At 37.6% G+C, this 72089-nt stretch overlaps 2 protein-coding genes and 1 long non-coding RNA gene across 7 annotated transcripts; all 3 read left to right on the top strand.

Annotated features, from left to right (window-relative positions):
* Positions 1–32013: 32013 nt before the first annotated feature.
* Positions 32014–61633, top strand: LOC149239694 (uncharacterized). 4 transcript variants are annotated; one of them, XM_089373488.1, is made up of 7 exons: positions 32014–32180; positions 32350–32550; positions 37480–37586; positions 60514–60638; positions 60830–60916; positions 61010–61102; positions 61275–61627. In XM_089373488.1, exons 4-7 carry the CDS (start codon positions 60591–60593, stop codon positions 61470–61472), a joined length of 426 nt encoding a protein of 141 aa, XP_089229614.1. In that variant the 5' UTR covers positions 32014–32180; positions 32350–32550; positions 37480–37586; positions 60514–60590; the 3' UTR covers positions 61473–61627. The 4 variants fall into 4 exon arrangements, with proteins under 4 accessions (XP_089229614.1, XP_089229615.1, XP_089229616.1 ...); XM_089373489.1 differs by having other exon boundaries at positions 32014–32259; XM_089373487.1 differs by lacking the exons at positions 32014–32180; positions 32350–32550; positions 37480–37586 and adding an exon at positions 49555–49710 and having other exon boundaries at positions 61275–61623.
* LOC149239695 (uncharacterized) lies at positions 41234–43050 on the top strand. Its single transcript, XM_089373491.1, has 3 exons — positions 41234–41575; positions 42031–42196; positions 42593–43050. The coding sequence occupies exons 1-3, from the start codon at positions 41384–41386 to the stop codon at positions 42649–42651; spliced, it is 417 nt and encodes a 138-aa protein (XP_089229617.1). The 5' UTR covers positions 41234–41383; the 3' UTR covers positions 42652–43050.
* Positions 61634–63610: 1977 nt separating the features above from the next.
* Positions 63611–65401, top strand: LOC149239693 (uncharacterized). Of its 2 annotated transcripts, XR_016246461.1 has the most exons (4): positions 63611–64541; positions 64644–64730; positions 64824–64916; positions 65089–65159. It is a non-coding gene; the product is annotated as an uncharacterized LOC149239693 (long non-coding RNA). The 2 variants fall into 2 exon arrangements; XR_016246460.1 differs by lacking the exon at positions 63611–64541 and having other exon boundaries at positions 64638–64730; positions 65089–65401.
* Positions 65402–72089: the final 6688 nt, after the last annotated feature.

The following is a 72089-nucleotide window of genomic DNA, read 5'->3' as shown; positions in this document are numbered from 1 at the left end:
CATTTAAAGTAGGCCCAAAAATTAATTCCGGCTGATCATCTTCTACATTTACCATGTCAAGCATTGGATCAATATTCAGAATTTTGGAAATTTGACCTCGGTAGGTGGTGTTCTTCATGATTTCAGTCAATGGAATAGACACTTTCAGCTTTGAAATTTCATTCTCCAAACTAAATGCTGAAACCTTTTCACCTTCTTTGGCCGGAACTTCTCTTCTTTCAACTCTATCCTTCATTATGCTTGGTGGCTGATTTACCTTCTCCGCTGAAGATGATTGACTTGCTGGGGGATTAATTATATCTCTTCCTTTTGTCTGTGGGGAAGTTGAATCATTTTTTGCTGAAGTATCTTTCCTCTTCTGAATGGGATTTATGAGAACAGCTCGATTTCTTAATTGTCTCTGTTGAGCGGACAAAGCATTGAGATATCCTCTTTGGTACTCCTCCGATTCTTCCACAAGGGCTGCATCATTTAATAAGATATAATCCTCATCCTGATGTATGATGGAATTTCTCACCAATTCTTCTTCTTCTGTAATATAAGTAGGCAGATCATCAGGAGTGAAAAAGTGATTTTCCTCTCCTATAGTGTCACCTTCATCCTCGGATTCTTGGCTAGCAAAATTCTGCTGAAGCGGAGGATTCACTTGCTGCTGAACTGTTGTTTCTTGTGCCCTTGTTTCACGCTGCTTGATTCTGTATTATGGCTGCTGTGGACCTCGGAAATTAGGATTACGGATCTGCGGTTCCGGCTTGCTGAGATGAGTGTTTTCTAGCAACCTTTCCACCCTTTCTACCTTGCGAAGGAGCTGATCTGATGTAGAAGCTTCTTCTTTGATTGTCACTCGCTTTTCGGCTTTCATCCTTGCTCTTGTATCATTTAAATTCGCTTCAACACTAACAACGATTTTCTGCATATCCTCCAAGGTAGGTGGATCTCTATCTCGCAATGAATAAGCCATCTCCGGATCAAAACCATCCGAGAATTTGAGAAGTGCTGATTTTCTAGATGGCCTTAAATCATCTGGAATAGCATTGTAAACTGTGTTAAATCTGATAATGTAATCTTGGACAGACTCACCATGATTGCGTTTGAGATTGTTGTACTCAACATTGATCTGAAGTGGATCTTTTCTGATTTCCCATCGATCTAGAAACTGCTTCTGAAGTTCTTCCAATGTGGGTATGGTTCTAGCTGTCAAACCTCTGAACCATTTTCTTACTTCTCCATCGAATGTTTGTACAAACAAACGCATAGTTACATCTTCCTCATCTATCTCATATAGATCAAAGTAAGTTGTCATCTTGTCTATATGCTGCTGAGCGGAAACACCCTGAGGAGTGCCATCAAACATGGGAATTTTACTTTGATAATCAGCTGGCATATCATGCAGATTTTGAGGAAGAGCAAGTGGGGCAAACCGGGCAGCCATTGCTTTAGGTAGATTGGGTCTAGGAGTAGCAGGTGGAGTAGGTGTAGCTGTAGTATGAGGGGTATAGGGAGGTGTAGGCAGAGGAGAAGCGATATGTGACGAGGAAGGAGAATTGACTGTTGATTCAGGATGTGTGACCCTAGGGGATATAGAAATAAAAGAAGGATTGGTCTGTTCGTGCGGAACTGAAGCCGTGATAGTATATCCAATATTGCTAGATATAGTTTCGAGGAAATCAGCAAGATTAGTGACTTGGATATCTGTTTGAAGGTGTCTTAGGATGAAATTTTCAACCAATTTATTATGTCTCTCGATTTCAAGGGCAGCAGCAAAATCAGGGTTGGGAACTAGAGAATCAAGTGCACTTTCAAATTTGGTTTTGAACAAGGACAACTCAAAGCTTTCGTCAAAATCAATGTCTTCAAGATACTCAAAAACAGCTGTACATGAATGAGATTTGAATATGTGATTAGAATCTGAAGCCAGTTTGGATATCAAGGAACAAATAACCAATCAGCCTGTGAAAACTCTTAACTAATCATCCAAAAGTTCAGAGTTTAAAAATGAACTGGGGTAAAATGCAATCGAAGTGGTCGTATTCACAAGCTCACGGAGATTGACTAAAGCAGCGTTTATCTACTTCCGCTTATGCAAAGCAAAAGCGTTTCGAAGGCTACCTGGCATAACTTCAGGCTCCGTCTAAGACTTATGAAACAAACACATCAATCCACAAACAAGTTTGTTCTCCCCAGTATGGTCGCCAATATGTTAGCGCTTGAATTTGGCCTCAGGCTGAAAAAGACAAAATCCAAGGCAACATCAAACCACTTAGCCTCGTAGCTAGCCCTACGGGGCAGGAGAGGGCTCTCTCCGGGTCTATCTCGGCAAAAGGTCTTCAAAGGGCGGAGATGACCAATAAAGAACACTGACTTTAGGCTAGTAAACTGATATGGAAAGTTTGATTTTAAATTTTTAGGGTTTTGTTGGAAAACTGAGCACAACAATTTTGGGTGCAGGGATGAGACACAGTTTTTGCAGAGGTCTTTTTGGGGCAAGGTAGGAGATTGTCTTGATGCCTTTGAATTAAGTGAATGGATAGAAATGACCGGTGAGGAGCTAAAGAGAGCAAGAAACCTTCGAGAGTTCTCTTTAGACAGAGGAAAACATAGATATTAAGAAAACTTAAAGGCAGAGCATATAAATTATGAATTCTACCTTAACACTTCATTTACTTAATGTGCATAAAAGAGAAGTAGGAAAATGACACACATAACACACTTACAAGTACATGAGAGAAGCACACCATAAACACAAAACACCACAGGAATCCCAAATAGTGCTGCAAAACCCTGGTCTTTCCTTTGCCAAAATTGCAGAGATACAAAGTGTAAAACAGTCTAAGCTTATCCCTCAAGAGTCCAACCATGAAAATGACTAAGAAAGTACATAATATAGGCAAGCTAACACACTTCCTTGCCTCTAGGGGTCGAGCTCATCATCTTAGGAGCTATTTCAACCAATTCTAAACTGAGCACTACAATCTAGGCAATCAAAACAACTTGCCTCTATAAGCTAGGAAACCAATTCATTCATTAATTTTTTGCCATTTCATGAATGAATCTTCTAGAATAGGTAAAAAGTGTCATGTCAATCATGAAATTACATCAAATACATCAAGGGGGATGAAAAATCCAACCAAAAAGTCAAAACTAGTCAGCGCTGCGTTTTCCTGTGCTGAAGATGCAAAACTGGCCAATTTCCCCAACGCGTAGCGCGCCATTTCCCAACGCTTACGCGCCTTTCAGGCCACTTTTGAGGCACTTCCCGGCATCCAAATGAGGCACACGTGGGCTTTCTGGAAAGGTATAGATGTCTACTCTCCAGCCCAAGTGGAATTTCTCAATTTGGTGGCCATTTTCCCCTCCAAAATTGCAATCTCCCAAGACTGCTTCCTGTGTGTCCAAAAAGTGGCAGAAGGTCATTTTTTGCTTGTTTTTTGACCTTTTGGGGGCTCAAATCTTCATGAAACTTCTTGGCAGTGGCTGAGCAAGTGCATTTTTCCATGACAAATCCAAAAATGCTGAGTTTTCCTGAAATGGACCTCCCCAACTTAAGGGTAGCGCGCGGCGCGCTACGCGTTGAGGGCAAAAACCTGTGTTTGGCACAAAAAAGTCAAAATTGACTAAAACTGCTCAAAATTTCCTGAAATTTGAGCTGAAGGTGTGTCACTGAGCACCATGCTCCCTCAAGGTGGCTTCGGCCAAAATTTGAAGCGGATCGAGCCTTTTCCTCCGTTTTAGTGCCTTGGCCAAGCGTGCTTTAAGTACCTTCATTCTTGCTTTGCACACATGCATGCGGGCCCAATAATGGTTCTTCATGTGGTGGAGCATGTCTTTGTCCCTGTTTGCCTTTTCTATCAACCTCTCTAAATGTGTGTTCACCTGAATGAGCATAAAGCTTTGCTCCTTAGGTGTCAAATCACCGGGTCTCTTGCGAGCCAAGTTCCGGTCTTCTCGGATCCTCCGCAACTCATAAAGAGAGTGTTCATCCTCTAATTGCTTGTTGCGCTGCTCTAAATAAGTAATTGTCCAATTTTCCATCTCCAACTTTTGCTGCAACAAGTCATTTTCAGCCCTTAGTTGCTGGATGATCTCCTTTGACTCTAGGCTAGGAGAAATGATATCAAGGTCAACAACATCTATGCCTGGATCACCTGATGGCCCCTCATCAATATTGGGCTGCTTGCCTCTCTCTTGTACCTTTGCTGCTGTCGAAAGCGAGGCCCCTTCCACCTGATGTGGAGATAACACTCGTTGTGCTGATGAAGAAGGCGATACCCCTTCCACCTGATGTGGAGATAATACTCGCCGTACAGATGCAAATAAGACCCTGTGGCCTCTCTGATATGTAACATGTGCTGGAGGAGTGCTGACATGTTCTGGCTCAGGAATATCAAACTGCTGTGAAGACCCTCCCTCATCACGGACAACCTCGGGAGGTGGTTGTGGCACCATGAAGAAATCACGAGAAATGAAATCCTCCCAAGCAATACCCTGCTGTGCCAACTGATGCATCACTATGATCTCGATCAGTGCATAATGATATATACTTTTGAGCTGCTGTTCGGGAGTTTTCCTTTGCACTATGGGCACCATCTTCTCTATATTTCGGCACATGAAAAATGGAATGTTCATCATTCGTACCCAGGTGAAATGCATCAAAAAACGGATATGGTACGAATATAAATGTGAAAATCTGCCCTCACAAGTGAAATAATGCATAATGAGCCTCATCAAGGGTGCATACTCATACCTTAGGAATCTGAAAGGAAAAACAGTAGTAAGGTGCCTCATGCATCCGGGTTTGATGTATGGTTGATAATGAAATTTGCCTAGCAGCTTGCGCTTGGTCCACTCTTCCCCAACATTTGGTATCCCGGTAGCTTGAGCAACCATTTCAGGTGATAAGGTGAAATCTACTCCTGCAAGGTTCACATGGCCATTGTGCAAATGTAGGACAAACAAGTGAACCAGCTCTCTATGGTGTTGAATTTGTGAGATCCTCTCACAATATCCAAAGCATGATTGATATCGAAAACATGACATTGCAAGAGGACAAGCTTGCAAATGAGCCAATGAAGTGGGCTCCTCTCTGACATGCCGACCACCCTTACCACCCTTATGATGCCTCCTTGGCACTTCTACCTCTGGTGTTGAACCACTGTCATAGCTCTGCTCATAATCTGATTCGGTTTCTGACATGGTTATGAAGGCAAGATGACTGAAATATATTGCTGACTTGGCACCCAATTAACTGCTTTTTGACTTTTTCAAATGCTGTCACCAAGGGGACATAAATAAAAGGGAATTGTTAGGGATAGGGGAACATGTGGGAATTAGGGAAAATAAACACAAAGAAGGAATTTAGGGAAGACAAGCATGGGAAATTACAAAACTGTGGGATTTAAAGTGAAGTAGGGTTTAGGAATTAAATATGCTTGTAGGAATTTTAAAGAGGAGAATGATGAAATTTCAAGGGAAAATTTGAGGGAGAAAAGTGATGAAAATGAGGGAAAAAGGAATTTACAAAGGGAAACCTTGGACAACAAGAGAAATTTAAAACCCTAGTGCCATTGAAACTTTAAATTTTCCACCACAAGGGAGGGTTTCGATTTATCATTTACATAGCATTTGAACACATTAATTCTCTTTTTCATTGTGCAAAACCAAATTTGGGCATAGAGGAGAAGCCTACCTGCACTTTGCTTGAGAGAAAAGTCGTTTTGATGACTCGCTGGCAGTTTTTTTGAGCTGAATCCCCAACGCGTAGCGCGCCCTGCCCAATGCGTAGCGCGCCTCTTACGCGTAGTGCACTTGTAAATTAACACTGGAAAAGTCTGCCTGACGCGTAGCACGCCTCTCCTGACGTGTAGCGCGCCCCTGAAACTGCTCGACTTGCTCAAGAACTCCTCAAATAGACTTTGCAAGGATTCACTTAGCTTGTAAATGGCAAATGAGTTGTAAATGAGGAGTGATATGCTTTTATAGTTTTCATTTTGATTTTTACTTGCCCAAAACCCACTTTGTAATGTTTTGAGTGTTGACACTTTTTGAATTAATTGCCTCTGACCTTTGATTTCTTTTCTTTGAAAAATTGGTTGAAATGATGATTTCTTCTAAAAAATTTTGCAGGGATAGCTTCTAGGATGCTTTGGAAAAGGAGACCAAGGCTGCACTTCGACATTTGAAGAATTTGAAATTTTGAGAATTTTTACAAAAATGAGATAATGACCTTTGTTTTCAAAAACAGAGTTTTTGAGAACAAAGTGAAAATTTAGCTGTACAATGATGAGAATCTTTGAAAAAATATTTAAGGACGAACATCCCTCTGGCCTGCTGGTCCTTTATGACCTCTCAAGACAAAAATGGACTCAACCCTAGACCTAAGACCTTAAAACTTAAAGCAAGATGAATGACCCTTTGAGGACTTTATTTACTTGAACAAACCTGAACCAGCAGTGCCAAACAAGAGGGGAATAACGACACAAACCCCCTCCACCAGGATTATGGCATGCCTAACGGAATGCAACATGATCACACCGATGGGACACCTAATCATGAAATGCAAAGAGCTTTGATCTCTGGAGGAGGGTTATTAGACCGACTCTAACAGAATCGACAGAAACCCACAAGACAAACCTTCTATACCTGCTACAGGACTCCCAGAAGCCTTCCCAGTCATCCCCATGACCAGTCCCTAGGTCCCACTGAGTTTTTAGACCATTAAACCCTTGGAAACTTCGTTGATATGGACAAGGGTGTGTCTGGGAGGCTCTAGTCGCTCCCATAGCAAGACATGGGTGCATCTAGGGATTTTTCTCCTCAGTCCTGTGCCTGCAACTCCAAGATCTGTGCCACTTTTTCAAGCCCATAGCCTAGGTCACCACCTAGAACTCAATGATAGGTTCATAAATGAAATTTCACAGTGGAACAAAGATATATTTGCGAAAACATCAACAAGACTAGAATGGACCCCTACTATCCATGATAGGAATTTCGTCAAACATGTCACAAATATGTAATCTACAGGTTTAAACAACAGATCTGAGCATAGGGATCAAATATTTATCTAAGAATCACTAAGAAGCATTGTTCCCTTACATCATTAGTTTCATTATCATATATTAGGTCATAGATACATTGTTCATCCATTTACAAATCAAAACATAAGGAGAGCCATACATCATCACTATCATAATACATGCTTATAACCAGCATAATAACAACAAAAATATCAAGGATACATCAACCATAGAATCCACATATAAACCATTACATTTACACATAAGATACCAAGGAAAGAACCTCTTATTAATGAATTCAAAAGCCAACCCGGTATGGGACTACCACGTTCCACCCGACAATAGATTGGCTGAGCCAAATCTCTCTTCAGCCAATCACCCCCATGCCATATTCCAAGCATGAATGCAGGACTTAAACCAAAAGAATGAACCAAGGCATCCCAAGGCTAAACCATCTCACCCTCATTAATAGAAACCAGGCTTTACCGAAATCCGTATAGGATCACAAGGCCAAAAAAATAATAATGTAATAACATGATTTACCATGATCTCCACTAGATCACTAGGCCAAAACAAGCATGGATGCCACCAAATTTATCCACCTACACTGTGAGGAATTTTCCCGTCTCCTAGTCTCTAGGATTTACTGCAATCCACATTGGATCACTAGGCCCTAACTGAGACTCCACTCTCCATGCTTTACCATATATCACATCCTGAGATTACTAGACCTGATGGAGAGTATCCACCTCTAGGATTTACCATATATCTGGACATTTACCAGTCGAGGATTCCGAGGCCCACCAAGGCAACACAAAATATGGCCTTAGCACAACCCATATTTTGGTTTAGGGGTTACTAAGCCATGTGTTCTTTTATTTAGATATCCACCTCACTCAGCTTCGAATCCATTCGGCAATCCATCTGAACCAAAGATGAGAATCCCATCACACGATGGCTATCTAGAAATGGAAATGTTAGGCTAAAAAACATTGTCACACCTAGAAAAACCCATGCCAATGACAAAAAGATAGCCAATATCACACATGAAACACCATGCATGCCAAATATAACAAGGAAACCACACATGCAAATCAATACATGCAAATAAACCTATTGTAGTTGCTTGGACCTGCTCTTCCATGCTTGATCTCTGATTCCTCTTTGCCTCTTTTGCCTTTCTTGATCCAATATTGAAATCCTCCAAGAAAATTCTATGTGTCCAAGAGTGCGAGAGAGAGAGAATAGAGAGAGAGATCCAAAATTGGACTGACAAAAGGCAACACTAACAAAAAGTACCAACTGATCCTCAAAACCATTTTTATCAATTAGGCATGTATTTTCCTTCATTTTCCCCCTCAGATGAAACTTTATTCCTTTCACCTTCCTTTTCTCCTAATGTCCATTATTTTCATGAATAAATGCTAATTAAGGCCACTTTGCCTTTCCAAATGCCTTAGCCATTTCCTTAGCCATAATAAATCAAATGAAAATCCACACTAGGATGTTTTGGCCCAACATTCAACTTGGAATAAGTATCTCATAATCCATGGTTATTATTTTTCCTTTATTAACTTTTATTACAGGGAATTTTCACCAGGACTATTACATAGAAACTAGAGCAAAGGTTTCTTCATAGTCTTCTGCCTCTTTCTAGGAGAATACCCTAACCACAAACCACACCTTGTACTTGTCAATACTTCTATCCGCAACATGCTTGATCTTGTATATCCACTTGGAAGTCACCATTGAATTCCCTTCAGGACTTGGCACAATCTCCCAGACATCATTCTTCATTATTAATTAGTACTCTTTAATCATTAATTCCTTCCACACCTATTAGCTCGTTGCTTCTTCATATGTGGAAGGTTATGCATCAATAAGGTTTTTTGTGAAAGCTGCATAGCTAGAAAACCTCTTATGTTTCGTAAATTCTCTAGATGTGCCATCAAGAGTTGAATGTCTTTCTTCCTCTTCCAATGTAGATCTAAGCCATGTTGGTATCATCTTGATCTCTAGAACAATAACCAATTCTATTGGATCTCAAGGCCCTTCTATCATTTAGGTACATTTTTTAGAGCTCAAATGCCCCTCCCTTGAGGTCTCTTTCTTCACTTCATCCAAGGAATCCATGGAGTCTTACTTAGACTTCTAATATGCCACTTTCTCTGTAACGCCCTCCTCCCACATCTACCTAAGTAACTAGCCAACCATGGTCAACATGTGACAAGAAGTTACTATGATATGATTTGACTCCCTATGTGTCAGTTAAGGAAGTGGAATCGACGGAAACAAACCATACCAGACCTTTTGCACCTGCTATAGCATTCCAAGAATGCATATCAGTCATTCCCCTAACCAGCCCCTAGGTGACACTCAACTTTTATACCACTAAACCTCTAGACTCTCCGTTGATATAGGCAAGGTACGTCTAGAAACCTTCGGATGCATGCACATCATGGGTATACATGCGTTCGAGGAATTTTCTCCTCGGACTTGTGCCTATGACTCCATGATTTATGCCACTTTTTAAGCTTAGAATCTAGATCACTATCGAGAAACCCTTGTATCTTTTAGAATCCATAAATTACATGACCACAATAATTTCAAATGAAAAATTGGCTCCGGGACTAGGCCTTGCCATCCCAAACTAGGACTGGCATTTTTTCAAACACTTGGCATCAATGCAACCTATAGGAAACGAATATAAGAAAGAGCATAAATGACTAATAACTCATATGAGACTTGACAAGGAGGATCACCACCCTCTTGCCTTGACTATTTTGACATTAATTAGGTCTTACATCCATTATCCTTTCACTTACAATTAAATACATGAAAAAACCATGACTATAACCAAGCTTATAACAGGCATTAAACCATATAAATAACAATGAAATAAAAACTATTAAAGCCACATATTAACAAGTACAAAGCAAGAGAACTTAGCTTTTATTAAACATAGGCAAAGCCAAGCAGGTTCGAGACTTCCACATGCCACCCGACCATAGACATGGTTGAACCAAATATTTCTTTCAGCCATCCACCCCTATGCCATATTCCAAGCATGAATATGGGATCTCATGGATAAACAAATCCAAAAAAAACCAAGAGAATTCAGAGGTTAAACCACCTCCACCCTTACCAGACTGTGATCTCACCAAACCTGGCACCAAGATCAGAAAACCAAACCGAGCTTGGAATTCCTTTAGACTCCATCACTATCCTTGAGTAATTTTTTGTCTCCTTGTTTCTCAGGATTTGCCGCAATCCACATTAGATCACTAATCCCTAAACCGAGACACCAGTCTCTCAGGATTTACCACAATCCACATCAGATAACTAGGCCCTAAACCAAGAATCCACCCTCAAGCTTTACCATGCATCCTGCCAAAACAAGTCAAGGGATTCCTAGGCCTTTGGGAATTTTCTTGAGACCACCACTTCCCCAGATTCTGAATCCATCCAACAATTACAAAGCTCAAAACTGAGAAAAAAAATCCCATCACACCATGACTTTCCGAAAAAGGCAACGCAAGGTTGAAAACCACTGTCATAACCCGACAAAAACATGCCACCGACAACAAGGGAACCATATAACAACATGCAAATCCATGCTTGCCAAAACCATCTAGGAAATCACACATGAAATATGTTACCTACAAGTATTACTACTAAAGCTACTTGATCCTACTCTTCCTAGCTTTATCTTTTCTTTCCTTCCTTTTTCTTGTCCTTCCTTTGCTTGTTTTTCCCTTCCTTGCTCGTGTTGTAGCTTTTTTTATCTCCTGTCACACAAGTTCTTCAGAAGATGTAGAAGCCTCCTAGAGACAACCTCTGGGTTGATAGGAGACCAGTGCCTAGGGCATCTAAGAGGAGTGCTTTTGAAGATTCTCTAAGGGTTTTTTGTTGCACTGAATATGTCACGTAGTTTGAAAATAGATAATTCAGGGGCTTGGTTCAATAGTCCTTCATCAAGGTAAACTCAAGTAAACACATAGATCTAAATATGCAAGGGGAAAGTATGGCTAATCTCAAAGAAAAATGTCTTGGTTATAGTGGCTGACAAACAACAATACGCAAATTAACATTATTATTGTAGTATAGATGAATACGAGGAAGGAAAGGAGGGGAATTGATGCAGAGGGATGGACAGAACACAGAATCCTAAGAAACAATATACAGCATGATCCAGACTTATGCAGGAATGCAACAAAATACAAAAATACCCATATACACAGAGATGCAGTAGAAATAAAACTTTATTTCATTAATATCAAAGAACTGAAATATGCTTACATACAGAAATAAAAATAAACTAGCTCGAGCGATGGTAGCTTATCTCTGAGAAGAGATGTGGTGGCTACATGCCTATGAACTATGTTACAATGAGTCTCAAAGGCCTATTTATTATTGAGAAACAATGGAAAACCATAAAAATCCAAAAACCTAACCTTAAGAGATGAAGTGCCAAAACTGTGGGCCCCGTTTGGGTAAATTGGTAGATCAACTTCCCTGGGTTGTAACTTTGGCATACGATCTTTGTTTGGCTATTATAATACCTTGTTTCAAAGATCTCAAAAAGAAGGCCGAAAAAAACTGGAAATTTAATTTAGGACTTTTACGGTCTCTCCACTTTCCATAAAAACCTTGTTTAGGGCCTCAAAACAGCTCTGGAAGTTCAGGACCTAAAAAACTGCCAAAAATAGTAAATTGTGCTACAATTAAAGAAACTAAAAAACTAAAAGAGACAGTGTTTGGGGTCCAAGTGGAATAGGCAGGTGGCCACCAATATCCACCTGGATCAGTCTTCTCCCCTTAGGAAGCAATGGTCCCCATTGCATTGAATGACTCCATTAGATGGGGAAACTTCTGTTGAACTTGTTCCCTGGTGAGCCACTTGCCTTGGTGCAGGATTTGGCCGGATTTGACTGCACAATATAGTTGTCTCTTCTTCTGGTGAGTGTTCTTGATCTGTGTGTCCATGATCCGATCAGTTGTGGCATGTTCCATGCAGTTTGGGTTTAACTCTGTTGGTGTGAGTTGTTCTACAATGTCTAATGTGTCCAAGAATGGTGGAAAGTATGGTCGAAGGCAGTCCTCATTGAACACTGGGTGCAGGCCAAGGAATGGTGGGATGTTGAGCTCGAAAGCATTGTTCACTACAAGCATAGTGATGGTCTAAGGCCCATATCAGAGCGAGCGAAGTTTGCGGGGGCGGGGGGGGGGGGGGGGGGGGGCAACGAGGCGCTCCTTCTACATTTGTAACCAAACTTTGTCGCCCACCTAAAACTTGTGTGTCACCTAATGTTGATCATGACACTACTTGTATTTAACATTGGTTCTGTCCAATATGTCATGGACCTGCTAGTGAATGTGCTGAATGTGCTCAATGAAGTTGTTAGCCTTGTCAGCTTTAGACTAGACATGAGCCAAATCTGCTTTAGTAGCTGCAAATGGTATGGCCACATTAATGGGACATATTGGCTAGAAGCCCAACCCCACATGAAAGGGGTTGTGATCAGTTGAGCTATGGAGAGCTCTGTTGTAGTTGTGCTAGACATAGGGGAGGCTATCCCTTGTGTGTGGATGCTTCCAGTTGTACATACACAGAATGTGTACGATCATCCTGGTGATGACCTCTGTTTGGCCATTAGTTTAGGGGTGGAAAGTTGTGGACTTAGTGATCTTGGTATCCAACATTGATAAGAGAGTTGACCAAAATGTACTTAGGAACCTTTTGTCCCGATCTGAGATAATGGATTGTGGGATCCCAAAATGTACCCACACTCGTTCAAAGAAGAGCTTAGCAATGGCTTCTACTATGATACTCTTCTTGCAAGCCGCCATAATGGCCATCTTAGAGAATCTATTGACGACCATGAAAACACAGTTGTTGACATGCTTAGTAGAAGGAAGGCCTGACATGTAATCCATGGAGATGGATTCCCAAGGTTGACTAGGAGTAGGCAGAGGAGTATATAGGCCTTGCTTATTGATGGTCGGTTTGGAAATGGCGTAGGCAGTGTAGGATCTGATGTACTTCCCAACATCCTATCAAAGGTTAAGCCAATAAACATATTTTTGCAGTAGTGCCACTATTTTCTCTACCTTAAAATTCCGAGCGACCCGACTATAGTTTTCCTCCAAAATCATCTTGGCACACTCGCTTGAAGGAAACAGATGTGTCCCAAGTGGCATAACAATGCATCCTGGACATGAAAATTTGGAACTTGCTTACCTTCTAGGAGTGTCTAGTATGATCTGGTAAAGATGCATCCACCCCGTAGTCTCATTCCCATAAGTGTCGAGCACAGTGGTCAACACCATGACCGTGTTCATCTAAGGCAGTCTGCAATGTTGTTGGTGCTTCCATTCTTGTACTTAATGTTCAAATGGAACTATTGCAAGTATGTGGACCATTTATGATGGCGATCATTCTGCAACATCCCTTGTGTCTGTATGAACTACAGGGGTTGGTGGTTTGTGTGGATGACTGTTTCCTTCCACATAATGTAATACTTCCATTATCGGCAGACCTGCACAATGGAATACATCTCTTTGTCATAGGTGGGATACTTTGGGACTGTGTCTGAAAGTGTCTCACTGTGATATGTTGTTGGATACCCCTGTTGAGTAAGAACCGCACCAATAGCATAGTCGGAGGCATCTGTCTTGATCTCAAAATGTTGTTGCAGTTCTGGTAATGTTATCGCTGGTGCAGAACATAGGTGATGCTTCAACTCAGAAAACACCTTATGTTGGGATTCAGACCGAAATAAATTTGCTTTTGCTTCGCCCTTAGTGAATAGAATTAAAGGCCAAGTGATATGAGAGAACCCTAACACTAACCTATGATAGAAATTGGCAAGACCTAGAAAGTTGCAGAGCTCTATTAGAGTGGTTGGGGCTGGCCAATGCCAAATGACTTGTATCTTGGCGGGGTCCACATGCACACCCTACTCATCAATGATGTACCCCAAATATTGAACCTAGGTCATTCCAAAAGTGCATTTCTCCCAATTGGCACACAACTTGTGTTGTCCCAGGGTTTGAAGGACCTGTCGAATATGGTGGAGGTGCTCTTCCCAACTGTAGATAAAGATCAAGATGTCATACAAATACACCACCACGAATGCATTGGTGAATGATTGCAAGATGTTGTCCATCAATCTCATGAAGGTTGTGGGGGCATTCATCAACTTAAAAGGCATGAACAACCATTCGAAAAGACCCTCCTTGGATCTGAAGGAAATCTTCTACACATCAAAGGGTTCGATAGGCACCTAGTGATAACCGAAATTCAAGTCAATGTTGTTGAAATATTTCCCCCCTATAGTTGATCCAGAAGGCCATGAATCTCTGGGATTGGATACTTATTTCAGACAATGATCTTGTTCAGCACCTGATAGTCAATATAGAGTCTCCAGGTCATGTCCTTCTTTTGTAACAATATAATTGATCTCCCACAAGGTGATGAGATTGGCCTAGTGTACCCTTTCTGCAACACTTCTGAATCTACCTCTTGATCTCATCATTCTCCAGAATAGAGCATCAATAGATCAATCCATTGTGTAGTGGTGCACCCGGGGTCAGATCAATGGAGTGCTTGACCTAACAGTACAGATGTACACCTCTAGGTGAGGCAAAAATGTCCCTGTACTCCTCCATGAACTTGTCCATCTGTTGTTGTTGTGCAAAGGAGCCCTGTCTAGAATCTGTGGCCATAACCATCTTCTTTCCCTGAGGGCGAATCATAAGGAAAACAAATTTCCTAGTGTGGGAAATGATCTTACTGCATTACTTCGCAGTGATCAAAGAGATGGTAGTAGGCGAGGCTACTTTCGGTATCATGTACAACTTATCACCCAAAGTAATAATCATAGAGTGAGGTCTAGACTCATATACAACATGTCGCTTCCACAAGTATGGTTGTCCTAATAATACATCACAAACTTCAAGAGGAGCAACATCACACAATACCTCATCCGTGAAGGGCTTGATGTTGTAGGGAAGGCGACATTGTTGACTGACATGGAGATCACGTCCTTATTGAAGATTCCTAATGGTGTACGAATACAAATGTGTTGTAGTGGGTAGGCCCATCTGCTTCACGACCTTTGCTGAAATGAGGTTCTTTTGGCTCCTGCTGTTGACAATGAATTGCAGTGGAGAACCCTTCACCCACATTTGTGAGTGGAAGAGGTGTTCCCCCTCCTCTGGATCTTCAGGCTCATTCTTCTGGATCTTAGTGGTGGCCACGGTGGCACTAGGCTCCACATTAATGATTTGCTTCCCTTTGTCATTCCCCTTGTCAAGTTCTGACTCAGAGTTAGAACATGCATCTAATTCAAAAGCCTTTAGCTTGGCCACCAGTGACTACTTGGCTCGACACTCACTCATGTTGCGAGTGGAGATCTTATGGAACTCACACCATTTTCCCATGTCCTTCTTTGTCTTTGTGGTGTTGTTATTTGCTTGTGGCTTTGACAAGTTGTCCTGGGTCAACCCTCCTTGGAATTTTCCTTTGCTCTATGGTTTGGGGTCACCTTTTCCTTGCTTTGGATTCGCAAATCCAAAGTCTCGCTTTTTTTGTTTAAATTTCTGCTCAATATTGGCAACGTATTGTTATGTCTTGCCGAGCGAGGAGATGTTCAGGAACTCCATCTCGTCCTAGATGTACTTGTGTAGACAGCCGCAGTACTTGAGTACCAAATGCTGCTTAGAATCGTTGATACCCGACTTTGTGCGAAGGGTATGGAAAACATTTGTAAACTTCAGCACATATTGGTCCCTTCCCTACCGTAGCGTGGTCCACTTTATGTATTTATCTTCAAAGCTCCCAAAAGGGTAATACTTTTCCTTGATGGCGTCTCGAAAGGAGTTCCAAGTGGGTGCGGCTGAAAAAAGTGAGGATTTCCTCTCGTTATTAGGTTCACAATAGATTTCCCACCTGTCCTTGATGTGTGGGTCTCCTTTGAGAAGTGAAAAAGTAATTGTTTCCTGATTGGAAAAGTCACGAACTACAAAATACCCTTCCAATAGATTTAACCATTTATCTACGACGTTTGCATCTATCTGGCCCTCAAATATGGGAATATCAAAGTTTAATTGTACCTTAAAAGGAGTGGCGCCTCTACGATGGCTGTTGGATGAAGATGAGTCACATGTGGGTAGCCGTTGAAGGATCTAAGTAGAGTTATCCATCATCATGTTTCTTTGTCACTCAAGGGCTTCCTCAAGAATTATTTTGAAAGGATCTCTTGTCCCCTTGTCTCTCTTTTATTCCACCATGGGAGATCGTCAAGTTTTGCGAGCCTAGTCTTGCAAAGGTTCTACCAAATCAAACCCTGACCTCATTGGTGACATGCAAAAAAAAAACAGAGAAAGAGAAAACCGCTCTAATACCATTGATCTGGACTTATCCAAGAATGCAACAAAATAAATAAATACCCATATACATAGAGATGCAGCGGAAATAAAAATTCATTTCATTAATATCAAAGAACTGAAATATGCTTACATATAGAAATAAAAATATACTATCTTGGATAATGGTAGCTTATCTCTGAGAAGAGATGTGGTGGCTACATGCCTCTGAACTATGTTATAATGAGGCTCAAAGGCCTATTTATTATTGAGAAACAATGGAAAACCCTAAACATCCAAAACCCTAACCCTAGGAGAATAAGAGCCAAAATTGTCGGCCCCATTTGGGTAAATTGGTACATCAACTTCTCGGGGTCATAACTTTGGCATACGATCTTCGTTTGGCTATCATAACATATTATTTCGAATATCTTGAATAGAATGATGAAAACAAATTAGTAAGTTGGATTTGGACTTTTCCATTCTCTTTGTTTTCCCTAAAAACGTCTTTTAGGGCCTCAAAACGACTCCAGAAGTTCAAGGCTTGAAAAAATACAAAAAATAGTAATCTGTGCTACAATTAAGGAAACTAAAAAGTTGAAAGAGACGGTGTTGGGGCTCCAAGTGGAATAGGCAGGTGGCCATTAATATCCACCTGGATCAAAGCAGAAATATGGAAGAGTGAGGAGATGAAAATGTAGAAAGAGTGGAGCGTGAATTAAGGTCTCAAACTCTATGCCTCATGAATACATTTGTCACCAAATAACATTAAGTAAATATTTTCACATTACAGTTATTGTAAGCTATTACACAACACAAGTAAATATGTAGTTAACACAGGTACTGTTACTACTTAGCAACAAATATAAAACCATAAAACCATAAATGAGTGATACCAACAACTTCATTACACTATTTCAGAGGAGGAATGACATACATGAAGTGATAAACAAAGGGAAAAACATACTGCACATTGCTCTGATAGGAATCAACAAAAAAATTTCATTAACCTTCAATATGGAGTCCCAATCACCATTCCATTACATTTAGCAATTGTATTAGCCCAAGGACCTCATGAACAACAAATTGAACCAAAATGGAACCATAGAATTTTGGCCTCTTGGGTGCAGAAATCTAGAACCTCTGTTAAGTCTTTCTTCCCTCTTTCTAGAAGGAGAGGGAGAGCTTGAAAGACAATTACAAAAATATCTTAGTCGAGTTCTAGTTGTCTCAGCGTGCGAAAGCTCTACCACCCAAATCATTGCAATCGGATTTGATTCCGTTCTTTAAAATACAAAAATTACAGAGTATCAAAACATGGGAAAATTGAAAAATGATGGAGGAAAATATCTCCTTGCCATTCATGTGATGGCCTCTGATTAGGGCACATCTCTGTCACGACGCACCTTCTTCAGCTACTTGGATGATTCACCTGTTACTTTCCTCTTAACCACTTGAACTTCCCACTTTCTGGACTTAGGAGCGATCACCTATGGTAAATTGAGTGGTGTTTCAGAATCGCAATTGCTAACTTATCCATCACATAACTCTACGAATTACACTATCAAAGCTTGATATGCCTAATAACATTGCCATAATGTTATATCAAATCTTTGGCTTATTCTAACTTTTATTATTAAATACATTACAAAAAAGCGAGTTCCGATGTTCCTTGGCACCATGACCTGTCACTTAACCTTAAGGCACTAGGGAATTTTGTTCCTGTCGGGGACCATTTTTCCTTTGCAAAGTGCTTTGCGCCCCTGATCCTTTAAGATATTCTAGACCATGCGCTGGCCCAATATTAGAGCCCCTCTCATTGGAGGTTTCCAGTCGGGGAAATAACTTTGTAGTTGTGATATTCCCACTTCTTCGATATGCGACCTATGATATGATGTCATCACTTCCACATGACACCTCATGGGTGGTGACACATGTCACCCATATTTTCCTCCTTAGGCCCCTCAAAATACCAAAGCTTCCTGCAATGTATCCTGCCATACCACCACATCATGCTGACATCATATGCCACTGTAGCTTTATCGAAACCAGTCATATGTTGCCACGTGTCATTCTCGAATCCAATCATATGCTGCCATGTGTCCTACTAGAGGAGAGAGAAAAGGACGCACCCGCCTTTGGTTTTGCGATGAAATCCTTTGAAAAACTTTAGTGGTGTTCCCTGATGGTTTTAAATGCAATCAACACTTTACCCTGGTCACAACTTTTAAAAGGTTGTCACCTACAAAAGTTCTAGTGTGTTGATCTCTTCCGAGCTCCGATATTGCGACTGTCAATCTGCTATCTCCAATATATCAGACCTCTGATATGCGATGAGCTGATATGCCATGATTCTTTGATGTACGATCATCGATCTTCGATTTTGTTGGACATCTAATTTTAGATATTCAATATCAGACCTCCGATATTCCTTCTTTCCTAAGACTTGAATCCTTGAAACTTTAGAATACTATATCTTTTGATGCAGGAGTCCATTTTTGGACTTCTACATATCGTTGGAAATCTTGTTTAGAGAAATTTCCAATGGAGAGGGGAAGATTTGAGCTTTGAGTCCTTTTGAGGCAGGGAAGATGACTGCAAATTTCTCTGCTTATTTACTCGTTGGACAATTGAAAACACATTTTGCAGTAAGTGGCAACATTGGCTCCAACTGGGGAAAGTGCCTTGCTGGCAAGGTGATGAAAAATTGTAGGCTAGTAGCCTTCGCGATTGGGCATGGAGTCAAAAAATATATTGAACCTATAAAACCATAAAATCTCCATGATACTTTATTTGCTAGGAGTCCTTTCCTCATAATATTAAAATGCAGAAATATAAACTCTAACAACTGGAAATTAAATTCTCAACTAGTGAGATTATTTACACAACTCCTACTTATGTACAAGGATCAATTCACACAAGTGAAGTCAATCTTCCAATGATACCAGCTCAACATCAGAGTATTGGACCTTATGCCATCATTCTCTATAAATTCAACAATTAAAACATGCATGTACCACATAAAATCTTTGGACAAAAATTTTGATATGTGCCCCCAACTTGGTAGTTGATGATTAGCTCTTTTAATCTCCTCCATGAACCTTCTAATTGGGATGTGTTCTTGAAAATCAATGACTAAAATAGGCATGCACCCCATAAGAAATTCATATCAAATATTTGACACATACCTTGGAATTGATGTATATTGTTGCAGGCCAAAGAAAGATGCCATGTAGTCAGCTACTGGATCATGGAACCGATGACAAAAATTTATGGTTGTCTCTCTTTCTTCAACAGTTTCCATGGAGGAATATTTCTGTAACAGGCAGCCATAAACATTGCTTGGATTTTCAAATTTGGGATCCTCTTGAAGAAGTTGGTTTTGGTCATATTCTCCACACTTATTTGTAAGCAGATCCCTTTGACAATTTGAAACCATCTCATCCTCTTCTGAATCATCTGAATCATAGATCAGAGAATCTTTATCAACTTTAATATCATCTTCTTGAACTTGTTATCCATTTGAAGGACATGGATCATAAATTGGAGCCTCTTTATTTACCTCCTGGTGGGCCTCCTCTTTTTGTGAAGCTTCCCATGACTGAGACTGTTGTAGTTATGCATTGCTCGAATCCCCATCAGAGTCATACACATCATAAGAATGAGAATCATAAAATTTGGCAGAATAAGATCTCTGAGGGTTTACTTGCAGCTCAATAATGTATCCTTCTTCTCTTTCTTTATCACTGGGTGATGCTTCTTGATGAGAGTGTATGTTTTCTTGGAATTGAACCCCACAAACATCTTTAGCATGATCATTAACCTTAGAAATATTTTCAACATTAACAAGTGCATAACAATCTTCAAACAGAGCATCTAATGGATATAATCTTTTGCAATAATGATAAAATGGTATGTGAAGGCTCTCTAAGGAGGATATACTACCACGAGGTATTGTTCTCTACCAAGCTCTAGCATCTTCATCTAAAGAATACATGAACAATTTCATTTTCACATCTTAAAAAATAATACCCTATTGTTCCATGCAGTCATGAAAATCCTTGAGGTGTTGATTCGGCCTTCTATCTATGTATCCACTAAATGTAGTCAAATAGGTATACCATACATGAACTAAAGGGACATGATGGGGATAACATCAACAGAAGAAAAATCTAGTGGGGAAATTTGTTGGCCAAGAATTTAGGAATGACCATTTTGAAAACCCCTTTAGGTGAGTAATCTCAAGATGAGATGTAGGGGAAGTTTTCTATTGTTTAGCATCAGAAAAGTATGAGCCCTGTTGAAGGGTAGGGTGACCAAATAAATATATAGATAGTGGAGTCGCCATGGTGCTTACAATAAGATTCAAACAATGGAGTTGCCAAGGTGAGAGATCTTCAACCCACACTTCCCTTGCTCACCCGACAGAGGGAATGTAAAAAATTTCATACCCAGGGAAAAATATTCTAATTCATTCCTTGGAAATGACGTCGGAAATATGTTGTATCTTTTTCTATCTCCTATCACACAAATGCTTCAGAAGATGTAGAAACCTCCTAGAGAAAACCTCTGGGTTGATAGGAGACCAATGCCTAGGGAATCCGAGAGGAGTGCTTTTGAAGATTGTCTAAGGGCTTTCTACTGCACTCCATATGTCACATAGTTTGAAAAGAGATAATTCAGGGGCTTGGTTCAATAGTCCTTCATCAAGGTAAACTCAAGCAAACACATAGATCTAAATACTAAGGGGGTAAACATGGCTAATCTAGAAGATAAATGTATTGGTTCTAGTGGCCGACACACAACAATAGGCAACTTAAGATTATTGTTGTACTATAGATGAATAGGAGGAAGGAAAGGAGGGGAATTCATGCAAATGGATAGACAGAACATAGAATCCTAAGCAACAATATCCAACAAAAATATGGGTGAGTGAGGAGATGAAAATGCAAAAAGAGTGGAGTGTGAATTAAGGTCTCAAACTCTATGCCTCATGAATACATTTGTCACCAAATAACATTAAGTAAATCTTTGCACATTACAGGTACTGTAGGCTATTGCACAACACAAGTAAATATGTAGTTAACATGGGTATTTTTACTACTTATCAACAAATATAAAACAATGAATGAAAGTGATACCAACTCTTCATTACATTATTTCAGAGGAGGAAAGATATACATGAAGTGATAAACAAAGGGGAAAAATAAATTTGCATTGCTCTGATAGGAATCGACAAAACAGTTTCATTAACCTTCAATATGGAGTCCCAATCACCAATCCATTACATTCAACAATTGTATCAACCCAAGGATCTCATGAACAACAAGTTGAACCAAAATGGAACCACACAATTATGGCCTCTTCGGTGCAGAATTTTGGAACCTTTATTAAGTCTTTCTTCCCTCTTTTTATAAGGATAGGGAGAGCTTAAAAAAAGTAACAAAAATATCTTAGTCGAGTTCCAACTGTCTAATCAACAAGCTTTCTTTCCATGAGAAGGCTTTGCACCCCAAATCATTGTAATCGGATTTGATTCCATTATAAAAAATACAAAAAATATAGAATATAAAAGCATGGAAAAAATAAATGATGATGGAGGAAAATATATCACTGCCATTCCTGTGATGGCCTCTAATCAGGCCATGTCTCTGCCACGATGCCCCTTCTTCAGCTACTTGGTTGATTCACTTGTCGCTTTCCTCTTAATCACTTGAGCTTCCCACTTTCTGGAGTTGGGAGCGATCACTTGTGGTGGGTTGAGTGGTGTCACGGAATCACAACTAACGACTCATCCATCACATAACTCTTTTCATTACACTATCCGAGTCTGATATGCCTAGTAACATTGCCATAATGCTATATCAGATCTTTGGCTTATTGGAACTTTTATTCATAAAACATTACAAAACAACCAGTTCCAATGTTCCTAATCCCCTTTGTTGAAAATAATACTAAGAGGGGGGGTGAATCAGTATTATCAGGTCAATTTTTTTTCATTTCACAATCAAATTTGTATACACTACTTCAGTTAGTAAATACCACGTATGTACGCAACTTAAGTTAAGGAAACAAGCGTATATGAGCAGACTTGAAATTAAAAAATATTCTTCAGATGTTGATCATTAATCTTTGCATCAAACCATATGAACAACCACCAGGAACAGTAAAACAGAACAGGAAATCACACATAAGAACACAAGATATAAGGTGGAAACCCAATGTGGGTGAAAACCACCTGCTGCAATTCGTCTCTATCTTCTTTCAATTAGAAAATTCTTTTTACAATGTTTCTATACTAGTGCAGTCTTATACCAGTATGGAGGCTGCTACCTGCAGAAGGCTACAACCTTCTCTCGTTCTCCAGCTTCTCCTAGAAGGGAGCTACAAACCCCTTAGCTCTTGTACTAGCTGAGGTACTAGTATGTAGGTGCTGGCCTACAGAAGGCTACAACCTTCTCTTTTCTTCCAGGGACCACGTTTCATAAATTTTCAGACTGGATCCATGAATATCGATTAAACATCAAGTATATCTGCATTAACCAAACCCCTTTGTACAAACAAATACTGAATCAACCAAAACTTCTCAGAATGTTGTAACCAGAAAACAGTTCTAGAGACCAAACACCAATTCTGAACCCAAAACACTGCAGCAATAAACAAAAGAAGCTAAAACATTTTTTATGAGATGTACACTACTTCAATCCATGGAAACCTGCATGCAAACGCTTTTGTATTAAGGCCAACTAGCGTATACGTTGTTTTGATTTATTGAACCAATGTGTATACGCGCCTCTGATGTGTCGAACCTGCGTACAGATCTATAAAAGATAATTCACTCTTTCAAATATTCAGACGTCAGTTATACCCAGATTATCATATTTATAGATCACCTTATGCGCCAAATATAACAGATCAAAAATTACACAAAGATACTTCTCTTCAAACTGCCTTAAGATCTTGACCCATCAATAGAACTTATCCTTGTCCTTGCGCTCAGGTTCCTCCTTGATGTAGATCTAGTTATGCAACATACCCCAATGATAGTATTCTAGATCTTGCTCTTCATAAGATGTTCAATACTTAAGTTAATTCCCTTGCCAAAAGATCTCCTTCCCTTTTTATAGTCTTAGGCCTTACTCAAACCATGGTCCAAAACCATAGAGATCCAATACTAGGGACTCAATACCTAGGTTCAACACTTTGGATGTAATACCAAGGACCAAAACCATAGGTTCAAATACGACGGACTAAATACCATGGACCAACCATAAGTTTTCCCACATGTACGCGCTTTTCTTTGCATGAAAGTGAGTGCATACGTATATGCACCTTTTGATCGGTACACCCACGTGTATACGCAATTTTGTTAAGAGGAACATGCGTATACCTCATTTTCTTTCATTCTAAGAGCCTGAATTGTAATCTGCCCTTTGAGTGAGTTGCCATCAAGGACAACACCTGTGCCATAAAGCCAAACCTGTGTCATAATGCCAATAATCTCCCCCTTTGGACTTGATGGCAACCCCAAGTCACTCAAAATCATTCTCCCCCTTTGACATCAAGGGCAAAGGGTTATGCTCCCCCTGAATACATGCTGAATTCTCTGTTCTGCTGTGTTGTCCAAGCTCCCCCTGACTGTAGGCAAGGTCTGCAAGAAGATGTTCTACAAAAGAAACATGACTTTACACATCATAAATGACCTTCCTAACACCAAAGACTCATACATACATCCATCTCTCAACCAAGTGAGGACATACCAATATTGACTCATCCACCCAACCAAGTGGGGATACACCAGAAGTCTACACATGACAAATAAGTACATTACATCATTCATCCCAGGCATAGTGGGGAAACCAAAATAGGTCGTTACATGACCTTGATAATAAAAGATATACATGACATAGAGACAAAATATCTATGACAATTATATGAAATTCATCAGCAACATCTGTCAATCATCATTCAGATCAGCAACCATAATCTCCCTCTCCACCTGAAACCAAAACAGTTGTGAATGTAAACCAAGATCTTATAAGATAATTCCAACAATGCATTATTAGAAGAATATATGCTCCCCCTGAACCTGTGCCAGATAGTCTCTGCCATACCCATATCAGACTCCTTCCAACCTGAGTCTGACCACACTGCTTTCCTTCAAACCATTATATATGCGACTGTATTCACACAAACCGGCGTATGTACGCGGATCCTCCTCATTAAACTCATGTACAACCACTTTCTCTGGAATAGACAAGTTTCAACAGCAAGATGATGCATCAACTACTCCCAGCTTCTGTCTGAGGTATTCAAATGTCTCCCTGGGTAGTGGTTTGGTGAGTATATCAGCAACCTGTTCCTTAGAGGGCACATACTCCAACTTGACCTTTTGTTCAAGCACTTGTTCTCGGAGAAAATGATATTTGATAGGTATGTGCTTGGTCTTTGAATGCATGACTGGATTTTTTGAAATGTTGATTGCACTTGTATTATCACATAAAATGGGGATAGGTGGAGTACAAGTGATTTGCATGTCTTGTAATGTTTGCATCATCTAGAGGAGTTGTGTGTAGCAAGATGCAGCAACTACATATTCTACTTCAGCTGTAGATAATGCAATTGAACTCTGTTTCTTGTTGAACCAAGATACTAACCTAGGACCCATGAAGAATGCACCACCACTAGCGTTTTTTCTATCATCCACACTTCCTGCCCAATCTGCATCTGTATATGCATGAAGTGTGAGATTTGTACTTCTAGGATACCATAAGCCATAGTTTTGAGTTCCTTGAAGATACTTAAAAATTCTCTCAACTGCCTGAAGATGAGTTTCCTTTGGATTTTCCTGAAACCTTCCAACTATTCCCATTGCATGCATAATATTTGGTCGGGTACCTGTTAGATAGAGCATACTACCAATCATGGATCTATAGGTTGGTTGATGCACTGCTTTTGATTCATCATTTGCGCTGAGGCTGCATCCTGTTACCATAGTGGTACATACTGGTTTCGAATCCTCCATCCCATATTTCTTCAAGATCTGCTTGAGATACTTGGTTTGTGATAGAAAAATGCCGTCTTTGTTTTGTTGGACTTGTAAACCAAGAAAATATGTGAGCTCACCAAGCATGGAAATTTCAAATTCCTTTTGCATTACCAAGGAAAAATTTAGACTCATGTCTTCTTCATTGCTACCAAAGATGATATCATCAACATACACAACAAGTATTAGCAACTTATCATTGTCAACTTTTATATATAGATTGCTATCTGTGGAACCTTTTGTAAAACCTTGTTGATGGAGGTACTTATCCACGTGATAATACCAAGCCCTTGGAGCCTGTTTAAGGCCATAGAGAGCCTTTTTGAGTCTGCATACAAGCTTTGGATCATTTCCAAGGATAAACCCATCTGGTTTCTCAATATACACTTCTTAATCCAAGTCTCCATTTAGAAAAGCAGACTTCACATCCATTTGAAATACTTTGAACTTCTGAAAGCTAGAAAGAGCAAGGAACATCCTTATGGCCTCAAGTCTGGCAACTGGTGCAAAAGTTTCTTCAAAGTCTATGCCTTCCTATTGAGCATACCCTTTACAAACAAGTCCGGCCTTGTTCCTAATCACATCTCCATTTTCATTTAGCTTATTTTTGAATATCCATTTTGCACCTATGACATTCTTATCTTTTGGCACTACAACAAAACCAGCGATTAGCGTCCCTTTTTACTTCTTTTTTTGCATCTAGAGCCCATTTTTGGTGCTATTTGCATCCATTTATCAAATATGGTGCAAAACTTGACACAAAATTTGCATCAAGTTTTGCACCAAATCTTACACCAAGTTTAGCACCAGGTATTGCAATAGGTTTTGCACCATGTTTTGCACCAAATTTTATGCCAAGTTTTGTGTCATCCTTTACACCAGGTTTTGTTCCAGGTTTTGCATCAAGTTTGGCACCTAATTTTGTTTGACATACTTTTGCATCCTCATTTGCATCCACTTTTTGCACCTACACTTGCATCAACTTTTGCATCGACTTTTGCATCCTTTTTTAAATCATTTTTTGCATCCATTTTTTCATCCATTTGTGCATCCCTTTTGCGCCAAGTTTTACATCGAGTTTTGTGTCTAGTTTTGCATATAATTTTGCATCTACTTTTGTTGCATCCACTTTTCCATCTTGTTTGGCATCCATATTTACATCCTCTTTTGCATCTATTATTGTACCCACTATTGCATCTAATATTTTTGTGCCACAATTAGCGCCTAGTTTGGCACCTCCTTTTGCACCCACTTTTGATTATAATTTTGCATCCATGTTTGCATCCTCATTTGCGTCTAGGTTTTCATCAACTACTACATCTATTTTTGCATCCCTTTTTGTATCCAATTTTGGACCAGGATTTGCATCGGGTTTTGTGTCTCGTTTTGCATCTACTTTTGCATCGACTTCTATTGCATCCACTTTTGCACACAATTTTGCATCCATTGTTGCACCCATTTTAAATTTCACTTTTTGCATCCCTTTTTACATCTTCATTTGCATCATACTTTGATTCTTTTTTTGCATCTATCATTACATCCACTTTTGTTATGCCACAATTTGCACCATGTTTTGCACTCACTGTTGTATCCACGTTTGCTTCCAATTTTGCATCCATGTTCACATCCTCTTTTGCATCAAATATTGCATCTATTTTTGCATCCACTTTTGTGTCAGGTTTATGCATTGGGTTTTGCATCTCGTTTTGTATCTACTTTTGCATCTACTTACATTGTATCCATTTTTTGCATCCAATTTTGTTTTGCCTGTTGCATCAATGTTTGCTTCCACTTTTACATCCATTTTTGCATCTTATTTTGCATATTTTTTGTCTATTGTTACATCCACTTTTGTTGCACCATATCTTGCGCCTACCATTGCAACCACATTTGCTTCCACGTTTGCATCCCCTATTGCATCCACTTTTGTTTCATCCATTTTTGCATCTGCTTTTGTGTCCGTTGTTGCATCCAAATTTGTTTCACCACAATTTGTGCCAAGTTTTACACCTACCATTGGATCCATGTTTGCTTCCACTTTTGCCTTCATGTTTGCATCCAAGTTTGCATTGACAACTGCATCTACTTTTGCATCCACTTTTGTGTCAGGTTTTTCATGTTGTTGTGCATCTACTTATGTTGTATCCACTTTTCATCCAATTTTACTTCTATTGTTGCCCCCATTTCTATGTTCGCTTTTGCATCCCTTTTCCAACACTCATCATATTTTCTGCATTGATGATATTCCTTATGGGATTGACAATTATGAACAATTGATGACAATGTCAATAATATTGACAATGATGAAAATGAAGATGATGGCGATGACATGAATTGTGATTATGATGATAAAGACGATAGTGGTTACAATGACAATGATGATGATGGCAATGATTATGATGATGACGATGCTAATGACGTTGGCGAATCTTCCCAATTTTAGATGTTGTCATTGTCATAATCATAAGCATTATCTTTGGTGTCATCATCATCATTTTCATCTAGGTCATCATCAAAAACTATAATGGCATGAATGATGGTGATGATTACAACAATGTCGATAGAAATTACATTAATGATGATGATGGGGATGATAAAAATGACAATGACGATGATAATGGTGGTGATGATGATGATCATCGATCATCTCTCAAAAATAGAGTTGTTATTTCTCTTATGTATATCAATGTGTCCTAAACAACCCTTTTCTAGCACTGATCACATTTTTTGGGTTGATGATATTTCTTACAACATCTACAATTATGAACAATTGCAAACAATGTCCATAATGATGATGATGATGGCATGAATGGTGATTATGATGATAATGTAATGATGGCAATAACAATGACAAGGATGTGATGATGATGACAATGATTATGATAATGAGAATGACCTTACAATCTTATGGATTCGTGAACAATTACTAGTTTCAATACCATCTTCTGGATACGTATTACTATCATACTTTTTAGATTTTCTGTCTCTCTTGAGGTATCTTACTATAATGGTGTTGTCAACACTAGAAAGATATCTTGTTGTAATGGTGGTTCTAATGTTAGCACTAGCAAAGTTTTTGTTAAATTTTGGTTAAAAAAAACCGATTTATGCAATTATTTTGACAATCTATGTAAAAAAGTAAATAACATCCAATTATTTTGACTGTAGTCCCATTGATTATCATGAATTCACCAGTCTGAAGACCATCTTCTACATACATATTATTATTAAACTTTTTGCATTATATCCCTCTTATATCTTGTTGTAATGGCAGTATTAGCACTAGAAAAATATCTTGTTGTAATGGTGATGTTAGTATTAGCACCAAAAAAATCACTAAATTTTGGTAAAAAAAAGTTTATCATTTATTTATTTTTAATTTGGGAAATTTTTGTTTTTATATCTTTTGTTTTTAATTCTATTTTTATGCAGTAATATTTTTTTTGGTTGAATTTTGGTAGTAACTAGTTTTTGGTCTAATCATATGTATTAACCATGTTCTTTATGCTACAATTCTAATTGTTGGGACAAAATTGCTCTTTCAAATAAGTTGCAAAAATCATATAAATGGAAGAATAGCGATGACAACTATTTTCATTGTCCAACTGTTCAGTATATCATGTATGAAAATATTCAACATTTTTATAAACAATGGATTAGAGGTGAGTCTGTAATTGTACATAATGTTTGGATGATACATAAAAACAAAGTTTGTTTCATTGATGTGGTTAGGATCTACTTTGGATACGAAACCCTAGGTTTGGAAGTATGTAAATAATGAATTTGGTTTACCTTTGATAACAAATGAAATTTTATTTCTTTTTCCTCGTAAAACCAAGGAAGATATGGCAATAATTCTCGTTAGAAAACTACTTCTTGTTGAAGGTTTATAATTGGTTGCAAAAGTTCAACAACTGGGTATAGAAGTTTTTAGTTGCTATTAGGGAAACAATGTGATTATAGGTTTTAGCAGACATAGATCATTCTTGGTATTTGATTCACTTTGATAATATAAGTACACCAAAGTGGATTAGGTTATGAGTGGATTGGCAAAGCAACCCGTATTTGTTCCTTTTAGTTTTTGAGATATCTCAAGTTCAACTAGTGCTATTAAATGGTTTCAAAGATGTTTGCTAGGGTTTTTCAACAAGGTCACTAGGTCCCAATGTAACATAGATACTTCATATTTGTTGAAAAGTAAAACCCCCACATAGCACTGAATAGATCATTAATGACTACCTAGAGAACTTAGACTAAATTAATCGTGGAAGTAAAAATTACAACCAAATTAATCATGAAAGTAAGAACTACAATTGAAAAAAACACACTTGGTAATATACTAGAATTCATCCTCGCCAAATCCGAAGTTGATGAATAATATGTTAAATCTTTAATGAAACTCATGAAAAATAATAAGCATGTTATCGATATAAGAGTGCATGAACTTGCTTAATGTATATTTGTTAATTGGAGATGATGAATATCTAAATAAAGTTGATGAATAATATGTTAAATATTTGATGAAACTCATGAAAGATAATAAGCATGTTTATCCATATAGGAGTGCACAAACTTTCTTAACGTGTAGTTTACGAGAAATTTTTCCAGCGTAAATCACAAGATATATCATTTGTTTAGGCGTTTCAAACCAACCAGTGTGGTTCATCGTCAGGACAAGTTGAAGAATCAGATCCAACTTTGCATGTTGAATAGTTTGAGCAGAGGGGATATTTGCACCTTAGCCTTAACAACCCTTGCCCAAGATGAATCTATTTAATGGACTAGCTTGGATATGTTAGGTCTTGGATTTCCAGAGTACCCAATCAATGCTTAACTCCCTAGTCCTAGCCAAAATTCACTCCTATTGAAGAGACAACTTGAACAATCTTGCTAATAAGATTAACAAGTTCGTTCCTTTTGATTGATTTACAACAAACCTTAATGCCTCTCTTTTCTTATCCTCCTCTTCCATTCTCCAACAAAAACTTATTAATCTTATATCATAAACACTTTATATAGGTAAGCATTGTAATCATTTTCCTCAACTCACACGGTACCTTTACACCTCAACCCATATAAGTGGACCTAAGTCCATGGCACAACCCATCACACTCTAAGATGGTTCTAATTGTCTCCTCAAAACTAGGACATAACACACCTTAAATGCCAAATGGTTAAGTCATCCCAAATTTGTGGGATTTTTTCCTTCATGGAACACATTCTAGCTAGCGTTGATCAAACACAATGCACTAACACCACTAACACACACTAAAAGTCCTAGATACCCTTACTCTGTGGCACGCACCCAAGCACTTCGACTGCACCTCCATAAAATGCACCTTCAACTTTGGATGTGCCAAAATAGTAATATCCTAACCCAATATGGCCTACTTGTTAGATTTGTGTAGTTCCCTCCTTATCAGATCCTTGCACCTCCTTGCACTCCATGGTAAATCTACTCTAATGGTCACCTTCCAAGTTCCAACACTTCCTTTCACATCATGACATAACCACCGATATACATTACAACAACCTCCAACTTCTTTAGTGGGTTGCACATCTATTTCACATTTCTTCTCCATCTTACAAAGTGGTAGTGCCAAGGAGAGAGTATCAAGTTGAATCAAGGATTGCTCACTTAGTACCACTACTAAGTTGCCTTCGTGCAACTTGTCAAATCCCTTCATTTTGTTTCACAACTTCTCATAGGGCTTAACTTGCTTGTATACACTTCTAAGTGAGACTACAATCCCCCAACCTCTCCTCTGCAACCCTTGTTAGAGTCTTCTTAGACGTGCAATCATGCCTCACGCTGAATATAACACTAGCATCCCAAATGTGCATGCTCATCCCATCTTTTAATGCTTCGCTGAAACCACATTATGACACTGCTTAAAATGAAATGTTTACATCTTAAGACAATGTACCTACTTTGCTTATGACAATCTAAACTATGCAAGTGGCTAAGAGAGGACTATATTTTCCCAGGATGAAAATATAGGGTCTTACAACCCCATTCACACAATAATTTTAATATATTTCACCCGAAAAAAGATACATACCCTACTCCTTTCAAATTTATCATATAATTTTAAGAAATTAACACTTGTTATTAACTATTAAATAGACTTACTATATATTCTCCTTTGTTTGCACCCACCTTATATGTAAAAACATATAAATATTTTCAATACAACCAAATTAAAATCATATTTTTCCATTTAAAAATTATTAAATTGAAATTAAAAAAAATTACACCTAATAAACTTAAACAACAACCATAAAAGTATATTATTATTATTATAAATATTTTATAACCTAACCAATAACCAAAAACATTATATAATTACTTCTTTAGTGATGTGAAAATAAAAAAAATGTATTTATTGTTTTAATAACACCTAATAAACTTAAACAACAACCATAAAATTATATTATTATAAATATTTTCCAACCTAACCAAGAACCAAAAACATTATATAGCTACTTAACTAGTGATGTGAAAATAAAAAAATGTATTTACTGTTTTTCACTATGAAATTAGCATTTTTGAAAAAGGTAAAGCTTTACTTTTCTTTTCAAAACCCCTCCCAACCCAAACTTCGTTTACGTTCTAGAACAAGAAGGAGGATCTGTTCACTTTTCGCAGGGCGGGAGCGAAAACGAGATTGCAGAGATTTGCAAATTAGGGTTCACCAGTAGCAGACACTCGAACCCCACGATCGGTTCTTCAGTCCATTGACGGCGCCAAGGTATGTTCCATTTTTAACTTCAATGGATTTCCACCCGCACATTCAGTCTTCCACACAGAGAGGAGTACACGCATTTCAGGTTTCTGGTTCAAAATCCAGTGTGTTTTTAGCAGCCACTCTTGTATGTTTAGGTTTTAATCTCTGTGCTGCAATCTATTACTGTTTGCAGGGATGGCACTGGCATTTGATGAGTACGGGAGGCCATTTATCATAATAAAGGAGCAGGAGCAGAAGACCCGAATCAGAGGCTTAGATGCTCAGAAGGCCAACATTGTGGCCGCCAGGTCCGTTGCGAGAATCCTCTGCACCTCACTCGGCCCCAAGGGAATGGACAAGATGCTCCAGAGCCCCGACGGCGATGTCACCATCAGTAAGCTTCTCTTCCATTTATTGAATCTCTATTTCTGGGTCGGTAAAACCCCTTAAAAATCTAAAATTCTGAAACTAAGTAGAATTTATTTTAAAAAACTTATGATTCGTAAGTAGCAGTTACTTTAAAAAATTTATAGGCTTTCCGAAAGGAGTGAAATAAGCAAATACTCTGCGATCTGCTTACTCTTCCTCACAAACTGTGAGGCCCGCCGAGCTAGATGCTCTACATACGACGCTGACTGCCTACGAAAGCTCCCGAATGGGTGAATGCGTTGAGATGTCACTAACATTGAGAGATAGACACTTTCCAGGGATCTACTTGGCGTAGAGGTACTTTTGGCGGGCTTTTCACTAACCAAGAAACTTCGTTTACAAATTATTTTGCTCAAAATAACACCAATTGCTCGACAGCAGAAGGTTCATAAAGAAATGGAAATAATAATTTTAAGAAGAATTTCGGAATAAAGAAATAAATTATATAAATGTCCACAAATGATGAAAGGACATTAGGTTAATGGGACTAAAACTATATACTGATGCTGGAGTGCTTAAAGGTATTCGCTGAAAAGGAGAGACTACAAATAAGATTTCAAATTTAACAGAATGACGAATGATAAAATAACAAAGGGGTGATTATCTCAATTGTTTGTAGCCAATGTTGTTGAGCATCTGGCTGGTTCTGGTTACGTGTTAGTAGGTAACCAGTTTAAATCCCCCAGATTTAGGTGCACTAGTCTATGTCAACAGTTTTACGAAGAATGCCATTCACAAATATGGAGAAGCATCTCTTGGATTTCCTTATCAGATTTTCAAGGGTTATAATAACAGATAAACCTGATACAATGAAGACGAGACTAATAGCAGAAGCCTAGAAAATAAATAAGTCCTAATTTATCTAAGCGTCAAAGGAGAGGTATGCAGGGCCATAAACCAGGCTGGATTCTATCCTGGCAAACTTTATTGAAGCTCATCGGACTGCAAAGTTTGACGGGTTACGTGTGGAAGGGAGAACCCTGGTGATGGGTGTCTGTCTAGTGTCTACAAGATATAAGCTGAGAATTATAGCTTTTGTAAGATAGCATACCTAGATGGCCTTGTGGATTATCTGGATGATCTCAACTGTGCTTGGTAAGGGTGCTTCTGAATCACTGATCGTCTGTTATTTTTCCTCATGACTGGTGCATCTACCGGGTCATCGATGCTTCATCCAGCTGAAAAAATGATGCAATCAATCTAGTGGATCTGGGTCTTGAGGACTCATGCATGTCCTGCTCTTAGAGTATTTGGTTCGCTTTACTTTGTTCTTGAATAATGAACTCTGCTTTCACTGTTGTGGGGAGATTCCGGTCTTAATGGATTTTTTGTTGTCATTTCAAAATTTGTAGTGGAGATAGTGGATAAAAGCCATGCACTGCAACAATGCTCCCAGCCAGATAATTTCATTAAATTTTGGAATCTAATAAGAAAAATCGAAATCGAGTAATAGTTTGTGTGGGAAGCAAAGAAAGTGAGAAAAAATATCTCTTAGCTTTGAGCTTCATTTATGAGTACTTTGTATAACGGCTACTTGGTTAACTTAGTAGGTCAGTCTTTATTATCTAAAATATGCATATTGAAGATTGGATATCACGACAGTTTCTCCCTCTCATCGCCATTGTCAACATGGTCGTCAGTGAGCATCTCTACATGAACAGAGGATCTATTTGTCCTTTTAATGTTAACAAATTTATAGTTAATTATATAATAAATATTTTGATGTACATGTACATGAGGACTGATTGGCGCCGTGAGCAAATCCAGGCAAGGGTAGGGGGTTCAAGAATTTTAAGGAAGGTTGCCTCTTGTTCATAATTGTTGTGACAATTTTTCTGATTACTGGAGGTTCAAGAATTTCAAGGAAGGTTGCCTCTTGTTCATAATTGTTGTGACAATTTATCTGATTACCTTGACCTCCCTGATTTCAGCATACATGTAACTAGGAATGGCTATAAACCATAGTAGCAAAATTTGAATCCGAATATGTATTCAAATACAACTCAGTATGGAAAATACCTAATAAAGAAATGCAACATGGTTCCAATATGGAAATCTATATTTCTCAGTATGAAAATAAGTGTTTTGTTCCATATTTTAGAAGAATTTCATCCTCAGAACACACTAAAACCAGAAAAAACAATTTATTCTTTGAAAATTTTGCAATGTAGTTTATTTTTAAGTGTTTTCTTACTGTTATTTTTATTTTTTTGAGGTTTTTGCTCTGTTTTTTTGGGGCTTATATGTTGATGGGTATCAAAGACATTATAAGGTAAGTGAATTGTTCTGTATCTGCATTGCAGTGAAAACATACTGAATTTTGTACTGTTGCCGAATTTCCATATAATAAAGAGCAATATGACCAAATCTTGCTACTATGCTAAAAACTAGATTTCCAGCATTGAAATCCCCTTGTGTATTCAGCTATGGGTCCTGTGGGTCATCTCGACTCCCCTTGTATTTGTTCAATAGAAATGTAGGGAAACAAATATTCCTTTCAAAGGTGTAAGACTCTGTCACCAAGCAATATCTAATGTGCCTAAACATGGTTCTATCAACCCTATGGTTGTCTTGTGGTATTTTTTCTTGCTTCTCTGTTCTACACTACTTGGACACTCCATAACATTTTTCTACATTTTAATCATGCTAGTTATAGAATGATTGTTAATTTTAGATAACAATGGTATGTTCTTATGCTTTAGAGCAATTTACGTCAATTTTCCTTATTAGCCCAATATAAATTTCCAGATTAGCAATCACATAAATATTGAGAGTATTTGTAGATAGAACATAAACAATAAGAATAAGACAAGTCAAGACAAGAGGGCACAATATTTGGCGGATGCTAGAGAAAAACCCCAATGTGGGGAAAACCCTTTGATCAAATCTTCTTATTATTCTTCAAAAGTTCAGCACAGAGAGAGAGAGAGAGAGAGAGTACATCATACAAAATTACTTGCCCAATCACTGTCAAAACAGTCCAGCCAAACAACAGTTAACAAGATGTTGTAACCAGAAAGTTAATGCTAGTCAAACCAACAAAAATCTCCTCCAAATGAGCTCAGCCAAACCCAGTCAATTCGGCCTCATAATAAGATCTTCATCTTCCAAATTTAGTTGAGATTTAATTTCTACACAGCTCAGCTTCGTAGCTTCATTGAACAGCAATAGCAGAGCTGCTTGGTATGTTGTTACTGCCAAATCTATTACCGATGGCTCTTAGCTCTACACAGTTCATATGGCTCACGATGTATAAGACTTTGTTCCTCTGCATTATGTATAACATTAACACACAGGTCAACTGACACGTTCCTCTACAACAAAGTCAGTTTGACTGAATGGCATCAATCTGCATTGCTTCTCTGCGACATATTTTGGCATTGATGCATAGTTAATATGGAATCGATACTCCATATATATGTAATCTAACCAATAGCGTCAAAATGGCATCATCTTATATGACCATGGAAATAACTCCTAATGAAGACTGTAATCTTACAGAGACCAGCATAAATAAACATGTTGAGTTTAAGATACATAAGGCACCGTTGAGTATTTTTTAAGTGACAAGACACCATTGTTGAGAATTCGATGTTTATATGTAATCTAACCAATAACATCAAATGGCATCATCTTATATGACCATGGAAAGAACCCCTAATGAAGACTGTAATCTTACAGAGACCAGCATAAATAAACTTGTTGAATTTAAGATCCACAAGGCACTGTTGAGTTTTTTTTTTAAGTTACAAGACACCATTGTTGACAATTCGCTGTTTAGATTCAAGTCTAGGGCATATAGTTGGCATAGTAAGAAAAGATATGTTGCTCCCTTAGAACTCACTGATACTTCTCACTGGCACTAGCTAGTAAGGTGACTATCAAGAAGTGAAAGGAACAAATCTCTATGATACCAAAGATCATCTGACTTCACTTCTAAGGAATGTCAGACTTTTGTTGTGTCTTCAATCTCCATAATAAGTCCAGGAGTATCCACCGATCTTCATTCTCTGAAGCATTGATCTATCTCATTGGTATAATTTCCTTTGCCTATCTTCAATATCATAATCAAGGAAGAGCATATGCATGGGCAGATTGTTCTGGCAGTCAGTGATATTGTTGACATCCACTGTCAATACTATTAGCATTTCAAAATCAAAACTATCTTCTACACTTGGGGTTTCAGACGAAGCAGGGTTTCAAATCATAACCAGTCTGAAAAACCATTGGAGTTGGGGGCTCTTTGACTAGGTTCTGAAAGTGCATGCTATTTGTAAGATTGGTGTAATGAAAGGAAGGGTAAAGAGGGTATAGCCAAAGTAATTGATAGGTTTCTGGTGGACACGAAAATTAGGCTATACCTACCTTCAGTGACAATGGAATTCACAACCACCAAACCCAAATTTTATATTTTTTAGGCACTAGCTGGAGTAGTGGATAAAACCACCACTCCTTTAGATCCAAATAATTTTAACTTCTATATCGATCCATCGCCACTTTATGTTATTTCCTTGTAGACGAAGGGATGGAACTCCCTGTCTGAAACATAAAACAAAATTTAAGGAACAGTAGCATGAGTCGAGCAGTGTTCTCTCCTCTGATGAGTTGTGGCACAAAAACCGTGCATTATCTAAGTCCCTCCTCTTTAAGGTAGAACTGGGTGACTGATTAGCTGACCTGGAAAACTTCTTCATCCTCTATTGCAAAACAGAGTATTTCTATGTTAGTCAGTCGAACTCACATGGAAAATCCAATCTGTGATATGTTTTATTTCTCTAAAATAAAACAAAATTAACCATATGTTGCATTACAGATTTGTTTTCGACTTGCATCTCAATCAGCGATATTAGGCTATATATCTCAATAAATTACTGTTTTCATTGTCACGTTCCAGGTACTCCTTTGAGATCAAGTCCTGAATTCTGGATTTTATTGCTTTAAGTTCGGGCTTGAATGTGCTTTGGAACTGTTCAACACACTCACTCAATAGTTGTTGCTGAGGTAAGATTTTTCTAGCCTTCATGATGAGAACTATTGTTGAATCTATTCAGAAATGTCTGTCTTCTTTTACATTTTCAATCACTCTATTCCTCTCATTTGCATTCATATCTGTAAGTGGAATCTTAATATTTTTCAACTTGTGCGAAAAGGGAGGATTGAATTCAAAATTATCACTTGTAGATATTGTTGCAGTGCTAGGTTCCTTTAGAAGAATCTCGATCTTGCCACATGAAACTAAATACAGAAGTTGAATAAGATCTTCATCTTCCAAATTTAGTTGAGATTTAATTTCTACACAGCTCATCTTTGTAGCTTCATTGAACAGCAGTAGAAGAGCTGCTTGGTATGTTGTTACTGCCAATTCTATTACCGATGGCTCTTGGCTCTACACAGTTCATATGGCTCACGATGTATAAGACTTTGTTCCTCTGCATTATGTATAACATTAACACATAGGTCGACTGGCACATTCTTATACAACAAAGTCAGTTTGAATGAATGGCATCAATCTACATTGCTTCTCTGCGACATATTTTGGCACTGATGCATAGTTAATATGGAATCGATACTCCATATATATGTAATCTAACCAATAGCATCAAATGGCGTCATCCTATATGACCATGGAAATAACTCCTAATGAAGACTGTAATCTTACAGAGACCAGCATAAATAAACATGTTGAGTTTAAGATCCATAAGGCACCGTTGAGTATTTTTTAAGTGATAAGACACCATTGTTGAGAATTCGATGTTTATATGTAATCTAACCAATAGCATCAAATGGCATCATCTTATATGACCATGGAAAGAACTCCTGATGAAGACTGTAATCTTACAGAGATCAGCATAAATAAACTTGTTGAATTTAAGATACACAAGGCACTGTTGAGTTTTTTTTTTAAGTGACAAGACACCATTGTTGACAATTCGTTGTTTAGATTCAAGTCTAGGGCATATAGTTGGAATAGTAAGAAAATATATGTTGCTCCCTCAGAACTCACTGATACTTCTCACTGGCACTAGCTAGTAAGGTGCCTATGAAGAAGTGAAAGGAACAAATATTGATGATACCAAAGATCATCTAACTTCACTTCTAAGGAATGTCAGACTTTTACTGTGTCTTCAATCTCCATAACAAGTCCAGGAGTATCCACCGATCTTCATTCTCTGAAGCATTGATCTATCTCATTGGTATTACCTCCTTTGCCTATCTTCAATATCATAATCAAGGAAGAGTGTATGCATGGGTAGATTGTTCTGGCAGTCAATGATATTGTTGACATCCACTGTCTGTACTATTAGCATTTCAAAATCAAAACTATCTTCTACACTTGGGGTTTCAGTCGAAGCAGGGTTTCAAATCATAACCCTGCAAAAAGTTTTGAATAACAGTAAGAAGATCTTCATCAAGTTTGAGCTTTATCTAGCAGCGGGGCTGCTCCATTTCAGTAGTATGAATGACTTGTTTCAAGTATGGTAGTAAGGATGACCAGGAAGAACAATTTGTATAGAATGGAGCTGAAGAGACACAAGAATTCAAAGTTGGAGAAAATATACAACTTGTGAAAGTAGACACAGTGGCTAGCAACCAGGAACCTTCTAACATGGGTGCTCCATTGAAGATGCCTATGCTTACAGAAGGCCTTGATATGTCTTCTTGCTTGAATTCTTTGTTTGGTACTGGACTTTAGTGATCCATTAGATAAGCCAAATCTTATGGAGAGTAATGATGCATTATTTTGTTCAGGTATTGATGATTCTCTTCCAGAAAATATCTCAGAGATTTAATTTAATTTCTACACAGCTCATCTTCGTAGCTTCATTGAACAACAGTAGCAGAGCTGCTTGGTATGTTGTTACTGCCAATTCTATTACCGATGGCTCTTGGCTCTACACAGTTCATATGGCTCACAATGTATAAGACTTTGTCCCTCTGCAATATGTATAACATTAACACACAGGTTGACTGACACGTTCCTCTACAACAAAGTCGGTTTGAATGAATGGCATCAACCTACATTGCTTCTCTGCGACATATTTTGGCACTGATGCGAGGAGAGATACATTATAGAGCTACTTAGAGGGCTAGAGGTGGATTATTGTATAACACATATGCTAGGGAGTCACACCACAATCCAAGCTTTCTCTTTTAGTAGGCTTTAGTGTGTTACTGTTGTGGCATGCATTATGGCGATACCATCCCTACAGGAGCTATGGTCATTATTAGAAATATTTCTGGTGAGCTTAGTATGCATTGATACAGTGGTTTTAGGAGATGGTTTATAAGGAGTGCAATGCAGATTTTGAGTGTAGAAACATACAGATCACATATGGAAATTTCATTATGGCTTTCTAGTGGGAGTGATTAGCTTGTTGGAGACTAGAACTTCAGATGCTACCGAATACAGAAAACACTCTGATTTTCTTTTTTGCCTGCCTTTCTCGAAACCTCGTTCTGGATAATCCACTCATTGGAGGTATGAAAGTGAAGGACTTGAAATACCAACCTTCATCTCCCAGATGCTGGGAACTTGGGAGAGAATGCTGGATGGTTTCAAGATCTCACTTCTGTGGAATATGGTTTCAATATTTTCATGCTGATCCTGAGACCCCGGGTGAGCAATCTGTCATTAGCAGATCCCAGTCTTTAAGCAGTTAGTCCTGTTTGGACACTAGGAGATCCCTCTTTAGCTCCTTTTACTGCTTTCATGAACCCCACCCATCTTAGTGACTGGTTCCTTAGCTCCTTTCGGTCGCAAGAGAGAGGATACATTACGTAACGAGTCTTTATGTGCAAGATTGGTCAAGCGAGATTCTTATTCCCGGTCAAAAGATCTGAATTCTGGGATGAATGGGGAACTGGTATTAACGTCCTCCTTTTATATCTAATTTGGCCAGTAGGTGGAGCACCGGTGTGCTGGCTGATTGCTCCTGGAGCGGTAGGGCCCCTCACTTTCTTTTGTTCGGCTTTCCCAGGTGATTGGAAGATCTGGCCATAGCTATAGGAATAAGCTGGGGGCGCTCTTGCTAGCCATTGTGGATTCGGTAATTGCTTGCCATTGTGAAAAGGTTGGAAGAGCTCAAATAAGAATAGGGGTCGCCTAATAATAGTAAGTAGGGCGACGCACTAATCTGAACCTATGGATGGAATCAGCCCAATCTATCTATCCTGTTGGCCCCGATTGGAATCCTGTAGGAAAAAACTGGCTTAGTCAATCAATGCTTGAGCAGAAACATCCCTCATCTCGCCGCCCATCCGATACAGCTGGGCATCCGATCTAGGTCAGACCTCATCAAGGTGTCGAGCATCCATAAGGTAATCCGATCAATAAGCGAGAACGAGCGCATGAATGAACCCTTTATAAGTCAGGGGCCTGCCTGTCACTTCAAACATAAAATTGAGATTGATGTGCCTGGATGGACGATTTGGACTAGCTAGATGCTGGCCCACCTCCCCGCTGGCACTACTCCCGATATAGGGATTCAATCCAGCCAAAGCAGGTGCAGGGAAGAATCCAACCGGGCGATTAGTCTTTGTGTTATGAGCTTTCTTGGTGGAAACATGTACACTGGTCTATGTGCCTCACTGATTAGTAATGTTATACCATCCTGTAATAAAGAGACTATAGATATGAAAGCTACTCACTATCCATGGTACTTGTTGGCTCTCTCCCTCTTTCACACTGATCTAGCCTCTAAGATCTTTATAGAAATTTCTAAGATCTTTATAGATCTTTATATGAAACCAATTCTCAGACAGAGAAGAATGGATATCATGAAGAAAACCTAAATTTTATGGCTATAGAAGATGCAATTCCCAGAGGCCAGGCCAACAAGCCCTTCTGGGCTCATGGGGTTGACTTATTGGGATATTCTTTGGGGTCCAGGAGGCATGCCAATTTGCCATTTGAAGATCCTAATTCTCCTCGCCATTCGCAAATCGTTCGTCTGTGCTTATGCTCAGAGAGGACAGCTCAGCTTGAGAATGTAAGTTGATAATCTGTACTGATAGATTTATAGATAGTTTTGTAGCATTGCTGCAAGTCAATATCCAATACTGTGTACTATTTGATTTAGTAGTGTCAGAGAAGTCATATGGGGAGGATAGGAATTATGTTATGCAGATATGAAGTCCATAAGGTTTATTTCCTAGTATCTAGGTCAATGAAGAGGATAGGAATTGTTCTGTAACTGTGGATAGGAAGTCCATAAGGTCTATAGCCTAGTGATAGCTAGGCCATAAAGTCTATTATCTTCCATGTTAATAGAGTTTATTGTCCACAAAGAGTTTATAGTCCATGAGGTCTTACATTTGTGCATTGTTAATGCCAGTAAATGCACACTAGGTTTTGTTCTCTACGTTATATCATTATAAATTAATGAACTATAAGCTCTATGATTTCATGAGTATCAATTTTGATGTTGATGGATTGCCATCACAGGTTTGCAAGACAGAAAGAACAACAATGTGTGGAGCTTTAACAGCAGCTGGGCTTAAAGCCACTTCCGTTCTCAAGGAGCTTGGCAATCGCTGGGAGCATTACCCTGTCATAACTCTGGTTGACTGCAGAAGCCTCGTTGGCAGCAGCCTATCTGATCATAGTGTTGGTAAGGTTTTGCCAATTCCATATTTGCACATTGCTTTATTTTATTTTGAATTACCACTGTTGCTTCAAAGTTTTGTCTAGTTTTCACAGTATGTTTTTGTATTTATTTACAGTTATCGGTTTCTGTAGGTTTAATTTATTTATGGCATGATTTCTTGCACTCTATGAACTGGGTTTTTCTAGTGTGAGCAGTCATGTTGTTCATGGTATATATGTTGTACAGATACACTTGTATTCAGTAACAAAGCAATTGTGTGTGGTTCTATCAGGTACAAACAATATTAGTATATCTCAATTTGTATACCCTTTATTTTTTTATTAATTTTCTTCTGATCAGTTGTGTGAATATTTGTATTGCTTCCCTTGACCCTTATTTTGGTTTCTTGTGGGCACGAAGGTTTCTACCATTCTGCTATTATGAATACCCATCATATCAATGAAACAGGGGACTTTTGAGAGCTGGCCAGACAATGCTCAAATGCACTTGATACATCTATGAGGAATCGAAAACATTTCACAGACATGAGTGATGTCAACTTCCTTATGTGCCAAGCAATTCAACATCTTTATTTAACTCCATCATCTTCACTTCACACTTCACTTATTGTTGTATTTGAAGGTCCCATGGTGGACGAAATGGATGAATTGAAAAGGGCAATAGGTTTAGAGGATTATATGGGATGCTCTTCTGTTCATGGAGTAGGACCTTCTCTTGCAGTTTTTGATACAGTCAGAAATGGAGCTTTGGATTGTGCATGTGTATATCCCGCATCTTTGCATTCCAGAAAACAAATGCAAACTTTAATTAACTGTATGAAGAGTATCCTCATTGGTGCTGCTAAGCTCTGAGAGAAAGTGTCAGGTGCAGACCTTGACAGAAACCTGATTGTGCAAATGGGATAAAGGATATCATCTAGGAAAATATTATGTAGCCATTGTTTTCGTTCATACAAAGCAGTGTTTTTTTGTAGCACAGACTTTTATCATTAAATACTACCATATGATAAACAACGATCTTATCTATCAATTTGCAAGTATTGTTTATATTTTTCCCTCGTATCTTTTCAGAGTGAGAATCCCAATTTCAATTTATTGAAAATAAAAATACACAAGTGTGGCCAAGCTCGGAATCCTATTGAGACAATAAGATGCAAGAGAATACACTAAGTCCTTATGTCCTTGGAGCACCTACTACATGAGAAAAAAAAAAAAAAAATCACCTAGTTAATTCAAGGAAAATGATATAGCCTAAATCCAAAGAAATGAAGAGGTTCCATCTTTCCATAGGCGCATAATAATATTGTATGCATAAGACATAACATATACATAACACAAATTTTCTCTGCTTTCTTTTATCTGTTGTCACCTAGATGGCCCTGGTTAGTTTTGTAGTCAAAAGTGGTCAAATCTTGTAGTCAATGGCTACAGAATTATTTGATGTTGTTGTCTGACATAAGGTTGTTTGCCTGTGCTGTAGTTGATCTATAAACTGAAGTATAACTAGAGGTGTTCTAGCTTTCACACTACAACAAAACCAGCGATTAGCGTCCCTTTTTACTTCTTTTTTTGCATCTAGAGCCCATTTTTGGTGCTATTTGCATCCATTTATCAAATATGGTGCAAAACTTGACACAAAATTTACATCAAGTTTTGCACCAAATCTTACACCAAGTTTAGCACCAGGTATTGCAATAGGTTTTGCACCACGTTTTGCACCAAATTTTATGCCAAGTTTTGTGTCATCCTTTACACCAGGTTTTGTTCCAGGTTTTGCATCAAGTTTGGCACCTAATTTTGTTTGACATACTTTTGCATCCTCATTTGCATCCATTTTTTGCACCTACACTTGCATCAACTTTTGCATCGACTTTTGCATCCTTTTTTGCATCCTTTTTTAAATCATTTTTTGCATCCATTTTTTCATCCATTTGTGCATCCCTTTTGCGCCAAGTTTTACATCGTGTTTTGTGTCTAGTTTTGCATAAAATGTTGCATCTACTTTTGTTGCATCCACTTTTCCCTCTTGTTTGGCATCCATATTTACATCCTCTTTTGCATCTATTATTGTACCCACTATTGCATCTAATATTTTTGTGCCACAATTAGCGCTTAGTTTGGCACCTCCTTTTGCACCCACTTTTGATTATAATTTTGCATCCACGTTTGCATCCTCATTTGCGTCTAGGTTTTCATCAACTACTACATCTATTTTTGCATCCCTTTTTGTATCCAATTTTGGACCGGGATTTGCATCGGGTTTTGTGTCTCGTTTTGCATCTACTTTTGCATCGACTTCTATTGCATCCACTTTTGCACGCAATTTTGCATCCACTGTTGCACCCATTTTAAATTTCACTTTTTGCATCCCTTTTTACATCTTCATTTGCATCATACTTTGATTCTTTTTTTGCATCTATCATTACATCCACTTTTGTTATGCCACAATTTGCACCATGTTTTGCACTCACTGTTGTATCCACGTTTGCTTCCAATTTTGCATCCATGTTCACATCCTCTTTTGCATCAAATATTGCATCTATTTTTGCATCCACTTTTATGTCAGGTTTATGCATTGGGTTTTGCATCTCGTTTTGTATCTACTTTTGCATCTACTTACATTATATCCATTTTTTGCATCCAATTTTGTTTTGCCTGCTGCATCAATGTTTGCTTCCACTTTTACATCCATTTTTGCATCTTATTTTGCATATTTTTTGTCTATTGTTACATCCACTTTTGTTGCACCATATCTTGCGCCTACCATTGCAACCACATTTGCTTCCACGTTTGCATCCCCTATTGCATCCACTTTTGTTTCATCCATTTTTGCATATACTTTTGTTTCCGTTGTTGCATCCACATTTGTTTCACCACAATTTGTGCCAAGTTTTACACCTACCATTGGACCCATGTTTGCTTCCACTTTTGCCTTCATGTTTGCATCCAAGTTTGCATTGACAACTGCATATACTTTTGCATCCACTTTTGTGTCAGGTTTTTCATGTTGTTGTGCATCTACTTATGTTGTATCCACTTTTCATCCAATTTTACTTCTATTGTTGCCCCCATTTCTATGTTCGCTTTTGCATCCCTTTTCCAACACTCATCATATTTTCTGCATTGATGATATTCCTTATGGCATTGACAATTATGAACAATTGATGACAATGTCAATAATATTGACAATGATGAAAATGAAGATGATGGCGATGACATGAATTGTGATTATGATGATAAAGACGATAGTGGTTACAATGACAATGATGATGATGGCAATGATTATGATGATGACGATGCTAATGACGTTGGCGAATCTTCCCAATTTTAGATGTTGTCATTGTCATAATCATAAGCATTATCTTTGGTGTCATGATCATCATTTTCATCTAGGTCATCATCAAAAACAATAATGGCATGAATGATGATGATGCATGATTACAACAATGTCGATAGAAATTACATTAATGATGATGATGGGGATGATAAAAATGACAATGATGATGATAATGGTGGTGATGATGATCATCATCGATCATCTGTCAAAAATAGAGTTGTTATTTCTCTTACGTATATCAATGTGTCCTAAACAACCCTTTTCTAGCATTGATCACATTTTTTGGGTTGATGATATTTCTTACAACATCTACAATTATGAACAATTGCTAACAATGTCCATAATGATGATGATGATGGTATGAATGGTGATTATGATGATAATGTAATGATGGCAATAACAATGACAAGGATGATGGTGAAGATGATGACAATGATTATGATAATGAGAATGACCTTACAATCTTATGGATTCGTGAACAATTACTAGTTTCAATACCATATTCTGGATACGTATTACTATCATACTTTTTAAATTTTCTGTCTCTCTTGAGGTATCTTACTATAATGGTGTTGTCAACACTAGAAAGATATCTTGTTGTAATGGTGGTTCTAATGTTAGCACTAGCAAAGTTTAGTAGGGAGGATGCTACTACAATAGGAATTCCTTCTAAGTGACTATGGCATTCAAAATGAGGCTTTATGGGCTGCTTGGTAACACATGTTCTCATGCTCATATAAAATTAATGTGAAAAGTTGCTTTAATTGGTTCCCATGCATAATTGATATTGATAATGGGGTGGTATAAAATTGTAATGGGCATATCCGTTAGTTAGTTATGATGGGTCAACAACATTGAAACCATCCAAGTGACATTTCACCTTGGAACAATCGTCGCTCGTGCGAAAACACGAAGTTTATGTAAATGAAAGTTGTGATTGTAGTGGAATTAAAACCATCGAGAAATATCAAAGAAGACGCTGCCTACCAGTTTTGGAAGACAACCAAGGCATTGAACAACTATTTGCGTTAGGATGTAGTGAGGGAATCGAAGGAAATTTGGCAGCCCTAAGTTGCCATTACTATTGCCAATCACACATTCAATAGTAACCATAAAAGGTAGCCACATATAAACAGAACCTCGAGGTGTTGACAGTCAGAATCTATTGTAATAGCTTTGACGTATATATAGTTTTGTGTTTAGATGAGAATGAAGTGGGCTTCATCTAGGGTTCGGCTCAATCCTCGTCCATTCCATGAAGTGGTGTTTAATTCGCCAAGCAAGAGAATATTACGTGAGTGTTCAGAGTTAAATCAACAGAAATCAAGGACGTGTGATTGTCAAATTATTGCTCCTCCCTTATGATTGAGCGCTTGATGTGATGGTCATTATCCTTGGGTGATACTTTTATTCCCCATTTTCTATTGAAAAAGTAGCGTTTTTCTGTTCGATTATGATAGGATTGGATGAACGCTGGTTTGGGTGGATGTAGACCCATGTTTTTTTGTGGTGATCTTCAAATGTCTTGAGGATAAGAAAAAAATCCTTGACCAAGGTCCATGGTTTTGGGGATGAGTTGGTCTTCTAGTGAAGCCATGGTTTCCCAACTTCAATCCTCTCACTATGTTGCCGATGACTACTCTAGTATGGGTAAGATTCCCAGTTTTCCCATTCACTTTACCCATCTAGATCTCTTAGAAAAAGTGAGCAATTTTATTGGAAGATTCGTCAAAGTAGACAGGGAAAGACTTTTGAAAGGCATTTTCACCTATGTTTGCATATGTGTTTAGGTAGATCCCAATGAAGTTTTGCGAGATAAAATTGAGCTCAAGTGGATGGGAATTGTGTATTCCCAACCCCTGGACTATGAAAATACAACTTATAGATACACCAATAAATTTCAACCACAAACCTGTAAATTTCATTTTCCTTCACACCATGCATCTAATTTGTATTCTGTATGAGAATTAACAAAGGAATGATGCTCTTTTTCCTATATTTTGACTCCCGGAGAATACTATGATAAACGTGGATAGACATAGGGTCCTGTATGGTCCATTTACATCCCATGGATGGGAAATCAAAAGTAAATAAAATAACATCCATTACATAGGCACTCATGTAAAATGGGGGAACAATGTTTTCTAGAATAAAAAAACTACAGTTCTTCCTATAATCTAGGATTTGGATACTTAAATTATTAGATAGAACAGTCCCCCAGTCCATAACATAGCTGCATCAATCAAGGGTACCCACTGGTCTGAAAACTTTTGGGTATTGACATAACCAAATAATCTACATATCATAGTGGAAACATAACAATATGGACCGACAAGAGAAGCTATAGAATGCATACCCTTATTTTCTCGCTTGTGCTTGCTGGCATCTCTTCTCCATCCTTTGATGACTTCAGATTGATCCTGATTTTCCTTCATGAATTTCTCAATGAAGGCATTATCATATTTCTTCTGAGCTGCCGACAACTGGTACATTCGAGTCGAATCTTTGTTGGTGAAAGAGCCGATGATTGTGTTCCTCTTGGTCATAAAGTTTCTGTCAGCGATGTTTAGATGGTCAACAACACATGTGATCATATCCATGTAAGGAAGGATGTTCAGCTGAGCAACAATTCTGTGGAGGAATGAATTGGCCAGATCACTATATGTAGTATCAGAAACTGGGTATGAATCTTCGGCTATGACTACTCTTTCTGTGACTCTCAGCTCTTCATCTTCGAAAAGTTGATATGTGGCCTCCCAGGTAGATGTTCCGGTGTTTGAGGTGCATGTGGTATCGGTAAATAATGCAAGCAATTCTGCAAACTCAAGGGGAAGAGCAACTGATTGTTGTTGAACAACAGGTTTCTTCATGGGTTTGGTCGACCAAGACATTTTTGTTGAATTATGCTTGTTGGGACTGACTTGTCAAGAGAAACACAAGGGTGAGAGTAACTAACATTTAGAGCGAATAACTTAGCAAATAACCGATTACATAATAATCCAAGACTTTTATGAGCGAAATCTCAAGAAACCGTTAGTAATAATGAATGCGTTTATTCTATCGAAAACCATTAATTCTCCACATTTGGCCATTAATATCGCATCCGCCATATCTCAACTTTTGAAGCCTTGTCACTTTGAAACCTCCGATTGCAACACGTGTTGCAGACTCGACTGCTCCATCATAGCACACCTTAATATAATATCACAGTTGCCATGTCACGCCTTTCATATCACAAGTTTTAAAGACGTGTGTCTGGTCATGGACATTAAAAGTTGCAATGGTTATGGTGTAAATAATTAAATTGAATGGATATGGTGTAAATAAAGTCGCAAGTTAGAGGCTTCGGAAGTTTGGTCATGGACAATAAAACAAAAACGCCACTCGCGAGATCCCAATATGAAACGTGGCAGTTTTATGGGGTCGACCTCTTTATTACTATTTACATATATATGCCAGCTTTTATTATATTTATGCTTTAAACCTTTAAAATTTATTTGGAAAAGGTTTTAATCGCCATTTTTCTTAAAAGACTTTTTAGGATGTTCTAATATATCCTTTCGCATTGAGGCTTTAGAATTAAACCTAAAATTTATCGCTCTTTTTAATTAATTTTTTTTTTATCTTAAAACTAATATTTCCTCTCAATTTTTTTTTTTATAATTATATCCTAAATTTTAAAATAATAACCCTTCTCTATTAATTCTTTTATTAATTATATAATAAAATTATTAATTCATACAACACATATTTAACATTTTACTAAAATATTACTTTTACTTACTTCCATATCCCACTACTTCTATGACGTTGCACAAACCTACTTCCATATCCCACTACTTCTATGACGTTGCACCGGTTTGTGCAAATGCTAGTTCTATATACAATGTAGGGTTTCAGGGTCGGCGACAACGCTCTTTAACTTTTTAAAACATTTATATCTTAAAATGGGTTGTTATATCGGATGTAGGGTTTCAGGTCCGCAGATATATCCTTCTCCGAGGGGTTTCAGGAGGGCCTCTTACGCCGCGTGCCCTTTTCAGGTAGATGCATTTGCAAATATTTGCATTGTGCTATTTTTCTTTCCAGGCGGCGGATTGACTTGATCGGTGCACGGACAAAGGTGCATTTTTGGATAACCGATGCGGCTGGTTCAGATCCTCATATGCAATCGGATAGAGGTGAGTCTAAGCCTTGATTTCTTTTGTCCCTCTCAACCCATATTCTCTTATCACGATGTCTTTTTTGTTTTGTATTTCCGCTTCACATTTTCCAGAAGAGGTGCTGCTTATATTTGCTTTCACAGACTCACAGCAAGCATATTTTTTCAATCTGTGTTCTTTTTGGCGCATTTATTGGCTTACATATCGATTGATATTGATATATTTTCCCTCAATTTTTCTAATCTTTTATTTCATCCGAGTGTAAAGAGATACATTATGTAAATGCTTTAAGCTTCGGGAAATATCAGAACGAAAATATACATTCTTTGCTAAGCCTGAAGAAGGCATTGATATTGATTGAAGGGTCCTGTAACTTCTCTAAAATTCAGAATTCTTCTTTTGAGGCACTTGGATCATCTTCAGAATACTGACTGTCATAAGAATCCCCATTCGAGGATGCAGAAATATGTTCGTGTAAGATATGACAATCCTTGATTTCACTTCATAACCTTGAACCCTCAGCCAACTATAGTCCTTCCTTCCTCAAGGTGTCTGCTTCACCATTTAATTCTTTGTAGACATGTTCAAAGCACTCTGAAATAAAAACGGACAGAACGTTTGATTTCATCTTCTACTACTGCCATTCATCCAATTAATTACTAACAACTGATGAATTTAGTAACACTTGTTTAACAGATTCTTCTCCTACAGGAAAGTAGCACAGTCTGAATTTAAAGGCTAATCGAAACTGTAATCTGAATGTCGTTTGAGCCTATAAACGGACACAGTTAGAAAACATGCACAGAACATGTAGATCACTGTCGAGAACCCCTGTTAATGCTATTCCATTATCATTGAATAAAAAGCTGCATCACTAACATATCTCAGTGCAAAATGCACTGCCCCCTTCCAAGTATTAGAACTTGTGTTTTGTGGCAACCTGATGAACTTGCCTAGGCTGCACCATGTACTGAAAGTGTTGACTGCAAAATAAATGTTAGGCCTTGTGTTAACTAAGTACATGAGGAAACCTATCAATTCCCTGTATACAGATGTTCATCAAATCTGAATTAGAATCAGCAAAGTACAATGGATTTACTACCACAGGGGAGTAGCCATGGGTTTGCAGTACATCATTTGAAATCTCATCAAAATTTCAATTGCATACACTGGAGTAGCCATGGGTTTGCAGTCCATCATTTGAAATCTTCTAAGAATTTCAATTACATACTTTTTCTGTCCAAGGAACACTTCACCTGCACTTTGCTACACCCCTAGAGCCAGCAAGTAGTGCTTCAAGTCATGACAAATTCTCTTGCCAATTTCGCCCTGCACCAGTTTGTGGATTCCTTTTAACTTCCTGTGAGTGTAAGATTGTCTACATATGGGACTAAAACAAGCCGATTAGAATGATCTACCAAATTGTAAAAATTAGAATCTGCATCTGTCTCAGTGAAACCCAAATCTGAAAGTTACTCATCGATCTTGGAGTGCCATGCAAATGGTGCATGTTTCAACTCATAAAGGGCCTACTTCAACTTGTAAACATGGGTCTCAAGCCTATTCACCTAAAAGCCTCTTGGTTGGTTTATTCATATAACTCCTTAATCAACCTATTAAGAAATGTTGTCTTTACATAAATTTGATATAAAATCCAATGGAAGATTGTTGTGAAAGACATAGTAAATCTGATAGAGGTATATTTAGTAACAAGAGCAAAAGTCTCCTCATAGTCAACTCCTTTTTAATGGGAGAACCGTCCAGCCACAAACCGAGCTTTGCAGTTTTATATGCTGCTATCTGGTGCATGCTTAACCATGCATGATTGTTGTAAGAAAAACTAGAGTCAAATACTGACTTCTCCACTAGTCTAGGCACTATCTCCTACCCATCATTCTTTAGGAGGAGATGTATTCCTCCATCATGGAATTTTGCAGTACTTGCTTCCTTACTGCCGTTACTAGAAGGTTTTGTTTCAATAATGAAAGATATCAGTGCAACATAACTAGGGAACTTTTTAGGAGGGTGGCTTATTTGAAGGGAAGTAGTTGGAGCACCAACTTACTCTGTTGCCTCTTTTAATGTCTAGATTAGCCATCTAGGCTTTCTAGCTAAACTTGAAGGTAAAGAGGCACCCCTTGCACTTCCAAAAGCTTGCTGATCTAAGTATGTGTTTCATGATCTTTTTGATTTCTGCAGATCTGTTTTTGGGATACCAAGCTCTTCTGCCTCCATGGTCACTATTGGAGGTTCTTGAGACTTAGAGGACCATGCATTTTCTTCAAACTTGGTATCTCTGCTCACAACTACTTTATGTTGAGATGGAATGTATATTCTATAAGCTTTTGAGGTTTCACTCTAACCTACAAAATGCCCTTCAAACTAGAAGGTTCCAACTTGGTCGTTTTCCCATCTGGAATATGAATGTAGATAGGACAACTGAAAAACTCAAAGATGTGTTACTTGAGGCTTCTGAATTCCTCCAGTCTTATCCTTCAAAATTCTGTGAGGATACCTATTCAAAATATAGACAATGATGAGACATGTTTATACACAGAGACACATGAGCAGAACTAGATCATGAATCAAGGCCCCAAACTACTGAGGGTTGTAGGGAACTATCAACATTTTCTTGATTCTTGATTTCATGCAAAAGGTATCAAACTCCTTTGGTTTTTGTGAATTAAGTCTAGGACTTCCTAGAAGAATCATCAATAAAATATTCATAGTAAATGTTACTTGATAAGGAAGTTGAAGAGATGGGCCCACATACATTTGAGTTGATTAGGTCAGAAACCCCTCTTGACCTATGTTTACTGCCAGGAAAACATCCTTTACATGCTGGCCAAGTGCACAACCTTTGCACACTCCTTTCTTCTCAGCCTTGAAGATTGGCAATGCCCACACCATGTTTTTCAAGATTGGCAACATTCACTAGTGCAAGTGACCTAGTCTCTTTTGTCAAAGCTCACACATGTTGTCACTATCATACCCTAAAGTTCTTATAGGATTCCCTTGCAATTTAGGATGAGGACTTGTTGATCTTCAAAGTTAGCCCTATATGTAGGATCTATCATCACTGAAATTGGAAAGATATTTTTAGTTAAGCTAGGTACATACAAAACATCATTAACTTAGTAAGCTTAAGGATATCACTTGATGGATCCCACTCTTGCAACTGGATATGTGGCATCATCACCAAGTTCTACTAAAGGTACTCTTGTTAGAGGTTGTATGTTTGCAGGCTCCACTGTCCACATACCAGTCCACATCAGACATGATGTCAGATGACAGGCATGAGACCATTGAGAAGTGTATCTCGAGATTGGATGAAAGCTCATCCACTTGAGCTGATGCTTTTGTACTCTTTACAAGTTGCTTTCCCTTCCCCTTCTTTTGATGACATTGGAAGCGAAGTGCCCAAACATTTGACACTTTGAGGGACATGGAATCTGTAACAAACCCAGCCCCTAGATGTCCTTTGAGGGACGGGGTCTCAATTTTTTTTGCAAACCTTTAAGCTTGAATCAGGTTTCCTCTCATATCCTTTTGCGTTAAACGAAAGTATGATTTGGTTTCCATTAGATTTAGCAATCTTAATCTTCACCCCTGTAGATTTCTTATTAGTAATCTAATTTTTCACTTTTAATCTCATGTGCTGATAGGGCTTTCTTTGAACAAGTGCATGTACTAAGTTAGTCTATACCCAAAGTACATGCACTGAAATCATTATTACATAAACATTCCCAGCAGGTTGCATCCATTCAGCCAACATAAAACAAATAAATTATCACTTATAAATATTATGAAAACAGATAAAAATACTTAACTGAATATTAATTGCCTGCAACTGAAGAATGGTGAACCTTTTTTCCACCAACCATAGGCTTAGCTACATCCATCCATGTCCACGGCTGGCCACCCCCTAGCCAGGCCATGATACCACTGGGGAAACTTGGTTTTCTCGAGGAAATTGTTGGGTGTGAAGGCTACTCTCCTTCACATACAGTCAGATGGTAGAAACCCCTCTACCCACTGGGCCTGGGACTTACACGAATTCCACAGATGCCTTCTCAGCTGGATTTTATCAGCACAGGGGAGTCCTTTCACTGCCAGTGTAGTTCCTCAGCGCCCTCCCCTCACTGCTTGCTAACTCTCCGAGCTAGCATCAGATTCACAAGCCTTTTTGCCCAGGTCAGGTTCATGCTTTCCTGCCCCATTTCAGCACTCAAATTTGTATCTTAGCAGGCCCAAAAATCTAGTAATGGACCCAGCTCCAATTTGATACCCTTGGGCATGATTTTTAGCAGTCCAAATGAGTTTCATTTTTTGATGCCTGTGAACTTCCAGCTGTGAGCCCACTTGCGATTTTCACTCACTCCGCTCGTGGGCGCTCCCAGAACCTTGTAAACTTTCTTTCAGTACCTCCTATCTCCTCTGCACACTACCCACACATGGAATAATCATTTCCTCAACCCCCCACGTGCATCCCCCTTCCTTGGCCCAAGAAGACTCACAATTTTTCTTGCTTGTGGCAGATGGATTCATGGGTCAACTTGGGAAATCGAGGTGGGTACTTGCCATACCTTTTGTTGACAGTTCCTTCTATCCAGCTACTTCTCATCCCTTCATAACTGTCAGTGGTTGGCTGCCCCACTACCCAGCTCTCCCTCAATAACTGATTTCTGGGAAGTAATTTCAAATTTAAATTTCTGGCAATTTGGCAGTATGGGACTTTTGGCAAAGGTCAATTACTTGGCAGGAAAGGTAACCTCCTAGTCCCCTCACCGGATTCCACTCGTAGTATCATGGCTAGTACTAGTGCTTCATTCTTTAATCAGTGGTTTGGTGAATATTCATTAACTAACAAAACATACGTACATCATTTATAAGTTGTCTGTTCTAGTTTTAAAAAAGTTGAGGAACATCCATGCTGTGATTCACGGTGAGATTGAGACATATTTACAAACTGGGGGGAAACAGGGTATTACAGAATCTAGAAGATACTTCATACTGTAAAATGGCATGGATCCTGGACAATTAACGATCTGGAGGTTGTCTGCTGTGAAATTGGGGCAAATAAACAAGCAAAATGAGTGCTTTATTTTGTTTTTTTTATGTGTCTTTTATAGGCAGATGGCTGAGTTTGAATTGCGAGAAGTGAGAGTCTGACTCACATTTGACCTGCAAGTATGAGTCATACTTGTAAGTCAATGCACAAATATGACATTGGGCCACAAGACAGACTTGGAGAAATTGAATTTGGCTTGGTTTCCTCAAAGAGAAGAGTCAAACTCAGCAGTCCAATTGGACTTGGAAAAATCTGGAAATGCTAGTGAAATGGCAAATTGTCCAAGTAGGCTGCTGCAGGTCTCAGTTGAAACCAGGACAGATGCTGATTTCTCCAAGTCTGTGCATTCTGCTTGGTTTACCGCATATGATATCGAATATACCCAATAAAATAACTATAAACTTGGAAAAAAGAAAAAGAAGAAAAAGACATCTGTTGGAAGACTTTCAATCTAGTATACAAGAGATCTCCTATTTAGAAGAACAACTCTATACTAATAATAATAATCTAATTTTAGATCTTATTTTAGGGTTACAGCCAAGACAGACATGAAATTGTGTATGAGACCCCCTTGTTTGTGTTACAAGTGACCTGCCTCTGCGCAGCAATTTGACTGCTAAAATCTACAGAGGTGTGCATACTCTGCCCCCCTCTGGATTTGATCCTGCTTTGTGGTTTACATAAAGATGATAATGAATCCTTGATTTCACTGTTTGACCATGAGCTACCTGTCAAATTTTAGAGTTTTATTTGACTTCCTGTAGCTTACTGAGGGCCAATATACAGCCCAACAAATCCAAGGAAGCTACCCAACAGCTCTTTAAACCCATTGCTTAGTACAAAGATTTTCTTAATTATCGAGAGGCCCTGTACAGGGTTGTACGCTCCAATGTGGGGGTATCTCTCGCTTGGGAGTGTGGTCACTGGATGGTTAAATGAATTAATCATTCTTGCTCGGCATTTCTTTAAATCATTGGTTTATTTTTCTTTCCTCTCATTGATTTTGGTGTCCTTTTAAGATTTCGGCTTCATCTCAAGTATTCTTGGTGAATGGTGTTTGAACCAGTGCGTGTGGCATTGTGTAGTTCTTTGTATTCTTGCCACCGGATGAAACTGACCCTTGTATGTGTGAACCTTTGTCCATCTATTGTATGCTAATGAGTGGCATTGGAATGGATTAGAATTCGGTTATGAACAGAGAGAACTTGGGATTGTAATTATCTTCAAGCCAATAAGTGGTCATTGAGCTGATCTACTCTTGCATTCTATCTTGCATTCTAGCCTTCCATTATAGATCTATCCAACAACAGGCAACTAGAGGTAGTTTATTACTGTATCCTTATATTAGTCTTGCAATTACTTAAAGGGATTGTGGTAGATTGTAAATTTTTTGGAAACTCGTGTCGGTGAAATGGATAGACTATAAGCCTGTCATTTATGGTATCAGAGCCCAAGTTCGAATATACTTGGTTGGACCTGTAGGTAAGCACCTGCAATGACTATAGAAGAAGTGGACAGGAATTGTTGCTAGGGCTATGGAGAAGCAGAGCACTGACAATGATAGGGGTCCTCATGAAGAAGTTGAAGAAGAAAGTCCTAGGGATAGGTTGGATCGGCTAAAGTAGAACATTGCCATGCTAATGTTGATGGTAACACAACTGTTGGCAGGAAAGGGTATGGAAACAATTTAGAGTATTGTTAGGGAAATAAGCTCGGTGTAGTTATTTGATCCTCACCTAAATCTGTTTTAAATCTGATACAGTGAGAGTTATTGAGATAGAGAACACGTATGGCTTCCCTTTTTTGGGGGGTACCTTGACTAGCTCCATCAAAGTAATCCCCATGTTCCAGATTTGTCCATAGGAGCACGAATCAACTTTTTCTGTGTTGGGGTTGATGAAAAAGCTTTGAAGTTTGAGAAGATTGACTGACCTTGGAAGGCACATTGAAAGAGTTATATACCTGTCTTCAAAGATTTCAACATTTCTATCTTTCTAGATTCCCCATGATACTATTAGAGGAAGGCCTTTGAGGACTGAGTTTTGCTACCACTTTTTAGAGCACTCTTCCGCATAACCTCCTTGTCCACAGTCCTTTATCCTTGTCAAACCATCCAGATTTCCTTTATTAAGGACAGAATATCAGTAAGTGGTCTATGTTCTTTTCAACTCTTTTACACATGATACATTTGCTTGGACTTGATCCATTTCTTCTCTTAAGAACTTCCTATGTGGGTGCTCTATTTAAGATTGCCAACTGCATGTAAATAATGAAATTTTTAAAGGTTCTTATCCAGATGCGCTTCCACCATGAGAGTGTGCATTCTGGTCTATCCAGGGTACACGATTCTTATCCTAACTTTGGAGTGTAAATCCCCAAGGCTGGATTTAAGACCAGACATGTTCATCATCAGAGTCTTTTATATAGGCATGGCACACTTTTGATTTGTTTATAAATCCTTTTGATTGAATATTTTCTTGGCCTTTGAGTCGTCTCTCTGTTCAGCGCTATTCCAATCCTGCTGGCAAATGGAGTTTCCTGGTCCAGCTGCCTAGTCTAGATTGAAGAGAATTTATCACTACTTCTGGCAGCTTGTACTCAGCTCCACTGCTTATCCATGGGTCTATACTGATCTTCGCCTTAGCCTCATTGCAAACCTTCCATGCCAGCAATCTGCCTATTAAAGGGAATGTTATAGTCAGTACTTTCAATAATATGGATGCATTGTTGATTGACTTGTTTGGGTTTCCAATCCAGTCTTTTGCTGAATTGGGCTCAATATATCTCTGAATGTGAATCTGATTCCAGAGGTCCTCTTTTGATATTAGTCTCCACATACACTAGGCTTTTAGGACTTTCCCGAAGGAATGATATTCGATATGTAATGCATGTGGGATTTCTTGTATACCTTTGTTTTCTTAGCAAAATATAGTCTTATATTATAAAAAACAGATCAAGTACTGTAATTGCTTTCTCTTTGCATCCATGCTAGAAGAGCCAACATATCAGATTGGGCATCATATTTGGAATGTCTCATGTCATTTTAAGGACAAAATCCACAACAGTGATAAGATTCAATGTTTGCTTTTATTTTTATTGTGCTCTTTCCAGCTTTGTGGCTGGAATGTGTTGTAGGTCCAATTGAATCTGTATTGAGTTCAACCTGATTGTACAATGTATTTTTCTAACTTTCTACAAACGTGTTGTTTATATCTAGTATAAGCAGATGGGGGATAGACTCATGGAGTACTAGGCTTGTGCAGTTACATCCTGTAATTAATCTATTAAGATTGGTTCTGGTCTCCTTAAGTCCATATCCAGATGGGTCATGAGGGGAATGCAGAAGTTGATTTTGTATTCTTATCGGCACTGGGTCATAGATCCCACGATCCTTCATTTAATGTCTAGTTTTTGTCAATAATTAGGTTCTGTTCTTTAGATACTCCAATCTTTAGTTTTAACTTTTAATGTTTAGTGTTCTTTTATGGTGATTTTTTTTAGTATTTAGATCCTGTAATGATCCTTCTACTATGATTGGTTCTTTTTAAATTCTTTTCTAAATCCTTGATTTCAAAGGAACACAATTTCGTTATCGAGTCAGGCAAGTCTTTGTTCATTGGAATTAAAAACATTTTACGGAAATGAGAGTGCTACCAGGAAAAAATTTAGATAATACAGTTCTGTAGTTTGATGCTACAACAAATTTTGCTTGTGCTGTCACTGCCTTGTTTGGTTATTGGTACCAATTCTACTTTGGTACTGCATTTAGATACTTCAAGCTACAACATTTCCACATAAGATTGATAGGAATTCGACTATGTAGTGATTATAAAAAACACTGTTGTTTATCTATCCTATTTTAGTACTACCACACGACTTGCAATTGTGCTAAACATAAAATACGAAATAGTTAAAATTTTGATCCATTTTTTGCTTTTGTAAGAAAACAATAGTTTATTTTAACCAGTGTTCCATGAGGATGTGTCCCCTATGGTGGGGTGCACGTATCCACGCTTCCCACACACCTAGGATGGGAAGATGCCCAGGGACACGTTTCCCCACGCCCCCTTTTAGGGAGACACAGGGAGACGCAGGGGGAAACGTTTCCCTACTGTGGGGATGTGTTTCGCCAAAAGGGGTGCTTCTGGGCAGCTCCCCTAAAAAAGGGCTAGGTGCTCCCCCTTAATTTTGCTTGAAACAATAATTTATGAGTGGGAAAGCTCAACATTCAACCCTAGGGCCCTATTAATTGACTTAGGATGTTTGAGAGTGGTTCTGACCTCATTTTATTTCATATGGAGAAAGTAAATTTCAGATTCCACTCAAAATGCATCAGACATAACAATTTTTAGGATTTCAGGAATGAGCGAATTGCGATGTTTCCATTGGGCTCTATTATATATAAGGGTTTGGAACTACCATTTAATCAAGAGCACCAAGCCCAAAAGCACCCCTTTTGAGGGGGGCCATGTTCTGCTTAATTTTTTTTCTAGTAACTGTTGTAATATAGAAATTAAAAAAAATTATAAAACAACCATAAAAAAAAATTAAAATTAAAAAGAACAACACATAACAAATAACAAAACCTAAACTAATTTGCAATCTCTAAGTCACTCATTCGAGTTACCAAGCTTATGTCTACTCAGCTTGCTGCGCAGCACTATTTGACTTACCAGTTAACTGTTGCACCTCCTCCTCCATGGCAACTCCTAAAATGATCATTGGCCATTTTTAATCGTCAGTTTTACCTTTCGAGTCTTGACTTTAGATATGGATGACCTTAGACTGATTCTTTGACTTTCACTCTTTACTTTTTTTGAGTTTGAGTTATATCAATTTACTATTCCAATCTTCAGGCTTAAGTATCTACTATAGTCTATTTTGGTTAGTACTAATTAGATTCTAGAATCACGAATTTAAATTTTAAATCAATTTAGAATCTAGAATGATGAATGATGAATTTAATTTTTAAATCAATTTAGATTCTAGAATGTTGAATAATGAATGATGAATATGGATCAATCTAGTTCATTATTGAATCTCGTGGTGTATGAATGAATGATGTATGTATTAGTATGAATGATGAGTATGGATCAGTGTATTTCATTATTTAATTCAATCATGTACGGATCAATGTATTTATGCTTTCATTATTGAAAATATATATATATATATATATATATATATATATATATATATATATATATATATATATATATATATATATTAAAAAAATTATATACCCCCATATCCCCCTGCCCCCTAATTTTACCTAAAATTTGAGGGTACTCTCACACGCCCCCCCTGTGCATCACCCCAGACATGCATCTCCCTATCCCGGAGTCTTGGTGGAACATTAGTTTTAACTTGCCAACATAGAAGGGTTGAAAATATAGTATGACTTCATATTGAAATATGACCATGCCCTTCAAATTTGATGCCAGGTTGAAGAAGTATTTTAGGAAAAGTATTTTGAAGTGTGTTCTAGTGTTTGCCTTTTAGAAAATGTTAATCTTTTTTCAAGCTTTCTTTTCAGTTCTTATAACTGATTTGTTTGTTTTACTTTAGTGGTTTGTTTATAATAGTTAAAAAGGCTTACGAGATTTAATGGAAACCTTTTATACCCACACCAGATATGCCAAAAAGACCTTAGACGTGTGAATGCCAATTTTGATGCACCGTTCATATTGTGCAGTTGTGATGTTTTTGGTTAACGATTGTGCTGAATAGCTTTATGTCGAATGATGCAGGTACCTTCAAGACAATTTATACCACATACGGGAATCACATGAGATGGATCTAGATTTGAAGATAGAATTCTTCAAACATGTTAACTAATGCATTCAACTGTCCAATGTTCTTAGGTAGCGGTCTTGTAAGATTTCTTCTGACAATATCTGGTAACAAGAGTATTATTGTAATAATTAAAATGTTATAAATAAGATATATGAAATAAAAATTCAAGTATTGAATTTTTCATTAAACATTATTTAGAATGTATTAATACTTATAAGTATCTTAGACATGTATTTGTGTGAAAATAAATTGAATTGGTTTATGTTTAAGGACAAGGCATCCAAGGCGAGGTTAACCAAGACAAAAGTCACTCATCGTAGTGGCCAGAAAGGTTTAAAAGCACTGATAACAACCTTTGTAAGTATATTAAACATGTGATATTTTTTTAATAAATTTTGTACTAGAAGAAAGTCATTGTTATCTAATTTCTCCCTATTTACTGATTGATAGGAACTAAAATATGGAAGACCTCCAAATCATTTGGAAAAGGAGGTGTTGCAGCAAAAGAGATGGGTTGAATTTGTTGTTTGGATGGACTCTATGGTATGTAATCTTAGTTGGATTTCCAATATACTTTTAAACCATATTTTCATTTTATTTTTTAGTACTATTAGATATTATATCTTACCTCATTTTATGGTTAACATTGTATAACAAAAACATGTGTTGTGTTATGTAATTAATACTAACATGTAATATTGATTTTTTTTGTCAGAATGCTATAGGTAATGATTGCCAAGACGATGATCCAAATTATGTTCAACATATATCAGGAGATGATGAGGATGAGGATGAGGATGATGGTGGTGAAGGAGGAGATGATGATGATAGTTACGGTGTTGGTGATGATGTGGATCAGAGTAATGAGGATGGTCAAGATGATCATGAGGATGATCTTGGTGGTGGTAGCTAGGCATGCACATGCATTGTTTTTTATGAAGAAATTATTGTGTAGAATGACATTGTTATGTTTAGATGGGTGTTGTGAATTTACCCTATATCAATGAGACATTTTGATTTTGTAATCATACAATGAGTTTGATTTATGTATGTTGTTAATTTATCGTAGAATAACGATATTCATGAAATATTTTGATTTGTTAATCATATTTGAATTTTACTTGTTTTGATTAAAAATAATAGTGATTTTATTAGTATTATGTTGCTATTTTATACATGTTTTGAAAATTGTTAATGACACATTGTTATTTTTTTGGATGGATGTTGTCAATTTCTCTTAAATTTCTTTACAAATGATTTTGAATTGTGATATCTGCTTTAATGATATTTAGAAACTATCATATATTTCACTATGAATCTATAAAGGGGGTCATATATGTAAAGAAAAATATACTCTATATAAGAAGTCAAATGCGGATGTAACCATGGATGCAAAATTGAAAGTAAAATTGGATGTTAAACTAGGAATTAATACAAAATGCAAACAATTGACATACAAAGTGTTTTAAATTAGAAGTGAAACATTGTGCAATAGTTGACACAAAGAAGGGAACAAAACATGGCATACAAAAGGATATCAAATTGGGCAAAAACAAGGACAAATAAATGGGCACCAAATTAGATGCAAAAAAAGACAACAACTAGATGTAAAATAAGATGCAAAGTTGAGCGTTAAAAAGAAGAAAAAAACGTTACAAATTAATATGCCAAATGATGATGCAAATAATGGTGTAAATTTGGGATGCAAACTTGGGTGCAAAAAAGGAAAAAAAAAAAGATGTAAGAAAAGACATAAAACAAGATGCAAAATGGGGCTGAAAAAAGGTGAAACCAAGGATGCCATATTGGATGTAAAAAATGATTCCTAATCACATGCAAATTTAGGCTCGAACTCAGACACAAAATTATATGCAAATGTGGACACAAAACGAGGCAAAAAAATATGCAAATTTGGATGGTGAAAACGATGTAAAACTAGACACCAAAAAAATGCAAAATTGGATGAAAAAGTCTATGTAAATAATGGTGCAACATTGGACACAAGTAGACACAAAAAAATGGTGCAAAAAGGGGCATAAAATAGCTTAAAATTGGATGCAAAACTTGGTGCAAAAACAAATACAAAAGTAGACATAAAAAATGGCTCTAAATTGAATGTACCATTAGACACAAAATAAGATGCAAAGGTGGACACAACACATGAATCAACATAAGATGCAAATATAAATGCAAATTTGGATGCTCAAAATGATGTAACGTTAGATGCAAGAGATGGTGTTAAAAATGATGCAAAATTGGATGAAACAAATGACGCAAAATATGGTGCAAAATGAGATGGGAAAAATGGAGACAAATCAAACGTAAATGTGGATGTAAAAAATGGTCCAAAAAAAGATGCAAAAATGGGCACAAAAATGGATGCAAAATTTGGTGCTAAATCAAATTCAACACATGGTGCAAAGATAGGCACCAAAGCTGGTGCAAAAATAGAAGCAAAAACTAGTGTAAGACTAGATACAAAAACTGGCGTAAGACTAGATGCAAAAACTGACACAAAATGGATGCATAAAAAGACATTAAATTGGATTCAAAATACAGTGTAAAATTGATGCAAATGATGGTGCAAAAATGGAAGCAAAGAATGACACAAAATAGGAAGCAAAAGAGAATGAAAAATAGATGCAAAAAATGACACAAAACTAGAAGCAAAACCTGTCATAAAATAAGATGCAAATCTTGGTTCAAAAGTTGACGCAAAAAATGATGCATAGTTTGGTGTAAAAAATGATGCAAAATCTAGCGTGAAAAAGGATGCAAAATCAGGTGCAAAAAAGGACGCTTTAAAAATTGTACAATAGAGCCAAATTTACCGCCAGGTTGCTCATCACAATTACAAAAAAAATGCACTAAAATCTGGCGCAAAATCTGGCGCAAATCGCTGGTTTTGTTGTAGTGTCAGCGGATATTTTATAGTATCCGAGAATTCATATGTATAGCACAAAGAAGTTCAATGCAATTCTTCACTATTAAGAAATATGTTAATAGATAGTAACCTTGTTTTCCTATTAGTGAACAAACATTTACATTTAGTCGGTATACATATTACAGGATTTCAAAACAAAAGGCTCAGAGTCTTTATAGAAATTTCACATATGGAAATTTCATTATGGCTTTCTAGTGGGAGTGATTAGCTTGTTGGAGACCAGAACTTCAGATGCTACCGAATACAAAAAACACTCTGATTTTCTTTTTTGCCTGCCTTTCTCGAAACCTCGTTCTGGATAATCCACTCATCGGAGGTATGAAAGTGAAGGACTTGAAATACCAACCTTCATCTCCCAGATGCTGGGAACTTGGGAGAGAATGCTGGATGGTTTCAAGATCTCACTTTTGTGGAATATGGTTTCAATATTTTCATGCTGATCCTGAGACCCCGAGTGAGCAATCTGTCATTAGCAGATCCCAGTCTTTAAGCAGTTAGTCCTGTTTGGACACTAGGAGATCCCTCTTTAGCTCCTTTTACTGCTTTCATGAACCCCACCCATCTACTCCTGAACCTGGACCACCTGTAACTCCTGCTACTGATCTTTAGTCAAATCCATGAAGGGAGCATGCCAGGAAAGCATTTTTATTGTTGATGGCATAACTGCTGCAGGTCCAATTAGAGAAAAATTGTTTGATATGGACAGCAACAGAAAACATGAGGGATTCATTGACCCTGCCAAAATTGAGGGAAACAATGGTCAGGAAGCTGGAGAGAACCAAAATTTCGAAGTTGGAGAAAATATACAGATTGTGGTGAGCAAGTAGGAACCTTCCCAACTGGATACTCCGTTGAGGATCCATGAGGTTACGCCGGGATATAATATATCAACCTGTTTAAGCACCTTATTTGGCCTGGACTCTAGTATTCGATCCAAAAATTCAGAACTTAGAAAAAGTTACAATATATCCCCTTGTTTAAGTATGAATGAATCTCTTCTAGAAGACACAAAGAAAAGTCGGCAATGAGAGCATTCAGGTATTGAATTTTTCATTAAACATTATTTAGAATGTATTAATACTTATAAGTATCTTAAACGTGTATTTGTGTGAAAATAAATTGAATTGGTTTATGTTTAAGGACAAGGCATCCAAGGCGAGGTTAACCAAGACAAAAGTCACTCATCGTAGTGGCTAGAAAGGTTTAAAAGCACTGATAACAACCTTTGTAAGTATATTAAACATGTGATATTTTTTTAATAAATTTTGTACTAGAAGAAAGTCATTGTTATCTAATTTCTCCCTATTTACTGATTGATAGGAACTAAAATATGGAAGACCTCCAAATCATTTGGAAAAGGAGGTGCTGCAGGAAAAGAGATGGGTTGAATTTGTTGTTTGGATGGACTCCATGGTATGTAATCTTAGTTGGATTTCCAATATACTTTTAAACCATATTTTCATTTTATTTTTTAGTACTATTAGATATCATATCTTACTTCATTTTATGGTTAACATTGTATAACAAAAACATGCGTTGTGTTATGTAATTAATACTAACATGTAATATTGATTTTTTTTGTCAGAATGCTATAGGTAATGATTGCCAAGACGATGATCCAAATTATGTTCAACATATATCAGGAGATGATGAGGATGAGGATGAGGATGATGGTGGTGAAGGAGGAGATGATGATGATAGTTGCGGTGTTGGTGATGATGTGGATCAGAGTAATGAGGATGGTCAAGATGATCATGAGGATGATCTTGGTGGTGGTAGCTAGGCATGCACATGCATTGTTTTTTATGAAGAAATTATTGTGTAGAATGACATTGTTATGTTTAGATGGGTGTTGTGAATTTACCCTATATCAATGAGACATTTTGATTTTGTAATCATACGATGAGTTTGATTTATGTATGTTGTTAATTTATCGTAGAATAACGATATTCATGAAATATTTTGATTTGTTAATCATATTTGAATTTTACTTGTTTTGATTAAAAATAATACTGATTTTATTAGTATTATGTTGCTATTTTATACATGTTTTGAAAGTTTTTAATGACACATTGTTATTTTTTTGGATGGATGTTGTCAATTTCTCTTAAATTTCTTTACAAATGATTTTGAATTGTGATATCTGCTTTAATGATATTTAGAAACTATCATATATTTCACTATGAATCTATAAAGGGGGTCATATATGTAAAGAAAAATATATTCTATATAAGAAGTCAAATGCGGATGTAACCATGGATGCAAAATTGAAAGTAAAATTGGATGTTAAACTAGGAATTAATACAAAATGTAGACAATTGACATACAAAGTGTTTTAAATTAGAAGTGAAAAATTGTGCAATAGTTGACACAAAGAAGGGAACAAAACATGGCATACAAAAGGATATCAAATTGGGCAAAAACAAGGACACATAAATGGGCACCAAATTAGATGCAAAAAAAGACAACAACTAGATGTAAAATAAGATGCAAAGTTGAGCGTTAAAAAGAAGCAAAAAACATTACAAATTAATATGCCAAATGATGATGCAAATAATGGTGTAAATTTGGGATGCAAAAAAGGAAAAAAAAAAAGATGTAAGAAAAGACATAAAACAATATGCAAAATGGGGCTGAAAAAAGGTGAAACCAAAGATGCCATATTGGATGTAAAAAATGATTCCTAATCACATACAAATTTAGGCTCGAACTCAGACACAAAATTATATGCAAATGTGGACACAAAATGAGGCAAAAAAAGATGCAAATTTGGATGGTGAAAACGATGTAAACCTAGACACAAAAAAATGCAAAATTGGATGAAAAAGTCGGTGTAAATAATGGTGCAACATTGGACACAAGTAGACACAAAAAAATGGTGCAAAAAGGGGCATAAAATAGCTTAAAATTGGATGCAAAACTTGGTGCAAAAACAAATACAAAAGTAGGCGTAAAAAATGGTTCTAAATTGAATGTACCATTAGACACAAAATAAGATGCAAAGGTGGACACAACACATGACTCAACATAAGATGCAAATATAAATGCAAATTTGGATGCTCAAAATGATGTAACATTAGATGCAAGAGATGGTGTTAAAAATGATGCAAAATTGGATGAAACAAATGACGCAAAATATGGTGCAAAATGAGATGGGAAAAATGGAGACAAATCAAACATAAATGTGGATGTAAAAAATGGTCCAAAAAAAGATGCAAAAATGGGCACAAAAATGGATGCAAAATTTGGTGCTAAATCAAATTCAACACATGGTGCAAAGGTAGGCACCAAAGCTGGTGCAAAAATAGAAGCAAAAACTAGTGTAAGACTAGATACAAAACCTGGCGTAAGACTAGATGCAAAAACTGACACAAAATGGATGCATAAAAAGACGTTAAATTGGATTCAAAATACAGTGTAAACTTGATGCAAATGATGGTGCAAAAATGGAAGCAAAGAATGACACAAAATAGGAAGCAAAAGAGAATGAAAAATAGATGCAAAAAATGACACAAAACTATAAGCAAAACCTGTCATAAAATAAGATGCAAATCTTGGTTCAAAATTTGACGCAAAAAATGATGCATAGTTTGGTGTAAAAAATGATGCAAAATCTAGCGTGAAAAAGGATGCAAAATCAGGTGCAAAAAAGGACGCTTTAAAAATTGTACAATAGAGCCAGATTTAGCGCCAGGTTGCTCATCACAATTACAAAAAAAATGCACTAAAATCTGGCGCTAAATCTGGCACAAATCGCTGGTTTTGTTGTAGTGTGGTCTAGGAACCAACTCCCAAGTGTTATTCTTTTGAATCTACTCAAGTTCTTCCTCCATGGCTTTTACCCAGCATTCATCTTTGCATGCCTCTCTTACATTTTGTGGTTCAGTGGAGGAGAGTAATGCTAGATAACTTGAAGCTTCAGAAATGGTTCTTCTTGTTTGTACACCTGCCTCCTTTTGCCCCAAAATTTGAGTTTCTGGATGATTCTTCTGAACGTACCTGGATGGAGTCTTTTCTTCTATCCTTATCTATTCTTCTGGTGCTTCATGGGTTTCTTCTTCATCATGAGTCTGATTTGTTGTAGAAGGATAGTCCTCATTATATTTGAATTCTTTAGATTTTACTTGCCTTGGAATGTTTCCTTCTTCATGAACCACTACATCAATACTTTCAACAATTTTTCTAAGTCTTTTATTGTAACACTTATATGCTTTACTATGGGGAGAGTAACCAAGGAGAATGCCTTCATCTGCTCTAGGTTCAAACTTGCCAAGGTTTTCATCAGTCTTTTTGATGTAGCATTTTCTCCCAAAAATTTTGAAGTATTTTACCATGGGAGTCTTACCATACCAAAGTTCGTGAGGATTATGAGTGTTGTTTACCTGGACGTTTGTCTTGTTGAGAATAGTAACTGCAGCAAATGCGGCTTCACCCAAGAAGATTGCGGGAGTTCCAGACTCATCAAGCATAGCACGAGCCATTTGTTGAACCGTTCTGTTCATCCTTTCCACTACTTCATTTTGCTGAGGATTCCTTGCAGTAGAGAATTCCCTTCTTATTCCATGTTCTTCACAAAAATTGAAAAATGCATTCGAGGTAAATTCCCCACCTCTATCAGACCTGGGGCATTTGATTTTGCAATCTGATTCATTTTCAACTAAGGCTTTGAATGCTTTGAAATTTTCGAAAGCTTCATCTTTATGCTTCATAAGTCCTAACCAACACATCCTGGAAAAGTCATCAATGAACAATATAAAGTATTCTTCTCCTCAAGGTGACCTTTTCCTAGATGGTCCACATACATCAGTATGGACAAGTTCAAGTGGCCTGCTAGCTGATCCTTCCTTCTTAGGGAAATTAGTTCTGGTTTGCTTACCAAACTGACATGATTTTCATATTGTATTGTCTGGAATTCTGATGTCAGGGAGATCACGAACTGCCTGATATTTACATGCTTTCCTTATCTGAGAGAAGCTTAGATGCCCCAATCTTCTATGCCATAGCCAGTGTTCATCATTCTTGCTAAGATAGAATTGTTGTTGTCCTCCCTTGAGTATGTATAAATTATTTGGAGTTCTTATGCCTTTGATCACTGTTTCTCCTGTATCAAGCTCACGAACAATACATCCATTTGATCGAAATATTACCTCATTTCCTTGATCACACATTTGACTAACACTTAATAGGTTATGCTTTAAGCCATCAACATACATAACATTCCTAGCTTTGACCTTTTCTTTCAAAATAACTAAACCTTTACCTTTTATGAATGCAGGGGTGTCATTTCCAAATGAGATCTTCCTTTCCTTTTCTAAGGCGCTATATGATTGAAGTTTTTATTTATCACCTGTCTTATGTTTTGAGCATCCACTGTCGATGTACCACTGATTTTCCTGTCCTTCCGCATATAAGGCTATACCACATCTTTCTGGTTGCGGTTCTTTCTTCCTCCATGTTTGGGGGCTCAATGAAGCTTGCTCCTTTTGAGTTGTTTGCCGAAACCTACTCTTGCATTCAGAATCTTCATGGCCAAAGTTGTTGTAGATAGAACATTCTATTTCATTTTCAAGAGCAGAAAAGTTATTGTAGGTTCTTTTCATGATTCCAGTCACACTCCTTTGATTTCGTGCTTCTCTGGTCATGATGGTCTTGTAGGCAAGGCATTGAGTTGCTTTATGTGCAAAGTTATGACAAGAGAAACCCTGGCCATTGAAGAAATTCCTGCGATCATCAAACCTTCCATTGTAATAGCCATTCATTCTTGAGGTAAATTGAGAATGATTTACCTGTGGTTGGTTGTAGCTTTTGTTCATCCTTGAAGTAGATTGCCCTCGATTTACTTGGTGATTTCTGTTCATTCTTGAAGTAAATTGTCCCTGATTTACCTGGTGATCTCCATTGGGCCTTTGCTGTCGATTGTCAACCTATTCACTTCTCCTTGCAGCTTCAAGATAACTTTTGGAGGTAGATGGCTTTTGTGCTTGAGATGTTTCTTTAGTATACCCAAGACCTGTCTTGATTAGAGGAGAATGATGCACTTTGATAATCTCATCTAAGGTTTCAGATCCTTTAGCAAATCTAAGATTAAGAGATTTCATTTTCTCAATGTCCTTTCTAAGTCCCACAATTTCACATTCTAACTTTTCATTGTGTTTCTCCATTTCAGCAAGTTGGAATGTCAGAGTATCTATAATCACGTTTTTCTCTTCTAAGCAAATTTTGAGTTTAGAAATTTCTTCATAAAGACTTTCTTCATCTATAGCATCCAAGAAATCATCATCTTCAAAAGCCATCAAAAGTCTATAATCATTACCTTGTTCATATTCATCACTATTTGAAAGTCCATCATTGTCTTCATGTGTGTAATAGCTCTTCTTACTTACATTCTTTTTTCTGTTCCATCTAACTGGTTCCTTACCTTTGTCAAGCTTATCTTTATGAGGACACTTGGCAGCATAGTGACTGACTCTTCCACAAGCAAAACATTTGAAAGGTAGCTTACCTCTGAATCTTCCAGAACCCTGTTGAAGGTTCTTGACAAAATTTGATTCTTCCTCTTCTTCCGACATATGTCCTGAGTCATTGTAATCTCCTTTTCCTGAGGACTTGAATTCGGCTTCTCTCTTGTCTGATGGTCCCCCTTTTCTCATTTCGTAAGCGGTTAGGATTCCATGTAGCTGTGACATCGTAAGGCTTTGTAGATTCTATTTTTCTTCTATGGCGGAAACTTTTGATTCAAACTTAGAAGACAAAGATCTTAGAACCTTTTCAACCAAAACAACTTCTTTTATTTCTTCACCCAAATTTTTCATACAATTAACAATCTCATCTATACGTAGGAAATAGTTAGCCACACTTTCATCATTGTACATTCTGAGATTTTCATATTGAATTCTGAGAGTTTGTAGTTTTGCTCGTTTTACCTGTTCATCTCCTTCATAGAAAAATGATCTTGTCCCATATTTCTTTTGTGGTTTTGAGCTGCATAACCTTGACGAATTCTGATTGAGATAGGCTCCCTAATAGAGTATTGACAGCCTTTGCATTTGTTTCATATTGCTTCTTACCAGCCGTATCTGTAGGAGTTGCTGATGGAAAAGTGTATCCTGTTTCCACAATATCCCAAACTTCTGTACCAAGAGATTGAAGATAGGCAGTGATTCTTACCTTCCAATAGACAAAGTTGCTTCCATCAAAAATTGGTGGCCTGATTGATGCTTCTTTTTCATAGTTTCTCATGATGATAGATCTTCGTTCAAGTGATCAAGCTTCTTCTGAAGGACCTGCTCTGATTCCAATTGGTGAAAATAATACTGAGAGGGGGGGTGAATCAGTATTATCAGGTCAATTATTTTTTCATTTCACAATTAGATTTGTATACGCTACTTCAGTTAGTAAATACCGCGTATGTATGAAACTTAAGTTAAGGAAACAAGCATATATGAGCAGACTTGAAATTTAAAAATATTCTTCAGATGTTGATCATTAATCTTTGCATCAAACCATATGAACAGCAACCAGGAACAGTAAAACAAAACAGGAAATCACACATAAGAACACAAGATATAAGGTGGAAACTCAATGTGGGTGAAAACCACCTGCTGCAATTCATCTCTATCTTCTTTCAATTAGAAACTTATTTTTACAATGTTTCTGTACTGGCGCAGTCTTATACCAGTACACAGGCTACTACCTGCAGAAGGCTACAACCTTCTCTTGTTCTCCAGCTTCTCCTGGAAGGGAGCTACAACCCCCTTAGCTCTTGTACTAGCTGAGGTACTAGTACGTAGGTGCTGACCTACAGAAGGCTACAACCTTCTCTTTTCTTCCAGGGACCACGTTTCATAAATTTTCAGACTGGATCCATGAATATCGATCAAACATCAAGTATATCTACATTAACCAAACCCCTTTGTACAAACAAATACTGAATCAACCAAATCTTCTCAGAATGTTGTAACCAGAAAACAGTTCCAGAGACCAAACATCAATTCTGAACCCAGAACACTGTAGCAATAAACAGAAGCATCTAAAACATTTTTTATGAGATGTACGCTACTTCAATCCATAGAAACCTGCGTGTAAATGCTTCTGTATTAAGGCCAACCAGCGTATACGCTGTTTTGGTTTATTGAACCAGCGTGTATATGCACCTCTGACGTGTTGAACCTACATACAGATCTATAAAAGATAATTCACTCTTTCAAATATTCAGACATCAGTTATACCCAGATTATCATATTTATAGATCACCTTATGCGCCAAATATAACAGATCAAAAATTACACAAAGATACTTCTCTTCAAACTGCCTTAAGATCTTGACCCATCAATAGAACTTATCCTTCTCCTTGCACTCAGGTTCCTCCTTGATTCAGATCTAGTTATGCAACATAACCCAATGACAGTATTCTAGATCTTGCTCTTCATAAGATATTCAATACTTAAGTTAATTCCCTTGCCAAATGATCTCCTTCCCTTTTTATAGTCTTAGGCCTTACTCAAACCATGGTCCAAAACCATAGAGATCCAATACTAGGGACTCAATACCTGGGTTCAACACTTTGGATGCAATACCAAGGACCAA

This window comes from Pinus tabuliformis, chromosome 8 (genome assembly GCF_031772625.1).
Source record: "Pinus tabuliformis cultivar Carrire ecotype Pingquan chromosome 8, CPIR1, whole genome shotgun sequence".
Taxonomy (NCBI): Eukaryota; Viridiplantae; Streptophyta; class Pinopsida; order Pinales; family Pinaceae; genus Pinus; species Pinus tabuliformis.
This window is presented reverse-complemented; position numbering and strand designations above follow the sequence as displayed.

Bases quoted from the DNA above. Each gene is read 5' to 3' on its own strand.
- LOC149239695 (XM_089373491.1), top strand. From the start codon at position 41,384: ATGGCTATAGAAGATGCAATTCCCAGAGGCCAGGCCAACAAGCCCTTC. The intron at 41,576-42,030 runs GTAAGTTGATAA...TTGCCATCACAG, and splicing joins GGACAGCTCAGCTTGAGAAT to GTTTGCAAGACAGAAAGAAC. The intron at 42,197-42,592 runs GTAAGGTTTTGC...GTGGGCACGAAG, and splicing joins CCTATCTGATCATAGTGTTG to GTTTCTACCATTCTGCTATT.
- LOC149239694 (XM_089373488.1), top strand. From the start codon at position 60,591: ATGTTAACTAATGCATTCAACTGTCCAATGTTCTTAGGTAGCGGTCTT. The intron at 60,639-60,829 runs GTAAGATTTCTT...TTTATGTTTAAG, and splicing joins TGTTCTTAGGTAGCGGTCTT to GACAAGGCATCCAAGGCGAG. The intron at 60,917-61,009 runs GTAAGTATATTA...ACTGATTGATAG, and splicing joins AAGCACTGATAACAACCTTT to GAACTAAAATATGGAAGACC.